Below are 71,854 nucleotides of genomic sequence, written 5' to 3'. Positions count from 1 at the left end.
GCCGCACCAGGGAGGAGCAAAGCCCCGGCTCGGCTGAATGCCCTCCAATCTCAGCATCGTACGTAAGCTGGTCCCTGGGGCAGCTCATCCCCGTTCCCACTGTGTGCCCCGCCTCACCCTCTCCCGTCCCCTGCCCCCGGCACAGGAGCAGGCACACACGCTGAGCCACGCAATGCCCCTCAGAGTAAGGGTTTGCCTCCCTGAGCCGCCCACAGGGACAGGGTCTCGCCCTCGGCCTCCTGTGTCCTCAGCATTACACAGACCCCGGCGGCCACCGTGCTCCCCAGAACACAGCAGGTAGCACTGCTTCCCCTGGAGTCCAGCTCGAGTCCTGACTTCCTGGAGGAGCGTTAGTGGGACCTCATATGAGGCCAGGGGAGGCCCCACTGTCCTGGGCCCCCTCCTTGCTGAGACCCTATGGCCGTCATAAGAGGTGGGAAAACTGCATGGGGACGAAGACAGTGTGAAGGCTTGTACTCTACAGATGGGAAAGAACATAAACGTCAACGGATAAGGTTCACACCCAGTGGCCCCGTCACTACTTTCAAACGTGCCACCTCCTGGAAGGTTGTCCTGGGATCCCGGGCCTTTGTGGGTTCCAAAGTCCAGGTTTCAACTCGTTTGCACAGAAGGAATTTGTCACGTTGCAGAAGAGCCCATCTGGCCCCAGTAGTGGGAGATGGTGGCCGAGGGCCGCACTTGGCTGGCCACTGATCTGACCTCAGGTGACTGGCCCTGCATGGCTGGCTCCCTCCCGATCATCAGGCGGTGACCCCACAGGGACAGCCTTGCTCCTAGAAACCACCAGGATCAGGCGAGATGCTGACTTACTGGCCTCTCTCCTGGTGCTTTTCCCGTGTTGGTTAATTAGTTAAATGGTTCCTTTTCTGTGACATCAGACTGCACTTCAGGGAGAATCACACCTGTGCATCCGGCGTGCCCAGAGCACCGGGGACACTTGCTGTCAGGTGTGGAGGGTTGGCTCTATTCCTACACCCATTTTAAGGCTCAAAGGTGTAAAATCAATTTATCAAGCTCAGGAGGTGGGGTCAGCTTTACCCCTGGGTCTCCCGGCTCCTATCCCAGCACATCCCTCGTTTGTGGAACAAATGTTTATCAAAGGTGAGGGGAGCCAGGCACAGCTTTCAGTGCAGGGGATCCAACAGTGGCAAACTGCACAGAAGCTCCTGTCCTGGGGAGCTGACGTCCTGGGGGGCAGGGGACAGGCACTGAATACGCACGCGTGTGCACACACACGCTCATGCACACACACGCTCCTGCGCGTCAGTGAGGGGGAGGCCCAGGGCTGAGGCGCACGTCCCGTGGCCTTCAATGCTTTGTCAGCTACACTGAGGGTTTCAAACATTGCTGAAGCAATAGAAAACCTTGCCCTGACCCCCAAAACACTTACATCGAATTGCAATAAAAAAAACTGATCCAAGGGGATTTCTGGTTGAGATGAGAGCGGGGAGGGTCCTCCCAATGACCCCTCCTCACCCTAGCCCTGAGGCCCATCTGTGGGCCCCAGAAGGAAACTCAGTCCACTGGCTGGGACCCCGGTTCCAAGGACAGCTGGACCCTTGCCCCCGATCAGCCATCTGATGCTATCCCACGGCCCGGCCCTGCTGTCAGCTGCCCACAGAACCTGGCCAGGCTACACTCGGAGGCTGCAGTGCCCGCCACCCACTACCAAGCAAGTCACGCCTAGGGGAGCAGCAGGTTCCCTCAGTGACACCCACAGCTGACCCCCCGCCCCCCTCCCTGCTCCAGCCCCCTCCAAGGTGCTTTCATATTGAGAGAGGCGCTGAGAACCTGGCACCTCCGAGAGGAAAGGGGCTGCCTCGAGCTCGCTTTCCTGGAAACCGAAGACGGAGACAAATGTCCCTCTTGTCTAAACAGCTCAGCCGTCCCCAGCGGTAAGCACCCAGGCCATGGCACATTAGTGGGGTCCTGAGAAAGGGGGCTGCTTGGGGCCCGTCTCCCTTGGGGCTTTATTCACCCATCCACGCTCTCTCCTCAGCCGAGACGGAGGCAGTCAAAGGCCAACGAGGTGGGCGACTTCGGCTTCTGAGCCGTGGACAGCGGTTCACGCGGGACTTAAGAGAAGTCTTTGATTCAGTGTTAGCTGGAGGCAGAGCGTGGAGCGGAATACTAAAAGGAGGGGTGCGAGCTGGGGGGCACCCAAGAACTCACAATTCTTTCCAGAGCTGCCGTCACGAGAAAGAACCCCCACCCCCACCCCCACCCCTCAGTCTCCAAGGCTCTCAGCACCCACTTTTGTTCCTTCATGGGTATGTTTAAACCTCTCGGGTCCTCGCTGGCTTCTGTTTCCTTCTCCTCTCTTCTCCCTTCAATTTTTATTATTATTGCCAGCTCCTTTCCTGGACTGCTTTAGCTGTTCACTCTAGAATGGCCAATGGATTGGATTAAAAAGCTGGAATTTATTAAAGGGAAATCAGTGTCAGGAAGCCTGGTCCCGTTTGCAAACGGTTTTCTGATTATTAACAAATGGGCCGGATGCCGTTGACAGCCCCACCGTCAGAGAGGCAATAAAACAAAGAAAGGCGTCTGTCCTGCTGCCAGCACAGTGGACACTTGTGCCCGGCCCCACCTGCCTGGACAGCCCCGTCCCCCACCTCATGGACACAGGTGTCCCCTCTTCTCGGCGATCCCCCACACTCGCGGCCCCTCCTTCAGCCTCCTAGCTCTTCATGCCACACCCCTGACCCTGACCTCTTGGACTTCCACATGACACAGCTCCGGCCCCTCCACGGCGTGGGGTCAGTGGCACCTCCTGCAGCCCTGGGCGGGTCCCTGCATGTGTGTTTGCCTCCCCCAACGCCCCAGCCCCTCCACCTGGGCTCCTTGATCGCACAAATCCCGTCTTATTCATCTTGTAACATTATGCCTCCCTGTGCTCGGCACACATGGGCTCTCAGCAGAGCTTGTCCTGGGCCCCCGCCCCCACCCATCACTTCCATTATTGAACTCATCTCTCTATGATCCCCTAACCCAAAGCTGCCTCCCTGAGGCCCAGGGGCTCTGGCTGCCTTAGCTTTGCACCCTACGAGCTCCAGCAAAGCCTGGAGCTCTGACTGTCACAATGAAACCTAGGACGGGTCCCAAGCTATAGAGTCCCAGCCCTGAAGTCGGCACTCGTAAATCCACCACACTCCCCCCACCTCCTACACACAGTGGCTGATAAGGCAAAGTTGCTGGAATAGGCCCCAAAAATTGTTGAAGTAGGAACCTTCTGAGGCCAAAGCCGTCCGGGAGCCATTTAGGATCAGCTGGAGAACACGCTCGGGTTGCTGCTTCCATCAGACAGGCCTGCTGTGGGGTCGCGAAAGGTTCAGAAGGGCCCAACTTCAGAAACAAGGAGCTGACCGGCTCTGCCTCCCCAGACGCCTCATCCACCCCCAAACATTTCCCGGGAAGCTTTCCAAGTCCTGGCTGTCCCATTCCTCCCCCAGAACCTGCTCCCGACCTACGCGAGCAGAGGAGATCGTCAGGCTGGGAGGTCAAGTGTTGATTCCCCAAGAATGGAGCCCGGAGCACAAGCTCAGGGGCTGGGAAGGTCCTGATCCATCGGGGTCTTTGAGGGCCGAGCTGATCCGCTGGGGTTTCCCAAGTCAGTTCGCCAGTAGAATGTGAAATAACTGACACTGAGAGCTGGATGCTCAACCCCACTTTATGTATAAAATTACTCCACACGATCCAAGATAAGTGCGTGAATGCCTCTCGTTGGAGGCCCCTGGGACCTCATCACCACTAGTTCACACGAGGGTTTCACGACCTCAGAAGCCTTTATGCTGAACAACCTGTATCCTCGCCTGGACCCCCTCATCTGGAAGCACATGGGAAAGTCTAGCCCACGTCCACATGCCCCACGTCAACTCAGTCCTGTTGTTCCCTGACCACCACTGCCCACCAGCTGGACTCCACCTGGCCTGGCCCCACCCCTGTTCAAGGCCATGGGACCCAGGACCACACTGCAAACGTGCTCTGACTGAGGCACAGCTCGGAGGAAGAAGCCCCGTTCTTAGCCTTGCCGTGATGGGCTGTTTCTGTCTCAGAGCCCATGGCCGTTTGGGCCGCCACCCACTCTGACTCACCCTGGGTTTACAGCCCCCTGACTCTCAAGCCATTTTCAGATGAGCTGTTGCTAAACCAGCTGTCCCAACTGTCATCCACCAGCTGGGCTTTTCTGTACCTTCGTACGAGATTTTGATATAGACAGAAACCAATATTTTCTGTCTAAAAAGATATTTGAGTATCTTATAAGAAACACACCTGAAACAGCGCATGATACAGACAAAACGGAGAAGCTGCAAGTGTATAAAAGTATATAACAGAACAGCTGAGCCAATTCCTCTGGGTCCTTGAAATATGATGGTTGGTACGTCTGAGCAAGCTTTTGCAAAGAGCTTCCTGGGAGACAATGCAAAAAGGGGACAATGGCAGGTTTCCACTGACAGGTAAAAGGACGCATAGTAGGCCTTGAGTCCAGACCAACTTTTCCTGGCCGGAATTCAAAAACAAATGTGTAACACATGTTTTCTTATGTAAGGGCCATTCGGAAACATATTAGGAAACGCTGGCCGCAGGGGGTTCCTCACGTTGGCGCTGGTCATGACCAGGCTCAGAGAGAAGCCACCCAGCACTCACGCCGGGATGCTGAGACAGCCCCACGTCACAGCACCTTCTGGCAACTGTGTAATCCACCCACGGGGAGCCATCGTTATTTCCAGCAAAGTACATGTCACACACAGCCTGTGTCATTTGAAAGCACGATCCACAGGTCGTCCAAGTTTGTAGCCAGTGACACTGATTCCAGGGCTGAGCAGAGAGGAAAAAGGCAGGTTTAGAAGGCACTGCCCTGGGTGACTCTGACCACAAGACGCCAGCTGCGTGTCCCAGCCTGAGCAGCCTCGGGCTGACCAGTGACTCCGCAGTCAAGAAGAAAGCAGCCCCGGGTGGAGGGCAAGTCCCCAGGGAGGAAGACGGGCCACGGCCAGGTGCCTGCCCCGCTGGGAATGGAGGGCAAGCTGAATGCACCGGCTCGGCTCGCTGAGCACCCGGGCTGCCTGCAGCGCCAGCTGGGAGCCCACCAGTCCGAGACCTCAGCGCCCAGGTGGTCTTCGATTACTGAAGGCTCTGCTTTTCAATCCTTTCTTCCCAGCTTTCACTCTGCCTCCGTCATGCTTTCCCTTTATCGTCTCTTTTCCTTTTTTGTTTTTCTGAGTATTATTTTCCACTTATTTTTATTATTTTTATCCTTAGTTTTAAAATAAGGTGAGCAGGAAGCAGGGGGACGAGGCCCTTTACTCGACCATGCTTCCTTCCATCCGCCACCTTCCAGGAAGAAGCTTCCAGCACCATCAATGGTGAGTCCCCATGAGATGAAAGGCCCTTCTGGACCAAGGCTGACTCTGCTCCACGGTGGCACGTCGGTCCTGCCGGGGCTGGCGTGCTGCCCCATCCCCAGTCGTGAGCCATTGGGAGGGAAGCAAGCTAAACCTGGTCTCTGGAACCTCAGGCACACCTCGTGAGACCCTCAGGCTGCTGCTGGCCCTTTCGGCCTGTCATCTCACCAACTCCCAGTCATGGTCACCTGTGTGAGCACCTCCTGGGTACGAAATATCGCAACCACACGAGGCCACACAACGTGGTGCAAGCGGCACGCGTTCTGCACGTGGCCTTTCACGGCAGCCCCTCATCTTCCCCGCCTGAGCTCTGCCCTTCACAGCTCCACCTCATGCTTGTGCAATGCGGGTGGCGTGCGACCTGCTCACAGCCACTGCGTGGACTGAGGCCCCACTGTCAGCATCCTGTCCCAGGTCCTATCATGCGTTAGACGCAAGAGGTGACATCAGTCATTACAGCTATGAACATAATGGGCTGCTTCCAGAGGAACGCTTCCACTGCTAGTCTCTTCAACATATGAATTATGGGGGACACCATTCAGCCCAGAACACACCCTAAATAAGCCCCTCACAAGGCCCGCCTCGCCCACCGTGCCCTCTGCTTAGCAGTGGTCCTTAGTGTCCCCACAGGGTCCCACGCCCTCGCCTCCCAGTATCCAGGCTCCCGTGTCCCTGCTTCACCTGTCACGCTGCCCCCAGTCGACCATGCTCCTCTCTGTTCAAATATCTTTGCTCTCGCCCTGTTACTTGCAGGAAAAACAGACGCATCGTTTATCACCTTCTGTCCCAGCTGTCTCTCTCCTCACCTCTCTGCCCAGCCCGACAAGTGTCCTGAATTGACACATGAACAAACTTTCATGTGGGGGCTACTGTTACCTTTCCCGTCCCACTGGGCACAGTGGGCCACCCATCCCTCACTTCTGTGCCTGGACAATCAGACCACTCATCCTCCTTCAAGCTCCCGCCAAACACCCATCCATGGAAGGTTTCCTGGGTTGGGGGTCACTCCATCATCTGTGTATCCCGAGTGCTGTGTGCAGACCTTGTCAATCTCACGGAGCCCGAGGGAGACTGCAGGCTTGTCACCCACCAACTTCAGCCGACAGACTCTGAGTCTTTTCCGTCGTTGAATTCACGGTGCCTGTCACACAGCAGACGCCCCTACATATGTACTGGATACACGCATGAACGACCCATTCAACGAACGAACCTACAGCCTGGGGTCTCCTCTGCTCAGAGTAAACAGAGTCTTACAAAGAGCTTCTTTTGCACTAATTTGCAGCCTCTGAAAAATAAATAACTTTCTCAGAATTCTAAGAAATCCAATATCAAAGAGCTTCACGGGAGGCCGACATGGGCATGTTCCTGAGCGGGCTGAGGAATTTAAGGAGCCCTGGGACTCGCAGCATCCGTAGCTCTGTGCACCCCCAAAACCCTGGGAACCTCTGCAGGAAGACAGTCCTCATTCATCCCGGCCTGCCCCAGCGGCCACTTAGGAAAATGCCCAACATTTCATCCACATTGACACTGCAAGCAAGGATAACGAAATGCCCAGCTTTCCCCCTGAATTCCGTCCTCTAGCCACTGGACAGAGCGAGCCGGGCACACAGTTAGGAACAGAACTCCCCTGTGAGTTTCCAGACCGGCCTTTGCCTTGGGTTGCAGCTCGAAACCAGGGGCATTTGGGTTCTGTCTCAGGAGCAGGAAAGATTGAAAGAAGGGGAGAGTTTTCTGAATATTAAGGAGTTTGCTTGTTGGCATGGAGTCTATTCATTGGCTTATGGAAATGACTGCTCAGTGCTTTCTCAGTCTCCCATCTTCTCCTCCAGAAAGTGGGACAAGACTTCACTGTGTTCTCACTGCTGCCTGCCAAGCCTCACTCAGAATGCCAGTCCACATGCCTTCACCTTTTCTCGGGGTTCAGTGCAACCCGACACAAGGCTCACACACTCTGACGGCGCCCGAGCCCTTGAGACAGAGCAGGTGGAGGGACCGGCCGTGGTGGGGCCACTTCTCACTTCTGGCACAGGTCGTGCCCAGCCTGACCCTCAGCTTCCCACGGGGATTTACAGAGCCCGGCCTGGGAGGTGCTGGCCCAGGCCTACCAGCACCACACTTTCCCCAGTTAGGAACAACACCCTCGTTTATGCATTCATTCAACAAACCCTAACTGAGCACCCAGCACATGCCATGCACAGTTCTAGGCACGGAGGACACTACGGGGGGAAGTCAGGCCAAACCCTGAGCTTCTGCCATCCCGGCCGCCTTCCGACACCCCCTTCCCGGGGTGCCAGTCACCATGTAGTCACAGATTCTCTGAACTTCGTGGCTTCTTTCTTCTGCCTCCTTCTGCAGCTCTCCTTCCCCAGACATGGAAGCGCCTCCAATACCCGTTTCCAGTGTTGTTCTCTCCCTCCTGGTGGTAATGCACCCACCCCCACCCCCCCAATCTCTGTGCCTGTGTCTGCTTCCTTACATGGCAAAGGAACTGCCTAGATGGGGTTAAGATGGAGAGGTTGCTCGTGAGACGGATATCTCAAGATGTTCCTGGATATCTGGGTGGACCCTGAATGGAATCACAAACATTCTTAGAAGCAGGAGGCAGGGAGAGATCTGACCACAGGAGAGGGAAGGGGATGAGAGGCTGAGTCCGCAGTGATGCTCTTTGAAGCTGGAGGACGGGCCCACAAGCCAAGAAGCACAGGCGGCCTCAGAAAGCGGAAAGGCGAGGAAACAGGTTGTCCCCAAAGCCCCAGGAGGAACCAGCTGTGTCCACACCTGGGTTCCGGCCCAGCGAAACTGATTTTAACCTCCAGAGCTGTGAGAGAGTAAATGTGTGTTGTTTAAATCCACTGAGCCTGAGGTAATTTGTCAGCTGCCGTAGGAAACTCATCCATGTGTCTTCCCTCAGGTATGATTCATGGCGCCGTAGCATTCAGGACCGGAGGAGACATCCCAGGCCGTCTAGTACTTCTCCAGATTTGTGATGTCCTTCAATTCACTAATTGGGCAACTGCATGGAGCAGGGCTGAGTCAGGGGGTAGCCTGCTGGGAATGGAGAGGACAGGAACAGCCCTGGGGCTTGGCCTTGGGGAGTTGCCTCCCTGCCACGAGGCTGCTTGCACATGTCCAGTGACAGGGAGCTCACTCTCATCCAAAGAAGCCCGTTCTGTCCTAGGACAGCTGCTGCTGTTAGAAAGTCATTTCTTTGACTAGAATAGTAATTGGAAATGACTTCTTCCAAGCAGTTCAGAGACAGTCAGCTGTCCAGAGAGGAACACGTTATTGCAGGGCCTTTTCCTGTATCTTCATCCTCCCCTCTGTACTTTGTGAACGTAGCCTGCAGCTGAATGGCTCACCCTCGGATCCATTACACCATCTTCCAGGATCCACGGCCTCTTACCTGTATCATTCAGACACGTCTTCCTCTCACCTGCGCAATTGGCTTTTTTGAGCCCAAGTTGATTTTGCTTTGGAAACTCTACCTTTTATCTATCATCGAGTATTCCCCCTGCCTATGTCATCCAACACATTCACAGACTTCCCAGCTACATGTCATCAGAGAAGTATTTCTTCTACTTTTTCGTCGCAGTAAAAGTTTCACCCGTATCTCCCTGCATATCCACTCCACGCCCAGGTCTCCTGACTCCCAGGCCTGCCCTGCTAAGGGCCACAGGACACATTTGAATGTCCGGCAATCCCATTCCTATCACCACCCCCATCGTCTGTCCTCTCGAGGCAGCTCCAGCTTCTCACCAAGCGAGAAGTGGTTAATGCACCCCTTGCCCTGGTCTCTCTGGAGACCCAGACCTCAGCCCCTGGTCTGTGCATTCCATGAGTGTTACGGTACCAGGTGGAATGCTCCCAGAGGAATTCCAAGAAGGTTCATGGAGGCAAAGAGCACACTAATCAGGGTGCTGGCCTCCGACAGGGCCTGGGGAGGCCTTCCTTATCAGCCTGCGGAGCTGGCGCCTAAAGCCCACACTAATCCAGCAGCAGAAAACAGACACTGGTAACTAGGGGCACTCCCTGTATTGGAGACCAAACACGAGCTAAGGAGAGTTGGGGAGGATTGAAAGAGGATACTCAGAATGTAATTGGGGGGGGGGGGTGATCCAGAAGGTGCCTGTATTCACAACCCACCCCCACCAGTTTCCTTCCCAACCCCAGCGAAGCTCATTCTCACACTCGGGTTGTGTGGTACTTCGCTCACACCCTGGTCCCAGCACAGGAATAAAGAAATAGTGTTTGCCGACGTAATCAGCAAGCTAAGTTGAGGTCACACTGGATTAGGGTTGACCCTAAATCCAATATGATTGATGTTATGGACTGAACGACTGTGTCCCCCCAAAATTATTATTGAAACCCTAATCCAGTGGAATGGTGGTAGGAGGTGTGGCCTTTGGGAGGTAAATAGGTCGTGTGGGTGGAGCCCTTATGAGTGAGATTAGCGCCCTTGTGAGAGGAAGCTGGAGGGCTGGGTAGCTCTTTTTCTGCCAAACGAGGATGGAATGAGAAGGTGGCCATCTGCAGCCTGGAAGGTGTCCCCAGGACCCGACCCCACTGGGACCTTGATCTTGGACTCCCAGCCTCCAGAACTGTGAGAAATAAATGCCTGCTATTGACAAGCTTCCCGGTCTGTGGTACTTTGTTATGGCAGCCCTAGCTAAGACAAGTGGTGTCCTTATAAGAAGAGAAGGGACACACAGGGACACAAGGGGAGAACACTGTGTGACTGGAGGGCAGCCTCAGGCCCGGGAACCTCGAGGGCTGCTCATGACCACGAGAAGCTGGCAGAGGCCAGGAAGGGTCCTCCCTACAGGTAGGTCTCGGAGGGCGCATGGCCTGTGACACCCTGGCTTCAGACTTCTAGCCTCTAGAACTGGGACATAACACATTCTTGTTGGAAGCCACCCAGTTGGTGGCACTTGGTTATTGCAGCCGTAGAAAACAAATCCGCTATCCTTCCTGCCTTCCTTCTTCCTCCCCTCCTTAGCGAGTGAAGTCTCTTTTCTCCCTCAGTCTCTCTCTCAACCTACCATGGGTTTTATTTGTGGTGTATGTCACTCTCGCTGGGGCACAGGGATATTTGCAGGGTGACTGCAGACTTCACGCTGCCCAGCCCCACCCGACACCCACCTGGGCCTCCACTGGGGGTGGAGGGCAGCAGAGGTTGCTGAGCAGGGTGGGGGACCTGGGAGCTTCAGGGAGCAGCAGGGAGCCCACACTCACTGTCCTAACTTCTCTAACGTAACACAAAGTCAAAGACAAAACAGTTAAGGATTTCAGGACGGCAACTACAAAGCATTAAACCCCACTGGGTTTGGAGACCAGGCGGCCAGCCCCAGTCAGACCAACCAAAAGCCACTCAGAAGAAAGACATAAGCATTAACTGAGTCTGTTATGTGCCTGGGACTAACAACGAAAAAGCCTTCCCTCCCATTTCCACCAGGCCCTGGAAATGGCGGATGGTGTGACTATTCCTTTTTCCCAGGAGAGGACACAAAGGCTCACAGAGAGGAAGATGAGCCATGTCTGACTCCAGAGGGCTCTATCTGGATGATGCTGGCATGGCCTTTCTTTAAACCTCCCTCTGACAGTCACGTCCCAGCCACCAGCAGCCCACACAGCTGAGGGAGAAGAAAAGTGGCCTATTTCCAGGGAAGGTTTGGGGCAATTTACACTAAGAAAGATGTAATAAATCCAAAACCCACTGAAGCATAAATAAAAACATAAGAATCAAAGAAGAAGGTGGGGAGGCAAATATTTTTACCAGAAACACTAAGCTGAGATAAACGACCTCCCCCGCAGCACAGAACTTTGCCCCAAGCTTTCTGGCAGCTGCGACTGAGAGACGGCATGATCATTACAGCCCTGATTCTCCAATAAAAGGGAGGAAAACTCGTTTTGCATACGACGGAGCTTCAGAAAGAATGTGCTGCCTGCGGCTTCATGGGTGGACACAGAATAGTACAATGGACTTCTGCGATTTGGGGATAACAGTTTTACAAAAACACGCAGATGCTCCAAATCCGGCCATTTCATAAAACTATGCTTTGTATGAAAACTGCATGCACCATGGGCAGGTGTGGGGTAGAAGAAGAGGGACTAAGTGGAGATGGGGTCCAACCAGACCCAGTGCTTTCATCCTAGGCCCTGCGAACCTCGGGGAGGTTTTAGAAGGGAGTGGCCACTGGGCACTGCCCCCCTGTCAGGGGAGAAGCGACCCAGACCCAGGGGCGTGTTAAATGGAACCATGCGAGCTGAGTGACGACACCCTATGGACAGGGGCCTCCTCCTGTCCCCTGCTCCCGAAGACTCACCTGCACCTACTGCCTCTGTACACAGTCCCAAACTCATCAAAATAATATTCTCTTCTTCAAAAGGAAGGTGTTTTTGTGTTTGAGTTGAGATAAAAGTGTTGCTGACAAATTGCTTTTTTGGCCATCTGAAATGTGACCTTGGCAAAGGCCGGCCTTGGAGAGACTCCTGGAGAAAGAACAACCCCTGCAGATGGTGCAATGGACTGGCATTTTGCCGTCAAGTGTGGAGAAGTGCGTGAGCAGCCACAGTCGGGGACGGGAGGCCAGGGTGTGTGTGCAGTGTCCTCTGCCTGGCTTGCAGAGCCCCAGGTGGGCCGAGTGACAGGTACCGGGAAGCGAGGCGAGGGCTGCAGCCCCCATGGACCAGCTGTGAGCCCCCTGGCAAGCCCAGCCTCCTCACCTCCTTGTTAGACGGGACGATGATGGTGACAAGGGCTCAGTGAACACACAGCAACAAGCACCTGGCCCAGTGCTGCACACACATCCTCCGGAACGTCACTTCCGTCCTCCACCCCAGCAGGGCCTGTCCACACCCTGCACGCCCACATGCATACACCCCGCGATACAGCCGGAGTCCTGGGTCCCTTGGGACAAGGCAACATGGCGATAAAAAGCTGTTGGGAGGACAGTCCAGAGTCAGCTGCCTCCTTCACGGGAACGTCGGTGCTCCCCGCAGGGAGGAGCCACTGCTCTCTTGGTCTTCATCATTTTAGCGCCGGTGAAAACTAGAGGGGAACCTTGACCGAGTGCAAAACATGACCATGGGTCTTGCTGGTTTTCCATAAATCCCCCTGGTCCATGGGAACCGGTAAGAGCACAGAGAGGGCTCCCACTGGAGCTGCCAGGGGCACTGATGAGGCAGGGCTGGGTGGGTCGGGTCCCAGATCGCCAGCGTGGACAAGCAGCTGGGATGCAACCTCCTGGGGCCCTCCCGTGAGCACTGCAGAGCCAAGAGCCCGCCCCTTCAGAGACCAGAGCGGCGCCCAGGAGCCAAAACAGGCTGCTTCCCGCTCTGCAGCCTGTGCATCAGGCACATTTGTTGTGTCGCATGGGGTTCGGAGCCGCTGTGGGTCACAAGCCCAGTCTCCTGGGCCAGATGCTGGGAGCAGAGGGATCCAAGAGCAGGGAGGAGGGCAAGCAGAAGCCAGCCAGCCTTCTCGTGTCACACGAGTAAGTCCTGTCTAAAGGGCGAGTAGGAGACCCAGGGCAAATGACACGGAGGCTTCAGGCCACCCTGGGACTCCGTGCGTGAGCCGCAGTGTGGGCCCAGCACTAAACCTCCACTGGGGGGCCTGGGGGTGTTCTTACAATGCGGGTGACTGATCCAAGAGCCTGGGGGCCTCCGGGGATGCTAAAGAGATGTGGGTATTTCCAGGACCCGCACAAAGCTCAGCTCAGACTTTCCCCAGGCTGGACTCAGCAGGCCCTTGGCTTCTGTGCATAAGGCCATTCACCGCAGACACCAGTCATTATCCCCAAATACCCTTCTAAAGGCGATAAAGCAAACGTGAACGTTAGAAAATAAAGATCCATCGTTTGTTGCTTCCCATTGAGTGAACTGCTCACCTCATCTCTGCTGGGCTCCTGTTCCTCCAGCTCCCTCAACACACATGTGCGGAGAACCCTCCACTCTGTCGGTGCCGTGGGTGACACCGGGGAATGACGTACAACGCCTGCCCTTGGGGGACTTGCAGTGCACCCCAGAAGGGGGACCAGTGCATGTGGTCATCAAGGTCAGACACACGATTACGTAGCGATGGGCCTCAACCCCACGTACTTCCCAGACCAGACTCATGCTCAGCAGGCAATATCCACACTGTCGGGTCCCCAGCCTCCATCCCAGGTTTGACCCAGGGGCAGAGCCCAGCATCCGGCTTCCTTCGTGCTGGTGCCCTAGAGCCAGCTGGCCGGTGAGTTCCCCTTCGGGGCCAGCCCAGCTGACTGAAGGTGGCCTCTGTATGCACTATGTTGAAAGGATTTTGAGCCAAGCCACCTAGGCAGGCTCAGCGGAGAACCAGGACGATAAGCCATGTCTGCCACCAACACCAAAGGTATCGCTAATGCCACACATTCCTGACCTACAGATATTTCTGCTCCACTGGGTTAGTTCCCCTAGTCTGACGTAAGTGAATGACCAACTTCCTAAGAACTCCTCTAACTCGATATCACAATGCCTGCCATCACTTCCCGTGCAGCCATACCCCTCCTGACTCACCCCGGGTCTGAGGGTGCAGTGGAGGCCTGCCTGGCCCCAGGGCACGGCTTGCCTTAGACTGTTAGCAAAGTAAATTTGGACCTAATTAGTTCACGCAAACCATCCAGCACCAAGGAGCAGGCTAGAAGATCTGGGCTGATTAATAATTGTTATTGAAGCCAAAGGTAATTAATTATATAATTTTAAGCAGTTGGGCTGTAATTCCACTGAGCTTACATCACGAGACCAAAGCATTAGCAAGGATTACTTTCAAAGGGCTAATAGTATGACTAAACTTTCATGTTCTCTCCACTTGCATTTGAACCAAGTCCAGTGCCAAAGGCTCATGATCAACTTGACATTGTTTTAAGAAAATGTTCGTGGCGCCAAAGCACAGAAGGATTCCTTTACTGACAAACCCCTATGCCCACCCCAGGACGAAAAGCACCCACTCTGGGTAGTACACTACACTGGCTGCTTTCCCCTGTCCTCTTCCCCAGTGAGGCTCTCTGGTAGCAGCTGTCCCTGTCACTCTCTGCCTGCAGTATGGCTTTCTTCCTCATCTCTTCACTGTCACAACTGACACACCATGGAGCTTTATCTTCCATGTGTTGTTTCAGCTGCCTGGTAGCTTTTATCATGGTGACCAAAGAAAGCCCCCTGACCTCATCTGACTAGATCTGCCCCTTTACGACCATAGGTGGTCAGTGGATTCTACATGGACCCTTTGGGTATGTTCTGTTTATAAGAACGTGAAATCTGGCCCTGGGCACTAATTTCTATAGTCTATGGCTAACCCCAAATTCCTGAACAGCTCTGGACAGGCATCTCTTTTCACTTTTCTAAATTAAGCCGCATGGCCATTTGGGGTGCCACAATGGTGTAGGAGCTGGGTCCCCACTGTTTTATGATGTCTCGTGCATTAGTATAAGAAGCACGTAGGGGTGTGTCTAGCTAAAAATGAGTGTTCTATAAGTCTTTGCCTTCATCACACACTCACAAACCATCACGTTCTAATTCAGCCACATCACATCACATCAAAATGAAACCCATCCTGCTGTACTGTAAAGAAAAGAAGGCCTTGGAATTAAGCAGAGCTGTGCTCTGATGCCAGTGGCAGCACCCCGGGCATGCTGGTATGAGCCAGCACAGGGACAGAGTCCTGACGGTGGCCGAGAGCACGAGAGGGGATGAACGACAGGCCCTCCTCACACATGGGAGCCCAATGAGTTAGGGCTGTTGTCATGGGGACCTGGTGGCACAAAGAAGCAGCGTCTTCTCCCATGTCTCACAATTCCAGCTCCAGGGCCTGGGAGCACAGGCCCTCCCCACTCACATCTAGGGGTCATCTCTTGTTTACAGGTGTCTCATTACTTAGTTTTATTTTGAAAATCCAGCCCTGCACAAATGGGGGACAACATTGATTTACTTATTCACCATTTTGCTTATTTCCCCATTTCTTCCTACAACAAATCTGAAGCTGGTTACCGATATACACAATAATTTGATTTTTAAAAAAAATACCAAGGAAAGATATTCCTGGAGATCCAAGACGGTGGAGTAAACACTGTGCCTGCGTCCTTCCATGAACACATTAAAATTACAACTGAATTATAAAACAACCTGGAGAACCATATGAAGTCCGGCTGAACAGAAGTTTTACAACTAAGGATGTAAAGAAGAAACCACAACGAAATTGTTAGGCCCCACACCTCCATGTGGAAGTTGAGAACCAGGAGGGATATCTTGGCCACAGAGGTTTCCCCAGAGGAGCAAGAAACCCCAGCCCCACACTGGCCTCCCAAGCCCAGAGTATGGTTCCGGGAAGAGGAGCCCCAACAACACCTGGCTGTGAAAAATAGTGGGGATTCCCACCATCCAGGTGGGATGGAAGGCCACGGGAAACCTCTTAAATAACCCATGCACAGACACACCCACTCACCTTGAGCTCCAGCGAAGGGACGGTGACTCAGAGGGCCTTGGAGACATATGGGAGGCAGACCGAGTTGTGTTGGTTCTGGTTGAGGGCTGGAGGACAGTCGCCATGTCCCTGTGAGGAGGTCCTCCTGTGCAGCCGGAAGGCAGGTGCCGTCTTTCCTGTGTTGAGCCCGCCCCCTGTGCTTAGGTACAAATCTGAAACTGATTGGCTGGGTGAGCTCCGCAGCACCATGCTGCTGACTCACTGGGATCCTGCCCCACCCAACTACCCCAAGGTGGAGGCACTTTCTCCAAGAATAGCCAGCCCCAGCTGCAGCCACTCTTTCTTGGAAAACTATCAGAGTCCTACACACCCACCTGTGCTCTGAGACTTTTGCTTAGTAGCTCCAGGCTCAGCACTGGCACCACAGCAGAGTCTGCATTAACCTGGTGACCACAACTCTTCCCACTCTAGTGATTCCCTGAGACCCTGCCTCACCCAACTCACATACCACACAAGGCTTTTCTAGCAAGTGAACCTTAAGGGACCTGGATGGTGACAGCAGGCCTCAGGGTGTCCTGGCATTTTTCAGATCTACCCCAAGCCTGTTACGGGTGGCAGCCATCCTCGGTTCGCAGCGTGGCCTCTCCTACAGGCCTCCAGGGTCAGCACAGGCAGCAGACAACTGCACATCACTTTGTAGCTCCTACCAGCTAGTCCCCAGCTGGTCACAGGTAGTGGGTGACCTTTGCCTGCACTGGAGCCCCTCCCAAGAGGCCCCACAACCAACATACTTGGAGGTTGGCTTCAGACCACAGCAGAGCACCACACAATTCGCCCCACAAGTGGCACACACAAAAGGCAGTCTTAATAGGCACCAGAGCCTGCTGAAGCAATCTGACTCAGTGCAGTAAGCTGCACATACTGCAGCCTGTAAGCTATGGATTGGCCAAACACCACAGCCAATGAGCCTGCGGGTCAATCCCACCCAATGATGTGCCAATAGCAACCAAGACTCAACTATAATTGGGGGGCACACACAACCCACACAAGAGACCACAGACAGCAGGTGACTAAGGAGACTGGGCCACTGGGCTCCACATGGCAGCTACTATATAATGTCACCCAGCCAAAACTGAAGGATGTAGCAGATCTAACACATAGAAACAAACAGAGAGGCAGCCAAAATGAGGAAACAAAGAAATGTGTCCCATGGGGGCAGCCGGATGGATCAGTTGGTTAGAGCTTGAGCTCTTAACAACAGGTTGCCAGTTCAATTCCTGCACAGGATGGTGGGCTGCACCCCCTGCAACCAAAGATTGAAAACAGTGACTGGACTTGGAGCTGAGCTGCACAATTCACAACTAGATTGAAGGATTCACATCTAGTTGTGAATTGTGGGAGACATCTTAAAGTTGCACAATTCACAACTAGATTGAAGGACAACGACTTGACTTGGAACTGATGGGTCCTGGAAAAACACACTGTACTCCAACATTCCCCAATAAAAAAATTTTTTTAAAGAAATGTTTCTCAAATGAAAGGCTAGGAGAAAATTCCAGAAAAAGAACTGAACAAAAGGGAAGCAAGCAACCTACCAGATACAGAGTTTAAAACAATGGTTATAAGGATGCTCAAGGAACTCAGTGAGAACTTCAACAGAGAAATAGCAAGCATAAAAAAAGGACATAAAAACCACAAAAAAAGAACCCAGTCAGAACTGAAAAATACAATAACTGAAATGAAGACTGCACTAGAAGGAAGCACCAGTAGACTAGATGAAGCAGAGGATCGAATTAGTGATTTGGAAGAGAAGGTAACAGAAAATACTCAATTGGAACAGCAAAAAGAAAAAATAACTCCCCAATATGAGGATAGTTTAAGGGGTCTCTGGGACAACATCAAACGTAATAACATTTGCATCATAGGGGTACTAGAAGGAGAAGAGAGAAAGCAAGGGATAGAGAAACTATTTTAAGAAATAATAACTGAAAATGTTCCTAATCTGGTGAAGGAAATAGACCTACAAACCCAGGAAGCACAGAGAGTCCCAAACAGGATGAACCCAAACAAGCCCACACCAAGACACATTATAATTAAAATGGCAAAGTTTAAAGACAAAGAGACTCTTAAAAGCAGCAAGAGAAAGGTAACTAGTAAGTTATAAGGGAGCCCCCATAAGATTGTCAGCTGATTTCTCAACAATCCAAAAGAGATTGGCACAAAATATTCAACATGATGAAAAGCAATAACCTAAAACCAAGATTACTCTACCCAGCAAAGCTATCATTTAGAATCGGAGGGCAGATAAAGATCTTCTCAGACAAGAAAAATCTAAAGGAGTTCATCACTACCAGACCAGTATTACAAAGTATGTTAGAGGGACATCTTTAAGATGAAAAAAAAAAAAAAAAAAAAAAAGATCAAAATTATGAATAGTAAAATGGCAATAGCTACATATCTATCAACAATTATTTTCAATGTAAATGGATTGAATGTTCCAATCAAAACACATAGGAGGGTTGAATGGATAAGAAAACAAGACCCTTATGTATGCTGCCTTCAAGAGAATCACTTCAGGTTGAAAAATACAAACAGATGGAAAGTAAAGGGATGGAAAAAGATATTTCATGAAAATGGAAATGAAAAAAAAAATCTGGGGTAGCAATACTTATACCAGACAAAGTAGACTTCAAAACAAAGGCTATAACAAGTGACAAAAAAGGACCCAGTAATCCCACTTCTGGGCATTTATCTGAAGAAACTGAAAACACTACCTCAAGGGGACGTGTGCATCCAAATGATTGTTACAGCATTATTTACAATGGCCAAAATGTGGAGGCAGCCTGGGTGTCTGTCGATGGAAGAATGGGTAAACAGGAGGTGGTACATATATACAATGGAATATTACTTGGCCATGGAAGGGAATGGGTCCTTGCCATCTGCGGTGGCATGAATGGACCTGGAGGGTATTGTGTTGAGTGGAGTGTCAGACAGAGAAAGACAGATGCAATGTGATTTCACTTATATATGGAATCTAAAGAACAAAATAAACAAACAAAACAGAAATACACTCATAGATACCGAGAAAATATTGAGGGTTGCCAGATGGGAGGGGTGTTGGGGGTGAGTGAAAAAGGAGAAGGGATTAAGAAGTACAATTGGGTTGTTACACAGTAGTCGTGGGGATGTAGGGTGTAGTATAAGGAATATAGTCAGTAATATTGTAATAACTATACATGGTGTCATATTTATACTATGTTTGTTGGGGTGATAGATGGGAGGGGTTTGGGGACAATGTGAAAAAGGTGGAGGGATTAAGAAGTACAAATTGGTAGTTACGAAATAAAGCACAGGGAATATAGCCAATAACACGGTAATAACTATGTATAGTACCAGGTGGGCACTAGACTAGTCAAGGGGACCATTTCTTAAGTTATACAAATGCCTAATCATTATGCTGTACACCTGAAATTAATATAAAATAATACTGAATGTCAACTGTAATGGAAAAATTAAAAAGGGGGGAGGGGAATGCATATTCCTGAGTCCCCACACCCAGAGATCTGAAATCAGGGAGTCTGGAATGCGGCTCGATAATCTGCATTTTTAATCAGCACCTCCAGTGATTCTGACATACTACTACTAATAATAAAACCAAGAGGTGAGGAAGTAAATAAGTCAAGTGAACTAAGAAAATGGGTGGGATGAGTTAGAACTCAGCTCTCGGTCTTGTGTTTACAGATGACAGTTGGACTTCAATCCCTTCCACCCTTAAAAATTCCTATTTAGTTCTCTCAAAATAGGAGAGAAATTCTGTAGCTGAGCTGGAAAATAATGCTGGTGTCACTATAGGTAATAAATAACAAGGACTTCTGGTAGGTATGTTGATGATGGGGCATGGCCCCACTTGTCATGGGGGAGTGACAAAGTCACAGTGAGAAAGAGCCTGGGTCAGAACACATGACTGTAAATATCTTTGGAAAATGCAACCTGCCAGGATCCTATTGACTGTTTGCCATCGTCTGCATTTGTATTTCAATTAATAACCAAGATCAAAGAAGTCGCCTGCATTAATATTTCCATTAATGACCGAGGTCAAATATGTGACATGGAGATATCGTCATTATCATTCATCTAAATAAAATTGATGGGGCGTCACTGGGCAACTTTTCATGATGAAACAGAGGCAGGAGGCAGCCACCTTGATCCGTGAGCATTCAAGCCCAAGTGCAGGTGCTGACACTTGACCGGGCCTTGGGTGTGGGCTGGTTCAGTGGTTTGGGCACTGGGGTCCATTGCAGCGCCCGAGCTCCCTGGTCAAGGTGGGCAAGAGGAAAGCCTCATTCTCCTGACTTACACCTAACCAAAGAAGCTGGGAGTTTTCTATATTCATCTGTTTCATTTCACCTGAACCAAAGGTTATTATCTAGATGTTGTTGCAGCGGCATTGAGCTAATGCCATCTGCCTCCCTTTACAGATGAGGCAGCTGAGTCTGGCTTCCATGGGACCCGCCTAGAGCCCCGTGGCCTCTGGAGAACCAACCCCAGCCCAGGACCTGGACTCACACTCTCACCTGGGATCCTTGCCCAAACATCCGGCAGTCTCTGCGAACTTGAACTTCCCGCGTTTCTGTGTTGGATGTCAGGCAACTCCTCTAGGCCCCGCCTCCCTCATACCTCTGGGTGTTTGATTGTAATAAAACATGAAAGTGTATCTATCCTAACATGGCAGGATCACACAAGGCAGGCAGACCTCACATTTTTCTCACAGGACGTGATGAGAAATGGAGGTATGACACGGTGTGAGATTATTCCAGAAAGCGAAAGGCAAAACAAACAAGCATGAGGACGGAGCACAGCCCGTGGGGTCCGTCCGACTCCCAGAGGGACTTCATTGCTGTGAGAATGCTGGCTAAACAATGTCAAGAACGGAAAATATCAGTGACGTCGACGGCTGGAGCCTATGATTTTTTAAATTTTTCTGTAAAATGGCTAAAACCTGGATTTTTATCTGCTGTTTAGCTTGCAGAAATGTCAGGACGTGAACCATGTGACATGAGCCAGCCCGAGGAACGCCAGGGACAGGCCAGCAGTCTGTGTTTCAGATCTCTCATCTGGACCTCATTAGACGGTAATATCATTAAGCTTCTAGTCAAGTAGGAAAAAGAACCGCATCCACGGGGAATGGAAGGTATTGGAACATCAGCAGCCCGGCCCTGCCTCTAGGGACAAGGTTTTCTCTTGAGAGAAATGTTATTGCAGCAACACATCTCTTTTCTGGGTAATTTCACCCTTTTTCCACACTGGTGTCACCAAACTTCGCTTTTAAAAATGATGTGGGAAGGTAACACTCCTGCAGGTGGGTAGCGTACCTTACCTCTCACAGTCAGCCCCATCTCCCTTCGTCGTTAACCCAGCCCCGTGGGGTAAAGAGCACTTTTCAGCAGGTCAGACAGGTCGATGGACTTGGCGGGGGTCACCCAGCTGGGAAGTGACAGAGCTGGTTCTGGAAAGCTGTTCTTCAGGCTCCGGGCAGAAAGGACCATCCTGGGTACTCCTCCACAATCCCCCAAATGCCTCCACGTGGACTGAATTGCGGTCCCCAAAGTGCATATGTTGAAGCCCTAACCTCATGTGACTGTTTTGGAGATGGGCCTTTAGGAGGTGACTAAGGTTAAATGTGGTCATACGGGTGGGGCCCTAAAGAGAAGGGACTGCAGCCTTATAAGAAGAGGCACCAGCAATCAATCTCCCTCCCTCTCTCACCTTCCCTCCCTCCCTCCCTCCCTGCCATATGCACATAAGAAAGTCCGTGTGAGGACACAGAGAGAAGGTGGCTGTCTTCAAGCCAGGATGCAGTTTCTCACCAGAAACTGAGTTTGTCCAGACCTTGACCTTGGATTCCTGGCCTCCGGACCTGGGAGAAAGTAAAAGTCTGTTGTTTTAGCCCTGTTATCTGTGTACTTGTTATGGCAGCCCGAGCTGACGGAGACAGCCACGCTAGCCCAAAGCCACGGAGTGTGAGGTGAGGGTCTTAGAGGCCGGGGAGGGTCCGGAAAGCCAGGGCACGGGCCGTTTCTGAGAGAGAGCATGCATGAGGAGCACAGGCTGTGAGCACGGCAGGCAGGGCCGGGTCTGGAGGGGCCGTGGCTGCAGGCTGAATGCAGGTGAGCACGTGAACCTGAGCCTGGGCTCCTGGTCTGGGGGCGGGTCCATGGAAGGGAGGCCCACCCCCATGGAAGGCAATGGGCCCCACTCCTGCCAAGGAAGGGGTGAGCTGGAGGTCTGGGGGTTGCAGGGGCTACTGTGCTGAGCCTGGCCAGCCCTGCCAGGTCAGAGGCAATCTCAGAAGGGATCCAGAGTCAAGGGCAGAGCTGGTGCGCTGAAGGCCTCACCTGGACAGGCAGGCCCAGAAAAGGCGACCTCGGTACCAGAGCTGTTGTCTCTCCTCTTGTGGCCAGGGCCAGGAGGGAGCCCAGGACGAGCATCCCAACTCCCCAGGAGGCCGATGGGGACACCACCGGTGATCCACAACGAAGCTGAGGACCAGTGGACCCAGGGTGAGGATGGAAGGTTCTATCTCTAAGGGAAAAGCAGGTTCCTGGATTCCTGAAATGTCTTCTGAGCACTAACTACGTCCTATGTACCAGGGAATGAGGCTGGTGGGAAGATCAGTACCATGGTCCAAACAGTGAGCCCCTGACACCTGGTGACACAGCAGATGTGCAGGATGGGGAAGGACTTCAGACGCCCAGATTTGTGGCTTCGGCAACGGGAACACGATGCAGGCAGTAGTACTCGGGAGGTGGGGTCACAGGAGGGGGACGGTGCAGGAAAGGAGGTCAGCGTGGGCTGGAGGTTGGCTGGAGGTCCTGAGAAGTCAGCCCCATGGCTGTCTGGAGAGCAGGGAACACGGATCTGGGTCTCAGATCAGAGCCTGGAATGAGGAGTCCAGTGACCCACAGACGGCACTTGGGGCCAACAGATGATAATCTGTCATGGGTGGACTGTGTCCACTTCCTCTAAATTTGGATGCTGAGGTCCTCACCCCCAGGACCTCAGAATGGAGCCATATTTGGAGCCGGGGCCTTTAAATGGGTGGTTAAGTTAAAATAAGACCATCTGAGTGGAATCCAACCTGGCACAAGAAGAGGGATGTGGACACACAGACAGACACCAGGGCGTGGGCACAGAGGAAAGCCCACATGAGGACACAGCAGGAAGTCAAGGACAGAGGCCTCAGCAGAAGCCAACCCTGCCGCCACCTTGATCTTGGACTTCAGGTTTCCGGGTCTGTGGGCAATAAATATCTGTCGTTTAACCCCCCAGACTGTGGCGCTTTGTTATGGCCACACGAGCAGAGTGACATGTCGCCCAAGGACAACCAAGGAGTTCTGCAGGAAAATGGGGTGCAAGTGAGGTGGAGAGGACAAGAAGTGCAAATCAAGGTGACAGAGAAGGACAGGGCCTGGACATCGCAAGAGGAGACAGCGCTCGGTGTGCAGGGCAGAAACAAGAGGGGCAGCAGTGTGAAGGGGACCAAGCGTCCGAGGGAAGACTTTGAAATTTTGTTTCATATTTTGGGTAAAGAGGACGTGTTGTATGTGAGGAACCCGACTGCTTTTGTGGAGGAAGAGACGTAGCGTATGGCTGGAACGCGGTGTGTCCAAGAGCCAACAGAAGACAACGCACGTTCAGCAAGGATCGTGGAGAAAATCCAGTGAGAGGATTTCCCGAGAGAACCGTGGGCACATTAAGAGAACCAATGGGATGCTGAGACACCCAAGGACAAAGTCATTAAATATCCAGACCTGAACGGAAGAGAGGAAGAAATGGTGGTGCAGACATCAGACAAGGATGGGCACCGTGGAAGGGAAGGTGCCCAGCAGAAGTTGTGCGTGAGGGGACATGATGCTGCCAGAAATGTGTCAACTCAGGGAAGGATGAAAGAAAGGCCTGATGTCTCTCTCCTTTCCCCTTCTGATTTCCTCCTGGAGTCTCCTCTGGACAAACCCAACCAAGGACCGAGGGCAAGAATGCACAGCAAAGGGGACAGGCCATGGGGATCATGCCCTGGGGTACAGAACAGAGGGATCATGGATTTGGGGGGCTTATGAGTGAACTGTGTCTTCCCCAAAAAAGGTTATATTAAAGTCCTAGCCCCTGGGACCTCCGAATGCGGTACTCGATTTATAAATAGGATTGTTGCCAATGTAATTAGCCAAGATGAGGTCATACTGGGGTAGAGTGGGCCCTAATCCAGTATGACTGGTGTCTGTATAAGAAGACAGCTGCGTGGAGCCAGACACACAGGGAGAACACAGTGGAAAGATGGGATTAGAGGGAAGTGCCTACGAGCTGGAACACCGAGGATGGCCGCCAAGGATTAAAGCCAAGAGAAAGACACGGGACCAATTCTTCCCTGGAGGCTCCAAGGAGCATGTGGCCCTGCTGGCCCTTGATGTCAGACGTTTGGCCTGCAGGACTTTGAGACAGCAAACTGGTGTTGTTTTAAGTATCAGTGTGTGCTACTTGGTCATGGCAGCCCTAGGAACCCAATACCGCAGTAAACAGGCTAACGGGCACATTTAGAAAGAACAGCAATGGACAAAGTCTCTGATTGGGCTGGAGCGTCGTGAGCAAGAGCAGAGAAGTGAGCCTTCCTGGAAAAAAAGAGGGGGAGTCAGTGTGTGTGGTGTGGATGCTGGGAAGGAAATTAAGGCTGTGTCCTTCCTTCTGCCTCAGCTTTCTCCAGCATGTGACCGGCCGGGTCCTCTTCCGAGAGTCGGGGTAAGGGCTGGAGTAGGGGTTTGTGAGGCCAGAAGAGAGACGGGGACACCTGGCAGAGAAGGGAGAGGAGAAGGGGTTTCTGAAGAAGGACATGGTTGCCAAGTGCCTGGGGGACCCGCCTCAATTAAAAGCCATGCACGTGATTGGCACCAGTCTACACAATCCTCTGGTTTTTCTCCAGCGGCCACCAGCCTGGTATGGGACGGGAAGTGGGCTGTTGGCATCAAGCCCTGTCTGGGGGACTTGTCACGTGGACTCTGCGAAGTTGTGCTGCCCGATTGGACTCTGTGCAGTGCAGGGAGTGCCCTCTGAATCTGCACTGTCCAGGGGGAGAGCCACCAGCCACGCGTGGCTGCTGAACACTTCAAAGGAGGCTGGTGCAACTGACAAACTGAATTTGTTTTCTTTTCCTTCATTTAAATGTAAACAACCACAGGACTTTTGGCTACCATATTGGATCTGGCATGCAATAGAGATAGTGAGGGAGGCCAGCCCCTTTGGAGCCGAAGAGTACGTTCAGAGAGCCTGGACCACAGGGTCAGGGGCCAAGTTCGAGACTCATCCAGGCAAAAGAACAGTGTGAAGTCATGAGATTCTCTTTACTAAACTAAACTAGTCCGGGGGCGGGGGGGGGGGGGAATTGGCCCCTGGCCTAGAAGTTGGTGGGTAATGCCCAGGCGTGAAAGTTGCAATGAGGCAGGACCCCTGGAAAGTCTGGCTCTTCTCTAACATTACACTGCCATTCAGGCCTCAGTTGACAAAGGTCACCATGCCCTCCAGGTATCTTGTGTTCCTATCGTGTGCCAGCAGCTTTCTGAAATTTTTAAAACTTCCCAGGCGTCCAAGAAAAGTTGCAGGCGTGGTGTTTTCATGGTGCTTTATCGTATCACTGGGTCCTTCTTCCAAAGTTTTAAAGAAATCCCTCAGGGGAGGAAGGATGCCTCCTGATTAATTAAACTCTGTAACAAGCCATTTGCCCTCTCCTGGGCCTTATTAAGCTGCAGATATTCCATAAAGGAGCCCCTCCAGGAATTGCAGTGTCTGGAGGAAAATATTTAACCACCCTTGCTTCATCCGCTAAATTTCTCGCTGGTTTTCTTGATGACAAAATGCATTGATGGAAACTTGGCAGTTTCCCTCTAAGCCTGTGCTCACTCCCCAATAAATTCTTGAGGTCCTTAGACAGGGGAGCCCTGCTCCCCATGTATGTTACAGAAAAGCAAGCTGGGATGTTGTCTCCCGCAGAGAGGGTCCAACCCAGACCTCCAAACTCTCAATTCAGTACTCATCCGCCAGGTAATGTCCCCTCCTGAACACCGCTGACCCAGAGCAAAGCAAAAGTACCTTCCATGCACCCCTCTTCTCAAAAGTCTGTAAAATTTCCACCATGGTATATATTTAGATGCAAGAAGGAAAAAAAGAATTGCCTTGTAAACAGCCACACAAAAGAATTCTAAGTAAAGAAGGAAAATAAATGTTGGGAAATCATACTCATGCCAGTAATGGAAAGAGGCACACATTAAAAGACTGATAAATGTTTTCTGTAAGAGAACGGGAAACTCAGCCAGGGCCTGGGCACCACGGCTCACACACACACGGGGTCTGCTTTCCAGATGCTGACGGCTGGTCATCATAAATCTCCAATTATAAGGAAGCCAGGGGGCCAGCCATGGGTTTCCGAAGGATAAAATTCACAGGATTAATGAAAACTGACCTGACACAATATTTTGCCTGGACTGATAACAATATAGGCTCGCCCTTTGTTTAGGCTGGCTGTGGTATCTGTTAGTGCCAGCTCCATGCTGCCCACCTCAGGGCCACGTGGTACCAGGACGTCTGCCTCCCAACCCCAGGCCGCATGGCACGGGAGAAAGGGATCTCTTTGTGGTCTGTGTATTTTTCATACGTAACCCCTGTGTGCTCTCGTTTGTTTGTTTTTCCCATTTACTCGAACCTAACTGGGGAAAAAAATCTTTCAGAGAACCTTTATTAAATACTGTCATTTCAGAAGTAAGAGTGTTTATATTGATGTCATAGTTATGATGTCATTTAGGAATTTAGAAAAATAACTTTTTTTTTTTTTTTAAATCTATGAAGCTGGCCTTACCCCTCGAAGTTTGAGTGTTATGTTAGTAAAATGAGTGTCACCAGGAGATGTTTTCGGGGTGGAGGGGTGGGGGGACAGGCTTGTCACCATGCACAGATGACCGAAGCAGCAATATTTCTCAACAGCCCGTGAGGTTTCTCTTACTAAAGCAACATCCAACGGCCGCCTGTGGCTCCTGCTGGCAAAAATCAGTTCTAACACCAGTATGGAGAGCCGGTCCAGTGTCATGGAGTCAGTCTAGACAGAGTATTTGGTAGCATAGCTAAGCCTCTCATGAGCTGCAGAGTTAGACAAAAGTAAGTAACTCTGCGTTGCAAGTTTTGTTCTCAGTTGGAAAAAAGAAGCCTATCAAAATACCATTTCGTGTTGACCTCTTCTGAAAGTTACATGCCAGGTGCTGAGGGTAGAAGTGGGCGTGGGGAGAGCAGCCTGAGGCTGGTTTCAAACGTCCCCATCGTTCTTCTGGAGCCACATCCCTGCCACGCGAGACTCCCAGGATGCGGAAAGACACAGCACTGACAACTGGGCTTTGTCGTGATGACGGATATTATTTGCAGATCTCCCCAGCAGCCCCTGCTCCCCACAGACATGCTGCAGGTAATTAGAGAGGAGCCTGCTTCCCTTCTCCCCCCGTCGCTGGTGAGTCTTGGCACGATTTATGTTGTTTGGTTTTCATTAAGGAACCCACAGATAGCTGCTTTCCAAAACCCAGCCTGCCCTGAGGATAGATGTAGTAAGTCTTGGCCAAATGTGTGAGCGTTTCATGGAAGCGTGTAAGTCAATCAGCTGGGTCTGAATGAGTGAAGGCTCTTTGTTCCCTCAAAGGGTCTGGTCTCATTCATTCATTCATTCCGTAACTGAGCCAGTATCTGTGCTTCCTCCAGGCTTCTAGGCCCTGTACAAGGACCCAAAGACACAGAGATGAGCAGGACAGTTCTGCTGCCTTCCGCCCACATCCTTTTATGTGAAAAACCGTAGAAGGTGGAGAACACGGATGTGAAACAAACCCTCACACATTCTTTTATATGTCAAGGTGCTCAAAGGTGGGCATGGCTCCTAGTCTTCACTGTCCCTTGTCTGCCACACCTGAGATTACAGACCTGGCAAGGGACTATCGAGAGGGCTGGCCTCTCAGGGACACAGTGTGGCCTGCTGCCCCAGTGGAGCTTGGGAAGTAAATCTGATTTAGGTTCCTCCAGGAATCCCACCTCTGCCAGGAAGCCCACGGGGCCACTAGCGCAAGCTGGAGCCACATCCCTTTGTCTCAGTGTTGCTCCACAGGCTGAGTTCATTGACCTTGGGGACTGCTGCCCGATTATCACTTACTCAGGCTCTGGCTGAGACAGAGGGTTGCGTGAATTGAGTCATCATTGGTGGGGCCGAAATTCTGGGTTTTTATTTTACCCACTGTTACCAAGTTTCAGAAATATGTGAATTCCTCAAATATTATGCGCACGACCACAGGGTGGGGTTTTAGAAACTCATTGCAGAGGGCTATTAAAATGGAAAGGAACTTCCCTTTTGAAATGTAAGAACAAACAAACGCCAGTAAATCTGTATAAAAAGAGTGGTGATGTGGAAAGAATTCTCCTTTAAGAGGACCAAGAAGACTGCAGAGCAATCGGCCGCATCCAAACCAAGTTAAATCTGCCAAGATTACTGACGGTGGAACTGAGTGAATCCTTTGATTCATTTGCTGACCACCCTCCAAGCCCCTCCTGTGGGCAGGGTCTCCTGGTGGGCACGTGGCATTCCAGCATTGCCCAAGCCTGCCTGTCACCAGCTTGCACACATGTCCTCTCAACTGTTCTTTCACGAGAATGTCAAACATTGGAGCAAAGTTGGAAAAAAAGGCAGACAGGTGAGGGGAAGGGGAGCCAGCGCCAATGGGACAGGGACCATGTCCTGCTGTGTGGTTGGGGCTGCCACAGAACTACCTCAGTTTACCCTCACTGCAAACTTTTGAGGCGGTCCATATTCTGGAGGAGAGAACTGAGGCTCAGAGAGGCTGAGTCACTCGTCCCGAGTGAGACATTGAATCTCAGTATGTCTGATTCCTAGGCCCTGTTGCCAACTGTGAACCAGAATGTACTAGAAAGAGAATGCAGCAAACAGTTGGCAGACAGAGGAAGCCAGCTTTAGAGGACGGGCCGTTCTTGCTTCCAGAGCCAGGCTGTGAGCCTGGTGGTCCCTTCCAGGGAAGTTCGGAACGAAAGTCTGACTCACTGAGATCCTGGCTTCCCAGGTCTGAGTTGGCAGGATCTGGTGAGGGCTGGTCCATTGGTGGCGTTTGGCCCACCCTGAAGTCAAGGACATTTGGAGAAATAATACCCAAGGTGGGGTGATGCACACGCCATCGGGCCCAAAGCCAGTGACAGTCACCTCCTCCACCTTGGCCAATTTCTTGGAGCTGAATTAAAATCAAAATGGGTCCATTCTGCCTACACGTTCCCTAACTGAGGGAAGTAGTACCAAAAAGCGCAGTCATCTCCTGGATTCCTGAAATCGCTTATTAAGTCAGTGAGCGTCTGCTGGGTCGACTTCGTTTCTTTACTGCCAGGCACCACTGGAGACCTGGGGCTACAGAGCTGCAGAGGCCTCCCCAAGAAGCTTGCCTCTCAAAATACGATTGGATAAGATGCTAACCACAGAGAAACATTTGAAAAAAAAAAAAACTCTCTGTTTGCTGAGCATTCGAATCTCTGGGTGTTTTCTAGGTCAAGTAACCAAAAGTGGGCACTGCACGTAATGGCTCGTTATGGAAATGACCATTTGTTAAAGCAAAACTGTGCTACAGGATCAGAAATGCAGCAGAAAGCTTGGCCTCCTCTCAAAAACAGATCTTCACAGGGTAACGCAGCCTCTGATTGCCCTCCCCTAAAGACAATATCTGGTTTCAAATAGTTCAGGGTTTTATACCAAAAGCAAGCCACATGGTTGGGAGTTTCCAGCCTTCATAACCTACCAGAGCTTTCCAGCAGGATCCAGCGTCTGACAATCAGCTTTCTATCCATATGGCGATCGATGACAGTCTTCTGCGTCAGGAAAAAGAATGAATTGTCAGTTCCACAACCTTAACGTAATCTTAGAAGACCCAATCTAGCTATCAGAATGAAAGAGGGGGAAATGCATGTCCCAGTAAAAACGGGTGTGCTCCGCGCGATTTGAAACTCACCTCTCCCCTGGCCTTCCTTCTGAGTGGAACCCCAAAGGCCTGATTTTCTGTTTTCTGATTACACTCCTGGCCTGTAATCTTATTTGGCCTTTGGGTGACTACTGACTTTGGCAAATTCAAGAGCAGGGTGGACCTGCTCTTGAAACCAAAGACTCAAAGACTTTTCCTCAAATCCACAGCTCTGAAAAGAGGGAAGATCAAATTCTTTGGTAAACTGGGTTTGGGTTTCCGGCAGGGCTGGGGTTTGCTCTGGGAAGCTGGACTGACTGTCTCAGAATGCCACTGGCTCCCTAACGTGGTCTGCCCAGCCCAATTCTTTTCTCTGGGACCGTCCATGCGAGTGACCACAGAACCAGCTGGTCTTAGCTCAAATTCAGGTCTCGTCCCCTTACACTCCTTGTGTCAGTTCCTTTATGCATGAAACAGGAGTGAACAAAACACCTCTCTCTAAAGCCCGGAGCAAGATTCAATGAGATGGCCTTGGTGGCCGGCTCAGCGCAGCTCAAGCACCTGGATTGGCGTTTCCGCCTCTCGCTTGTTGCCAGGGGCTCAGACCTCAGACCACAGTTGGCTCCTCTTGGGGAACTGGTCACCGCCCAATCCATCGTCATCAGGGGGCTGCTTGTGGGTTTCACTGCTGAAGCTGCCAGAACACCCAAAGCTTGAGCAAAACCGCCAGGAACTCCTGGTTTTATACACAAAGAGCAGAGGCTTCTCGTTTTTTTCTTTTCATTGCATGGGCCTGCTACAACTTTATAAGTCAAGGCACATGGGGCATTTATCATGCACAAAGAAAATCCATAGACAGAGGGGGGCGGAAAAACTGTATGCACATTTTAGGAAAGGAAAAAACTGTATTAAAACTGTAATACTCAATATATACCGATAACCAAAGATGACTACAGGTCATGTGTACCAGTACTATTTAGTACCTTAGGTTTCAGGTCTCTGAGCAGGAAACCATTTGATATAGTGGAAAGGCCAAGTCCAAGGATGCCTGCTAGGTGAGCGTCTGTAGACTCCAGTTCCAGATCTGTTATCACTTCTGGATGCATCTACCGGCCATCTCACAGGAGACCATTGTTGAATCAGTTTAAGCTGATCACATTCCTGATTTCACAGTGTTTGCTGTCACTACATTCCCTCTGAAGGCAGCATCAGGTAGTATGAAGAGCCTGGGGTTAGAGTTAAAGGCCTGACTCTTGTTCATTTGTTCACTTGCTTATTTATTCAACAGCCACGCCCGGAGCCAGACACGGGGCTGGGCAGTGGGTGGGCAGAGACAATTGGCTCCAGGTTCAGGGTGCTCACGTCTAGTTGGGGAGTCAGGGCAAAGCACTGCGGACGTCCAGAGAGACAAATAACTTCTGCCGGCTCGACCTACACTATCTCGAGGGCACCCCTTTATCAGGTATTATGCTGTACAGTTTATACACTTTCTCTGATTTCATCCTCAAAAGAAACCCATGGAGAGGAGTACCACCTTATCCACACACTCTAGTCATGGGAACCGGTGCTCTGAGATGTTGTATAACTTTCCCAAAGTCACACAGAGATAAATGGAGAGAAAAACCCAGAGCTACTTGAACCCAAAGCACATTGTTTGACAATTCTTTTGCACGTTATTTGTCTCGCTTACAAGCTCTGAGCTTGTCTGCTATTTAAAACCCCTGAGGCATCTTGATAGTGGGGTGGGAGGTAAAAATAATTTATATATGCAAAGTATTATTAGTAAACCCGAGTTTTCCATCCAAGGAAGTATTCGGTGAGCTAAGCAAGATTTTGATGCATTTTAACAACCCTGAAACTTAATTTCAGAATGAGATATGGTCACTTATTAAACATAACTTAGGCAACTGATTTTCAGATTCTTTTGTGCAACCAAGCTTAGCGATGTGGGTTTCATGGGAGTCTCAAGGAGCCCTGTGCAGCCTGGCTTCTATCACTGCGGGGCTCACCCAGTCCAGGGAGCTTATTCTGGAACCTTCTCCCAGGGCCTTCTGGTTCTAATGGAATCACTACTCCTGGAACCCAGCTCTATGAGAGTAAGAAAGTGAGATGTGAGGCAGGCGGCCAGGCTCACATGCCGTGCCCACCCCCCGCCACCCCCACACAGCTCCCACCCCCAACCCCCCCACCACACCCCCACCTTTTCCCTCAAAGCTCAAGCCCGCCTTCCAGGAGGCTTGCTAATAGCTTCCCCAGTGCTAAGAACTTTGTGGATCAATTCTAATCCATGACCTCGGGCTCTTCCTAGAGTAGTTTTCAATGGGGCCACGCACTTCTCAGATGTCTCCTAGGACGAGGCTTTTTCATGTTATGTTTAGTATGTTTCAGGATGGGTGGAAATGCACTACAAGTATTGGCCTGGACATCCTGCAAGCCAGGGATGAATAAACATTCATGGAGAAAGCTGCTTCCTCTCCCGCTTCCTGAGGGAGAGAAGCTAGACAGCAGCGCAGTAAGTGCCCCTGGGGAAAGGAGTTCTCCCGCACTCACAATGTCAGTGAGGTCACTTCCCCTGCAGCCACCTTGCCAGCCCAGAAAGGTGTGATGACACTGTCAGGGGCTCCTCTCAGACAGTATTCCCAAGACGCACACCACAGGATGGGTCTAACACAATTTGTGCCACTACTGACCTCTCTCTTCCATTTGCCTCGGGGATGCTCAGACTTAAAACAAAACAAAACACAACTATTGGGCTCTTTGGCCACTGAAAAGGCCTCTAGGGGCTCCTCGGTCCACATTCGAACAACCTGAGTGACCATCAGACTCACCTGGGAAGTTTTAAAAAGTGTGAATTGGATTGCGGGGTCCACCCTGGAGCTTCTAAACCAAAACGTGCATAGGGGACCCCAGGAATGGCATTTATTTCAAACTGTCCCAGTGAGTGTCCTGGTTGTCAGGCTTAGAAACCCGGCCATGTTCAACCCTAGCCCTGCAGACGGAACCACCAGCTCTGTGGGCCAGGAATGCATGTTCTAGAAGGAAAGGGCTCCATGGACAACAAACTAAAGGGCTTCTTTGCTCCAGGACTCCCCCAGCTTCAGCCACACTCAGACGCACGTGAAGCTCCCAGGATACGAGGCAGCTCGTCTTAAACCCCTGACCACAGAGCCACTCCTGACACAATGGCTCGCCCCTCCCCCACCCAATGGAGAAACGCTGCCAGACACAGATGGGTGGGCATCCCCTGCACCCTTCATCCTCAGTGCTAGCTTCTGTGTCTGTAAAGCCAGTGCTGGCCTGGACCCCAAAGTCTATCACCTATAACCCCACAGAAGAGCTCTGTAACCTACCAGCAACCAGTCTGGACTGTTAGGTTGGGTCACAAAGGAGGGTGACACAAGGCTGGTCCGGCTCGTAATTTATTTTACGCAACAGGGACTCGAACCCGGAAGTCAAATGTGCAGTGTCTGCACAGTAAGCTGAGAGGAGAGTCCAAAATGATGAGTTGATTAAGCCAGCCCCGGGGCAGGCGACCAGTGACCACACCTAATTACTCACTGACCACTTGTGACCTGACCCTGTGAATTCCTCATTCCTGAGTCACTCACCTTCCTAGGCTGCTGGGGGTGTCTCCTTGTCCGGTGAATGTTAGCTGGCTGCCCTGGTGACAGCCATGGCCTTTGGTCACCGTCCAGCAGGATGTTGACCCAAGTGCTAAAGAAAAGACGTTCTGGGTCCCAGGATTCTACACGGGCAGCATTAGGAATAGTGTGGCCTTTACCCATCCCAGTGACAAGTATTGGAATTCACTAGAAAGGACAAGTATCGAGTGTGAAGGAGTAGAAGTGATGGGTAGACTCGAGACTGTCCCGACAGGAGCAGGAGACTTGTCAAGTTCAAGGGAAGGGCTCCCTGACCCAGAGGCCAGCCAGGAACAAGAAGCCAGTTGTTAGGTAGAAAGTCGTGTGGGGGCCTCGGGGAAGGTGCCGACAGTGCTGAGAAGCCATCGAGGACAGTGAGGTGGCCCAGGGGTCGGCACCCTGGGGGGAGCAGCCACCTCCACCACCTGTGGGACTCTGGAGGAGGGGGATCCCAGAGCCCAGAGGCCAAGCCTGCCTGGCAGGAGGGGCGCCATGGCCAGTGGGAAGGGGGATCACAGAGGACGAAGCCATTGTGGGGGACACTGACTGAAGCAGAGGTAAGAAGGAACAGCCTGGCTTCTCACTCCCTCCCACTCTCCCGCCGAGGCACCCAGTGGCCCGGGGCACCCAGGAGCCACTGACCACGCGTCCCTGGGAGTGCAGTTTGCAGCTGTCACCCTTCAGGGCAGGGCATTTGGGAGAACACTGCTGATATCTGTTGAGCTGACGGACAGAGAGACAGGCAGGGTGAAGCATCAGACAGCTGACTTGAACGTCCCCGTAACACAGCAGGCCCAACTACACGGACTTACCCCCGTGACCCTGTCAGTCAGGGTCCACCCAGGAAAAGAAACTCAAAGAGGGAAAGCTTCATATAAAGAATTATGTATGTATCTAGGAGTGGAATTGCTGGATCATATGGTAATTCTATGTTTAACTTTTGAGGAACCCCAAAGTGTTTTCCATCATAATATCTTGTTATCTGTTTAATCTCTGCAATATCTAAATATATGTCCATTCTGCTTTCTTATGCTTCAACATAAAAAAGAATTATGTATAATATGATATAAAATTCTATTATAATTATAAATTATAATATAAATTACAAAGAAACATAAATGATAAAATTATATACAGTTTTACCTATAAGTTTATAAAATAACAAGGAATACTGGCATGCCTTCCCAAATGTCACCATAACGGCAATAGAGAAATAGAAATAGATAAATTTGAATATATACCTAAGTATGTATTTTTTCATCTCTACTGCTTTTGCTTTCCATCTTCCAAAACTGCAGTGAATCAGAAGGCCTGCAGAGGGAGAAACCAGTAAGAAGCAAACCTATTTATGCCACAAACGCCAGAAAGCCTTAGCCATTTGAGCGGCCAGGTACCACGGGGAGGGTGGGACGTGGCCCAGCGGTGACATGTGGCGGAGCCAGTCCATGTGGCCTCCCAAGTGCCAACTGTTACATTGTCAGGATTTTTGTGAGTCAGTTATTGAATATGGCCATTAGCAAAACTTAAATGACATACGCTTAGGATAAAATACATTATATTAACAAGGGTAAAACCATTCAGAACGTATCATATCCTAATTCTAGGAGAATTACATTTTCTGTTTCTTGTGTTCTTGTGGTGGGAACCATACTGTGCGTCCCCTTGACGCTGCGTCCAGTGACATCACGAGGGTAGCTTGAAATCAGCCATCGTGCAAATATTTACACCACAGGGACCAACAGACACTGACATCAGGGCCTTTTCTTTCCTCCAGGAAGCCGGTCTGCACACATTTACAAAGACACCTTGGATGAAACTGAAAACACTGTGATCTTAGACGACATATCTCACCCTTGTCTCTTATGCCATATCCCTCTCCAGACAGGAGACTGAGTGTAACCTGTGGGTAAACTCAGTTGGAGGGACACCGGGTGCTGGGCTTCCTGTGCCACCGCCAGCAGTGGCCGGAGTGGGTTTTGCAGCGTTTCGCATGCAGCAGACAATGAAAGCCGCCTGGGTGTGGCGGGAGGAGAGACGGCGATACACACGCTGGGTCTTAGCTGGCTGGGTGTGGCCGGGAGAGTCCAGCTTTGAAAATGCAATCTCCTCCATCGACCCTCCATGAACCACTGCACAGACCTGCCAGGCCACGGTCAGCCTGCAGCAGGTGCCACCAAGCAAGACGAGGAGAGGCGATGAGGCCCACCGAGAACCACCCACTCCTTTGGGAAACCCCGAGCCAGCTGTCCAGTGTGCAGTGTGAGAGCTGAGTGCCGATGCCCCCTCAGCCGTCTTGTCCACCCGAGTTCCTTATCTTCAAGCCTCATTTTCTGTCCTGGGGGGAGGGGGGCATTATGACCTTGGACCTCCCATCAACCGTGATTAATGCCGTCAGTAGTCATTAACTCTTGGACACCTCTCACATGCCTTTGCTTTTCTTTGAAGCATTTAGTTATGATAGTGACATTATCCCCGCAGCTGCTCTGAGGCCTCCACCCCACCCTGTGTTCCCTGGGCCTGCCCCTGGAGGCCTGGCCCTCCTTAGGCCGGGAAGGTAGGACCCCTTCTTTGTAAGCCTTCCCTGAGTGCTGCTCTGAAGGACCACTCCTGCCTCTCTGCCCTGGAAAGTTCCAGAAAAGGGCACCAGGATGCTTCTCACCTTGCTGCCCAGTAACGATGTCTCAAAGTCTCACTGTCCATCTCCATTCAAGGCTGGGAGCCTGTCAAAAGGACAAACGAAGCCCCGGCCACTTCTGATGTTTTAGAGACAAACACGGTGCCTGGCACACAGTGGGTGCTCAAGAAAGCTGTCTGGTCCGAGACTGAATGAACAGATGCCTGGATGGCTGAATAAATTAACGGGAACGCGTTTGGAATAAACCGCCGAGAGACACATTCATCGCTTGCACAGCTGGGCCACCGAGGATTTTTCATTTACACTCAGCCTCCGCACGAAATTCAAATTCTCATTACAGGACCGCATAGAACACAATCCACACTTGTAGCAATGACCCTGAGAAATGCAAAGGTGGGGGGACCTTCAATGCGTCCCCCCCATTGATCACAGCTCTGCGAAAAGGATGAAAAGATCAGCTTCAAGCACTTTCATGTGAAAAGCTAAAAGGAAGCAAATTCAGCATGCTACAGCGAAGCCCGAGGCCCTTTCACACAGACCCACGGCCACCGACACCTCATGTTTACGGTTCACCCCATGACATGTTGCCGTGCCAACATACATTCTGAGTCACCCAAGCAGATTTAATGCCATCGCCACAATGACTCTCTTTGCCTTTTCTTCTAAAAATTGTTAAAAGGGAAGATGCCGACCTACCTAGGAAATGATCTTAATCAGTTTAGTTCCGGAAATAACTATGGAAATTCAGATTTTTTCTTTTCCATTCTGCTGCTTCTGAGCATTCGATTGTGACAAATGGCTAATGAAGCCACTGTTTCCCCCGCCCCCCCAGACCTGTCAGGAGAAATGACATGATTGGCAGCCATTCTGAACCCCACATGGAAAGGCCTGAGGGCATAAGCATATGAAAGACCAACAAAAATGAAGCTTTTGAAAATTAGAAAATCACCAAAATTACCCATCACTCTTCACATGCCGTACGGATAACCATGCCTCCTTCATTACGAGTCTCGCCCATGGCCGTTTGTCTCAGTCCCGGGAAGCAGGAGTCTGGCAAAGCTAGACAGAGATGATGTTTGAGGGCGCATGGAGGTGGCGCGTACGCTGAGACTGCAGACACACCCGCGGCCTGCTGGTTGGGCACTGGGATGGGATTCCACGAATCACGTGAAAAGCATGGGACACTGTTAGGGACAACCGGTTGGCCCTCCGGGGGTTTCTAAGCACTTACTCATCCGTTTCTATGTTCATGCAACAGTATCTAGTGACACAATGGCCTCTGCAATCGCCCTTTCTTGGAGGTGGGGACGTCATTGTAAGGGTGAGCAAACTGAGGTTCCCGGAAGAAACATCGCCAGTGTCATCGAGCTTTTGAGAAGCAGGATTGATTCTGTCACCACTCCCCCCACCCCCAGTCTTTAGATGCAGTCCTGCCGGGAACCACATTCTTTCTGGGGCCTTTGAAACTAAACACTGTGCATATTAAATTGAAAGTTGATACCTCTCAAGCGCACTTAAAACGACTAACGTTTAGTCTGCATGTACCTTTTCCACGAGCATATCTTTCACGTGAACGGGTAAGGAACCAAATTCGTGTAACTGAAATATTCCAGCACGATGAGGATATGGGTGCAGATGCCGCACCCACTGGCGGGTGGTACGTCTTGCCCTTGCTTGTCAGCTCCAGTCCTTCTGCATAAGTTAGGGGCAAAAATGTGAAGCTGAGGGCTCTAGGGAACCCCTAGGATGTACCCCAGCCCTGGGATTGTTGAAGTTCCCTGCTCAGAGCAGAACAGGAAGAAAATGAATAGCGCTGAGAATGCTTGCGTCTAAACGGTTGGCTTTATCCTAGACCAGGGTCTGTCAACATCAACTCTATTGACATTTGTCATGGGGTCATCCTGGGCAGCATACCTGGCCACTAGATGCCAGCAGCAGCCCCACCCGAGTACAGACAACCACAAATGTCTCCAGATATTGGCAGATGTCCCGTGGGGGACAAAGTCACCCCCCACCCCCAGAACCACTGTCTGAGGCAGATGTTTCTTACTCTTTTAGTCACTGACCACAGGCAGGTAGTTTCTCCCTGCATTTCTCTGAAATGCATTGTTTCTTGCAAAGAAAAAGGCAGACCGAGCCCAGAGACTGCAAAGGCTCAGTGTGTCCCAGGCACCCAATGGGCACGTGGCAGGAACTGTGGAATTTGATCACCACGGTGACCCTTGAAGCCAGTACTATTGTCATCTGACTTCATGGATGAGGAGACTGAGGTTTCACAGTTTCGACTCTTAGTTACCACGGGCGGTACTAAGCCCACGTGCCTGCCTGTGTGTGAGGGCAGGAGAACCCACATGGGGCACACAAACGCTGCTAGGAGTTGGTGGAAGCCAGGCCATCGTCAGCCATCCAGAAAGAAAAGAAAAATCCTGCAGATGCCAACCGCCTACAGTCAGTGCATTTCCTATCACACCTCATACAAACCAGTACCAAATGTCGTTGGGATCAACATTTGGGAACCTAGAGGCACTACGTGTACATGCACAGATGTGAAGGGCTTTCCTGGGAGGCCCAGGATCAGGGCAAAGGACTGGGGAGTGTTTCAAAATACTGGGTAGAGCTTTTCAAGCAGCAGCCCACCCGAAACCATCGTCCTGGCAGGACTGAACTCTCAGCACGTGTGTCTACCCAGAGCCATCCCTGGGGCTTAGGAGCGAAGCTCATACCTCCAGGAGGGAGTTTTGAGGACCTTCCTGCACTCACTAGCATCCCGCTCCACCCCATTTGGTGTATATTCACAGCTCCCTGTGTCCCCAAATTCTGAGATAGGCTCACCTGAGATAGGGAGACTCCTACCCATGGAGGAGAAGCCCAGAAAGGCAGAATTTCTGTATTTCTAATGAAAAGACCACAGGTCCCAGAAGCACCGAGCTGCTGATGATTTAAAATTTTTTACTGAACGGGTCAGAGATCTGAACACACATGTCCGCCTGTCTGAACCCAGGTTGCCTGGAGTCTTGTGGGAGCACTACAGTCCATCACCCAGCAGATACATTTACTCCTGGCATTTTCACTGCGTTCGTTTCCTTCAGTTGTCGGGAACCCAGGAAGCTGTTTATACATGAAACCAAATGGAAAGCATTTAATACTGACTCACTGACAACAGGCTACCACTGGGGCCCCGTGTGGCCTGAGGAGGCTGGAGGCCTTTGGAGACGCATCAGAGGGAAGCAGTGGAGTGGAAATGCTTTCTCCTCTCTCTGGTGGGGAGGAGGCTGCAGCAGAGGTGACATGGCAGGATAGTTGCTTTTCTCCCCATTCCAGGTCACACCGTAAGCCGCAGGTCACACCCTAGGCCGCAGGTCACACCCTAGGCCGCAGCTCCCTCCAGACATCCCCTGGGGTTTGCTAAACCACTAACATCTTTATTACTCTCTCACGAGGCTGCCTGCCATCTTCAAAGATCTTCCCACTAAAAAGAATGCCCAAAGGATGAGACTCAAATGGCAGAATTTCAGCCCTTCTTTCCCCACACTCACCTCATATCCCAAACTGGGCACACGACTCCTTCTGTCCACAACTCGTCCACACGCACAGGGATAGGACAGACTTTTTCCAAATATTAATTGCTGACCCCCACGGGCATTCTGTAGCCCTTGACCTGCGCCTCTGTCACCCACCTGCAGGTGCACGGCCCAGCACCATTGCTTCCAGCAGGGTTGTCACCAGAGCCCAAAGGAAAGGCTTTGCAGTCTGGATAACCGGGAAGAAGCTGATCAAGTCTTTACGGCCCGGCACCAAGGGGATTTCTAGGAACAGAGAGAGCTCAATCACTGGCCTATCCCTGAGCTGGAGCCTGCACCCCAGAGACCCCTCGGAGGTCCTGGGCCCCCCAGGAGATGGGAAATCCCCCCAAAGCAAAGGTGCTACACGTGCGTCTAGACTTGGTTCAGCATTCTCTCTCCCTCCCCCTCGGCACCTCAGTGCCCTGGTCTAAGGGTAGTTTGGAAAGCAGAAAAGATACTGGGAAGTCCACCAAGTACTTGAGTACCCCATGGTCCAGTGTGGTATGAAACAGCAGAAAGAGACACTTGAATGAGACAGTGCACCTGGTCCCAGTACACCTGCATGACGACCAGGGAGGCAGGCAGCGGGCATCTTAGCAGATGCTGGTGGAACAGTGACCAAGAACCCCCCACCACACCACACACACACACACACACACACACCTTACTCCAAAATTCCAGAGTAATAGGGGGCAGGAAGTGGGGAGTATCTCTGAATTGACTAACATGGGGCCTCAAAATAGAATGAAGTTATTTTTATGTTACATGTACTGCACAGCTGAGATTGTGGATGCAAGTTATGTCCCACCTTGAATTCACTATGTGCTGAGTGTGTTGCTGTGTGAACGTGGGCCACCAGAAAGCTCAGAACTAACTTGCTATCCTTTTCTATTGTTGGGAGCACTTATTTGGGACACCACTTCCTCTGACTTCACCCTGCCATTCCACTCTGATTTGTCCTTGGTCTTGGTGCTTCCACCTGTGGTCATGCTAGTATCCTGCCATCACATTGTTTTCTGACCTGAATCCCACCTGGAACGAGGCAGAGCACATGTCACCTGAGGGCGTGACTATGCATCACGTAGTTATCTGGAGTGGCTTACATTGCTGGTTTCAAATTCTCAGCCACAAAGCCCTTAGCAGGAAGCAGGAGCCGTCCGCTGCAGGTGCGGTGTCTGGGCCCTGCCAGGGGCTGTCCAGTGTGACTCCATGGACAAGCTGTCATGCACGGGCTGCTTCCTGAGCAGTAGCAGGCCCCAAACTCAGGAGGGACCAGAGCTCCTGGTCCCCGTCCACCTCCGTGTTGGCAAACAACTCTGAAAATAAGTGTCACCAGGGCTGGAGAGGACAAGGGCAGCATTGGGCAGCCAGGCCCTTCTCTGAGCTCCTGCCAAGATGGACCTGCTTGCTGAAGTCTCTGCCATTCTCATGGCCCCATGCCCGGGTGGTGAGGGCACAGCCAAATCAGCCGTTCTGAGAGTGCTCTTTCATACTAGTCAACTCAGTCTATTTGGTAATTCCCTCCTCGCCTGGCCTCCAGAAGGGGGTCACTGATGGGTTATGTTTTAAATGAGAGCTTGTCCTGTACAGAGAAAGGGAAATGGGGATTTAAGCTGCAGAACCTTAGCAGAGAAGATTCAAGGGGCTGTGACGTGTGGCTCTGGAGGCACAAGAGGAGCACATATGCCAATGCAAGTCCTGGGCTCTGAACCCTCAGACACCAGACACCAATTTTGTCTCAACAACCGTGTCTCTGAACCCCCTCCCGTCCCTCAAACACACTGTGTGAAACATGTTTTGTTAAACCCCAGAACCCTCAACGCACTCAAACGTTTTCCCTTTTATACCATTTCATCCCAGTTAACCCCTTGGGTTCTGCCTTTGGTAGCACTCTTTTTTCAAACATACTTATTATATGTTGACCTGTATGTGCAGTATGCATGTGCATGCGTGCCGCTGAAATGCCAAACACGCTCTTAAAACTGACACTCAAATGCCCTTGTAGGAAAAAGAGATCTTTATTTAAAAAATAATAATAATAATAACTTACAAATTGACAGAACTCTCAATTGTGCACAGAGTTGCAGCCTGGAACAGTTTTGCTTTTTTGTTTTGTTTCGCTTTTTTTTTTTTTTTTTTATATAAGTTTACAAATACGATTTAATGTCAGAAACTGTGTAACAGGGCAGTTCTCGTCCCACACCCCATGCTGGTACCGAGCACCACACAGATATAAAGAACGGTCGTAAATAAAACAGTCCCACCAAGACTGGCATATATTTATATATTTATATATTTATATATATGTGTGTGTGTGTGTGTATAATTTCACAACAGCTAACAATTAATGTCCTCCTTAGTCAGAACGGAAGTCAAGCTACTCTTAAAACTACGACAGTCTGCATACACATCCGCATTATCCCTCCCCATAGGATATTTAAAATATATTTAAACTTTCAAATAAGGTACACCCATAGTGAGAAAATAGAGTCTTAACATTTAAATACAAATCTTCGCAGAGAGACCTTCAGGAAACACAGGGGGGCCTATGTTACACACGCGTGGGCAAGCCCGTCCCACTGCGGCTTGGACGAGCGGCACAGCCCCGCGCGACGTGGCCGTCACGATGCACGAGAAAGAAGGCCGCACAGCGCCACGCGTTCCGCTGGTCACGCTGCTCGGGCGTCACGGCCCGAGGCCGCTCTGCTCTCCTCTCGGGAGCCACGCGGCTCGGGCGCCGCGGGAAAACGCACGCACGTGTCCCGGGCTCCGCGCCCATCACTTGGCGCTTTGCTCCAGCGCGGCGTACTCGGTGTCCGACAGCCGGGAGGCGTCGATGAGCTTGGTGAGGCCTGTCTTGGCCGAGTACTTGAAGATGAAGGCCTTCATCAGCTCGTACCGGTAGTTGCGGTTGATGAAGCTGTAGAGCACGGGGTTGACGCAGCAGTGCACCAGGGACAGGCACTGCGTGACGTGCAGCGCCGTGAACAGGAAGTTCTCCAGCTGGCAGGTGAACGGGATGTAGTGCAGGATGGAGCACACGTCCAGCAGCACCACCACGTGGTAGGGCAGCCAGCACGCCAGGAACACCAGCACGTAGGAGAAGATGATCTTCCGGCTGCTGTGCTTCTCCTGGTCGCTGGAGGCCGAGATGGCTCTGGCCAGCAGGAAGTAGAAGACGGCGATGATGCAGAAAGGGACCACGAAGCCCAGGATCACAGACAACAGCTCCATGCTGATGAGCCACTCCTTGACGCTGTGCTCGGGGTAGAAGGACCGGCAGTAGGTCTCGTTGTTGGACGCAGACGTGACTGTCTTCAGGTAGTAGGTGTCGGGCAGGGACACGCAGAACGCCAGCAGCCACACCAGGACACAGACGACGCGGCGAGCCGTCTTCTTCTTGTGGCTCGAGGTGTTGGTGAAGTAGGTGACGGACAGGTAGCGGTCCACGCTCATGCACGTGAGGAAGAAGATGCTTCCGAAGAGATTGATGGAGAAGATGAGGTGAGTGACCTTGCACGTGAGCTCTCCCATGGGCCACTGGTTGTGCTGCACGAGGCTGACCACCCACACGGGGATGGTGACCACCACGCACAGGTCGGCGATGGCCAGGTTTAAGATGTAGCAGTGCGTGTCGTAGCCCGTGGTCTTGGCCCGGATGTTCACCCAGACCACCACGGAGTTGGCAATCATGCCCATCACGAAGATGAAGATGTAGATGAAGGACAGCGTGTACAGCAGCACGCTTTTGTTGGCCATGTTGGGGCACGTGACCGTGTCCACCACGAGGCAGTCGCTGCTGTTGCACGGCCAGCTGATGTCGGAGAAATTCCCCGGTTCTGAGTAGTCAAACAGATGCAAATCCATGGTGTCCAAAGGCAGCGAGCAAATGGCCTGCACGAAAGATCAAACCTAAAAAGATGGAAGAGAAAACACTGTGTGGTGAGGAAACATTCGTGTTTCAGTCAAAATGCTTTCCCAGCGCTCCGTACGCCCAGCTGTTTCGCTTCAGCTCTGTAGTATTTTGGCAAAGAAAATGACCATAACAACTCAGCAAAACAAAATCAAATATACCCAAATCTAAATCTACATGGTGCTCAAAGAAACAGTGTGTGCTCTCTCTGTCTTTTTATGGCTGTATGCTCAAGACATCGCCAGCCTGGCTGAGCCCGGGGTGTGAAGTCTGCACCATCCAGGGGCCAGAGAAAGGCCAGGCAGCAGCCACAGTGACACAGCTGGCTGGCTCGTCCCCCATGGGGGACACTGGAGCCATTTCATCTATACCTCCCAAGAAAGGTGGAGTTGATCTGTTCTTGGCTCCCATGAATTGCAATTTTCCTGCTCTGGGATCTGAATGAGAGTCCTTTAGATTCTCTTCCACATTTGCATTAAAAATGAGACTAGGTGCTTTTTACCTTTCTGCAAAATTTGCGTGTAAACCTGGGTCTTAGACTACCCTCCATCTGCAATTGCGGACCCCTCGAAACACGCTCAGCAAGTGGCAGCCTGACAGTGCCCCAAACCTATAGACTCTGGGTTTGCCATGATTTTCAATGAAGGGCGACCAGGCAGCTGTGTCAAGCCCTGGGCCATCTCCTAGTTCTCCATCTTTTGTCTGTCCACCTGCTTCAAGGGCAACTTGTGCCAAGACGCAAAACACAAAGATCACCACCTGCTGCATGTCTGGAGGGGCTGACAATTTTCTCAGCTGTCTTTCCTGACTCGGCATGAGGCCAACACTCGGAACTGTCACCATTTTGACACCCATGGAGAATCCAGCCCCAATGTACCACTGTGCCTGGACATGATTTGTCCCCAAATTCACCGGCTATGAGAGCTGCCAGGGGCTGGCTTCCACTGTTGACCTGTCCTCCTGAGGGCCCTGAAATCCCTCCAAAACATAGCTCTGGGTCGGCATGGCTACGGGGGATGGGGGAGGATGTAAGATGGAAATAATCGTGTGTCCTGGTGAGAACTATCTCACATAGTAAGGTGCTTGTATTTTCTTCTCACCTGCCACAGGTAAGGACTGACCGAGTCAAGTTTATGTGCCAAGTTAATTCAAGTGGACTCCAGGTCACACATGGAACTCCCTGGAGGAGGGTCACTGCCCAGGTGAGTGTGAAGAGACAGCTGGAGACGCGCCCATCCTGACAGCAGACCTTCCTACGTAGGGATTCTCACTCCTCACTCATTCGTGTTTAATTTGAGACTAGTTAACCCGTCTGCGCTGCTTCTCACGACACCAGCATCTAGCTCACAAAGTCCCAGTGCAGAATCTGACACATAGCATATGCTCAATATAACTTCATCTCGCCCCTCCCCCTCGCTTTAGCAGAAAACAAGCCCTGCCTTATTCCTGCTGCACCCTTGAAGCTGACTCTCACTGGCAAAGTAATAACGTCCCCACCGTGGAGGACAGGCAGAAGCTCACACAAAGACAGGCGCTGGTTCACCTTCAGGAAAAATGGACAGATTCCCAGAGGGATGAGACACTCTGCGCTTCCCAGGACCGGCTCCTCAGCCGTAAAACTCTCACAGACCACCTATCCTTGAATCCCATTTACCTGAGGCCACCTGCAGGCTTCTGGGCAGTTGTCCTCTGTTGGTTTCCCTTCTGGTGACCTACCCAGGCCTCAGTGTCCTCGCTGATCATGGAAAGGGCTGGACCTCCCGTGATGAGGAGAGAACCACCGGCCCCAGCGCCAGGAAGCCTGGTGGTCCTCAGAGCCACCCCTCACCCCCCACTGCCAGGAGGACCCTCATGTCCTGTGATCACTGACTTGTCACAAGAGCTGACACACCCGCACCCGAGGGCACCCTGGGAGCTCAGCAACAGCAAGTATCAGACAGATAAACTTCTCACAGAAGACACCGTCCTAAGATGCTGCACGAGGACCTGGACAGGACCAGGGCACACAGGGCAGCAGAGGACGTGAGGAGCCAGGCCCCCAGGACCCGCTGGACTGGCGTCAAGTGGGCAGCCAGTCCCAGACTGTGCCTGGAAGCCACTATTGCCACCTCCCTCTGGGCAACTAACTGGCCTGGAGCTGACCCCCCAATTCCAGATGAGGCAAAGGATGTTGGCTTCGCTTTCCTGTATGCTTCTAATGTGGTGACCCTTCTTTTTTCTATTTCTTTAAAATGACACACATTTGTGGCTTAGTTTATGTGACCCCAGGGTCCCTGCAGAGCAGAGGAGCTCAGCTGGAGGACAAGCCACAGCTCTGCAGCTGGGCAGAGGTGGGCCGCGCCCAGGGACTGGAGAGCCACTCAGCTGGCGCCTGGGGGTCACCTTCCTCTGCCCACACTGCCACAGATTACAAGGCCTCAGCAGACACAGCTGTAAATTCTGGGGCGTGGGCAGTTCCCAGGGGCCAGAAAGAAAGGAATGACCCCCGGCCTTTGTTAGCCTGACTTGGATGTCTTCACCCCAAAGAGACACCCTGCAGGTTCAGGTCTGGACAGACAGACCCATGCAGGGGCAGGGGTACAAAATGAGAATACACCTGCCTCTCATGCCTTCTCCAACCCCCCAGGAAATGACAACGTGTCCTTCCAGGCCCCACCACACCCTGGCACCTCTGAGCTGCCACCAGCCTTTACACTCCCAGGGCCCTAGCCACAGTGGGAAAGGGTTTCTGCCTCTGCCGTCTGGGCAATGAAAACCTGATTTAGTGATCACTGGTCCTCTGAGCCAGAAGCATTACTTGTGAGCTGGGCACACCTCCCCCTGCAGCTGTCCGGGGTGACACAGTGGGAAGCTTCCCACAGAGACTAAAGGGGAAAGCAGGGGCTGGGAGGCTCCAGGCTGGAGCAGGGAAGGCACTGGCTCCACTTATCAGCCATCAATGAGCCAGGAGATGAAGCCAGAGGCCCCCACATTCCTCTGGGGACCACGGTGCCCCGCACCCCCACCCCCATCACAGAAGGCTCTAGTGGTCAAGAGAAGGAAGGCAGGTGCAAAGAAAGGAGACAGAACAAGCCCTGCAGTCCTCAAATCCTACACAGGTTTACAAGGGAACCAGGATGGGAGAAATGCCCCCAGAATAGCTTAGCCTTTTGTCATTTGGGTATTTTTTCATGTGTCAGGTTTTGGAAAACAACAAGGGCTGTTTCTAGAGAAGAGAATATTCTTTGACAGTCTGCCATGTTACGTGGCCTGTGGTCTGCCGAAAGGCCCAGCTGCCGTGTGTGTGTCCAGGAGGCGTGCGGCGGGCAGGGCAGGCCCATGGCGACCCTGGGGAAAGACTCTTCCTACATCACTGGTTAGGTTCTAACAAGGGGGGCTCTCAGAGCCCAATACAAACAGAGGTGCGATACGGCAAACGATGATTTATCTACCCAGGCCCCTGCTTCCCCTAAGCTCCCAGCAAAATCTGAGGGCACAGCCAGTGAGGGGAGCTTCTACTAACTCTCTGCAGCCACTCCAGCTCCCTGGGCGCCCCGCACGGGAATCTCGGCCAAAGCAGGGATGGCCTCATCTAGTGCAGTGGTCCCTCGGTTTTCTAACGTAATCCGTCACAGGAGACTCTTCGAGTTCTGAAATGTTCGAAAACCGAGGCACGGTTTCCCCATCGAAAGTAATGCAAAATGGATTAATCCATTCCAGACCTTTAAAATCAACCCCCCAAACTGCAAATTTAGCATGAATTTTACTATCTAATGATACCATAGATCCATAAAACTCATGGCGTACGTAAACCAAAATGTTCGTCAACAGAGACGTTCGAAAACCGAGGTACCACTGTACGTACACACAGCTGCGCGTGCTCAGGGCACACAATGTAAGCTGCTTCTACATGAGCCGTGTGGCTGGTCAGCTTTGCTGGGCGACAGCGGTGGGGCTGGTAACCCCAGAACCTGGAGGAGATGCCCCCATCCACCTCAGATGAGTCACCCTCTGCTGGAATAAACCAGCAATTCTGTTCCCACAGCATGGGGCCAGAGCTTAGGAGAAACTTCTAGGTGTCAGCCAGTGCTCGCCTCCATGAGGCTCGAAACCCACACAGGCTGCACAAGGGGATGAGCCCCACTTCACACACTCAGGTTCTCAGGCCTCTGGATTCCTGACAGAAGGAAAAAAAACGGGGTGCAGAATAAAAGATTTTTCCAGTTCTGTGACTTTAGGTTCCCATGTTCCCTAGCAGATGTACAAGAATGTTACTGAAGTACAGTCAGAAGCTAGCAAAACCCTGAAGACGACATACGCATCCGTCAGTAGAGGAACGGTCCAACACAGTACAGTGGATCTACTGTCTGGAGTATAATTTAGCTGTGAAAACAAAGAGGGAGACCGACTTTTATGCACATAGAAAGTTATAAGAACGTTAAGTGTAAGGCAGTGGCAGACATACACACAACGTAGTCTCTTTTACACAAAACAAGACAAAAATTATGTGTATTTTTATATGTTAAGTATGTGCACGTCAGGCGTAGAGCATTGTCTGCAATAAGTATAAAACTGGGCTGGGAGGATGGGATGAGGGGACAAAAGCGGAATTACAGGTTTTACTCTGTGAACATCAAGAATTATGTAAGTTTTAATGGAGGCAGGAATGTCCCACAAAACAATAAACCTCCAAAAAAACCAAAAATTCCATTTTTCTAGACCACAGAGACATAATTGAGAAGGAAACGCAGTAAGTGTCACTGTCCATCCCCTTTTTCCTGACACTTCCTGTGTTTTATCTCAGGAGTCCGCTCGATTCTAGATTCCTCGCCCAACACCGGCACTCAGGTGGCATCACACTTCTGTCATGATGGAAGGGGGCTGTCCTAGGCCTGTGGAGGACCCTGCATCTGTCCGGCCTCCCCTGGGGTCTGGGGGTCTGTGAAGGGCCTTATCTACCACTCAGTCCCACAGGGTGGCAGGGCTCCTCTCTGTGCCTTGGAGGACTTTCCTGGGAGAGATGCCTTTCACTTCTCAGGCTTATTATTCACCCACCAAGTATCCTTGACAAGTGAGAAGCAGCAAGGGCTGAGGTCTTAAGCAGCATCCAAATGGTTTGTCTGAGCTCACCCGGCGAGCTGGGGACAAAGCCAGAACTAGAGGCCTCCAAGGTCAGAGTCTCCATGGGGCAGTGGTTTGTCCTGCAATAAACATGTCCTTTCACTGGCCAAAAGTCAGTCCCTCCATGACAGAATGCCACATGGTCAGGTATCTGGCTAGCGTTCACCCAAACTGCCTTCAGTGGGTTTGCAATTTCCCATCACAGAGCAGGAAGACCCTTCCCCACAAATCCCTCAGCCCATCCTGTGCCAAATAACACACCGTCCCATTTATCCTGCTTTCCCCCACCCGGCCAGAGAACTCTGTGCTGTGTCACTGCCTTGTTTACATTCCTCCGTCCTATGCAAGCCCCACACCCCAAAACATCATCTTCGTCTTTGTATACACACGCCAGGAAAGCCACCCGGCACATAGTAGGTGTTCAAACAATCGATAGTTAATCAAGCTCCATGGAGACAAGCGATCTGAGGCTGTCCCTGGAGATGGGTGACCACAAGAGACTGAAATCCTCGCTGAGCTAAGAGACTATCACCCCTTTTCATGACCCAAATGTTTGCGAAGCCTCTTCTGGGAGGGGCCCTGCTGTGGGGAACAGCAAACCAGCATCGTCCCACCCCTGTCCCCAAGAGCTGCCAGCTGACTGGCAAGGTCAGGAGGCAGGAGGGTGGTGGTGGAGGCCCTGGAGCAAGAGAGGGGGGGATTTCCACTCAAGTGGATTGAGGCCTTCAAGGAGAAAGGTGGGGGTGGTAGGTGGATCAGTGATGTGTCGTAAGAGGGTCACCAAACCTGGCTGAGGCCAAGCACCCCACAAAGGAGAGCTGGAGGCAAGCATCGGGACTTCGTGGAGGCGAGGGAATCAGGCTGGGCCTGGTCATGTAGGAGCCACAAAAGTCTTGAGCAAGGGAGTCGCTTTGGGGCTGAAAAGGCTTCTGAGGGTGGAGGTGACACAAGCCACGTGGAAAGGCAGGGTGCAGAACTGGCTGGAGGCAGGCCACCAGGAGACAGGAAGGCGCTCCCAGGCTCCAGTGGTGCAGATAAGATAACTCAGGGCCAGGCGGGGCCCCGGCACCAGCTCGGACAGAGGGGCCCTCTGGCCCTCTGGGATCTTCAGGACCTCTGCTTACAGGGGAACTTCTTGATTGGCTTTCTGCAATTTAGGACCCGTGTCCTCCTGGGATGGAGTCTGAGGGAGCAGTTCAGTGCTGTCCTCAGACAAGATCGCCTGTTCGGCCTCTCTCACTGCTCTGTGCACCTGGAAACTGAGGCCGGACGGGAGGAGGGACTGGCTATCTTGGGTTTGGGGCTAATAACAGTTCCCTTCACTCTCCCAACCTTCCCAGAGATTATCCAGTGAGAATGGGGTGTCCTGGGAAAGCCCCACCCCTTTGCTTGGTGGGCCTGCAGTTTAGTTAAGGAGAATCCACAGGACCCTTCAAGAATCAGTCGGCAATTGCACATGATTGAGGTTTGGTTTTTATGTACTTGCTTTTTTGTTTTGGGGTTTTGTTGTTGTTGCCACACTCCCTGCAATAAATCTATGGGGCAGTCCAGGCAAGCTGCAGTTGCAGCCTCTGCTAGGGCTGATAGCAGACTGGGGAGCAGTCTGTCCCCCAGGACCAAGCAAACCAAAAACACAATGCCATCTTGACTACACACTCACCAGTGACAGTGAGTGATCATAGTTTACACAAGTAAGGAACTTCTCTGAATCATTTGGGAACTCAAAAAATAATGGAGGGGGGTCAGGAACGACAGAAAAAGCTCTACCCTAATTCAGATATAGGCCACCTACTCCCGGGGTCCCCAACTGTCACGTAAACACATAGCGTATTGGGGGGATAAAATGAACCCCACATCCAGAAACTCGATCCAGTCTGCTGGGCTCGGCTGCCCGACAGGGAAGTGGTGCTGTCCTCAGAGGGCAGATCCAGAGATCCCACATCTCAAAGGCTGCCGTCTGGGTTGGCCAAGTGTAACCAGAGCCCTGATTCCCACCAGTTTAGGGCCAGGACGAGGCAGTGGGAGGTCAGCCAAGCTGAGAGCCACTCACTGTTGGCTCTTGGCTACACACAATGGGGTTCCCAGGAGAATGGTATGCAATCTTAGACTCTCCTATTAAAATTGAGGCAAGATCCCCACAAAGGCATCCGGTAAAGTAAGAAAACTGGAAGATGCTAGCTCTCTGGCCGACCTGGCCCTCAGTGTCCCCGGTCCCCACGCTGCTGCTGTATCTGTCCCTTAACCAACAGCAGTTCAAGGCCACCTGAGAAAGTCTCAGCCTCTCCACCCTTTGGGCACTTGGAAAAAAGCAAGGGCCCAAACCTACTTGTGGCTCAGCAAAATTTTCACAACAAAACTATGCAATTCTCCCATCACTTTAATAATGAAGCAATAATTTTTTCTCCAGTTCCAATTAGTAGATTCTTAAGTAACAAAAGCATCAAATGCTCCCTGCAGAGAATCAGGTATTCAAAATTAAAGAACCGCCCCTCCTTTTTTTTTTTTTTTTGGCTTGCTTGCTTTTATTTTAATAGAAAATCTGTGTCCTGGAGCTATAATTTTCTGGACTTGAAAAACACTTGACTCTTTCTAAATTGTACCTGCCCATGTGTAACGCGATTGGAAGGCATTCTAACACTATTTTAGTTCCTAAGAGTAAAACACGTTCCTTGGTTGCCTGCTTTCAAAGTGCAGATACTTTCCAGCCCCCAATTCCAGTCCTGCTCTGCAAAACCACTGAGGCCAATCTAGGCCTGAAATCTCGAAGGTCTTTGCTTCTCCTCAGTTACTCTTAGGGTTTATAGAGTGATTTGCAGCCTCAGGTTTGAGTAACTTCCACCAACTTCTCTAATATCTCCTAGAAAACAAGAGCCTCGCTGCCTAGAATGGTTGTACAAAAAGCCACTGTTCCTGATTAAACAGGTTTTTTTGTTTGTTTGGGGTTTTGTTTTGTTCCCTCCACTCCCCCCCACCCAGAAAGCCTATACTTTGCCTGCTCTGGGCCTCCCTGGAAACCATAATACCCTCTCAAGTCTCTGGCCTTGCTGTTAAGAGAGGCCACCTCACGCCCAAAGTCCTCACTCCCTTAAGCACAGGTACGCTGCCTTGGCTATACTTTCCGGAACTCTCTTTAAACTATGATTGCAATGCATACCCCTTTAAAAAAAAGCCCCCCCCAAAAAAAAAACTCAGATGGGCAGCATTTCTCCATTCTCTTTTGCGTCTCTGCCCTGCAGGCCCTCCTCCCCCCACCCCTGCCCCATCTCAGGGGAGGGCATTGGGACATCAAGCTCAGCAGTTGTGTGCACACTCAAGTGTTTACTTCGCAGAGACAGGAGGAAAAAGCAAATTGTTTCCAAGCTAGAGCTCCCGTGTGCAATTCTGCTCAAAGCTCAGAGCAGGAGCTCTGCAGCTGGGCAAGCTCGTGCTCGGGAACCGGCCAGCGCTCATCCATTTATTGAAAATCTACCAAAAGTTCAGCACAGGCACCAGCAGCCTCCACTTGCTTTTCTAGGCGAGCCGATGGGATCTCTGCGTTTTCCTGGCATAAATAAAGGGACACAAACGCTGCATCTACGTTTCCAAAGAAAAGAAAAAGTTACCATACGGAGACTTTGCAGAATGACATTTTAGGGGGTGTCAGTGCACCAGATAGACACCTTCAAAGAGCTGTAAATCATTTCAGGGGGCCCTCTTCCACTTCTGGAAAATGTAATTATCCTGTTGGGAGCAAATGAATTGAGAAAGAGACAGAGACAGAGACAGAGACAGAGACAGAGAGAGAGAGAGAGAGAGAGAGAGAGAGAGAGAGAGAGAGACAGCTGGTCTGCCTTACAACTTCTGATTCTGTCTGGAGTTACAAGTCACGGTTAATTCCCCCCCCCCCCCGCCCCCATCTCTGACCTCGCTCCCTAGTTCTTACTCTCAGACACCCCTTGAATCTTAAGGCAAGCTAACAAAATGGAACAAAATGTATGCTTTATCCGAAGAGTATATTTAAATTACAAAATCCCAGACCTGTGTATGTGCTTATTTTTTCCCAACTGAAGTTGGATTTAACACATTCTGTGAGAACAAGAAATACTCAGATGAGATTAGCAAGGATGCAATCAAGACACAAGAAGACCGAGCCGTTTTAAACCAGCACCCCCTCTTATAGCTCTGGCTTCCTGGGACCCGTAAACTCCCAGGGCACTGAATGCAAATACACGTCGATCCACAAAGATTCTCGGCGTCACTCCAGGATGCCTCTTAGTCACTACATCTTTCTGCGAGCCCGTGTGCACTGCCGATCCTATCTACTTCCCCATTGAATACATCAGAAGCAAAACAGGTAAACAGTGGTGCCAAACGGACCCCTATGCCAACTCTAAGAAGCAGAATGGACAGTCTGCAGTCTCGCGAAGTTCTCCGCTTACTTTACTCGAGCTTAAATACTCACAGCAGCAAATCCCTGAATCCAGATTCCTAAATCCAACAAACGTACGAGATCCTTCCACAAGTGACCTAAGAAAACTGCCCTTTTTACTTTCTGCAGCGCACGGTGAAGCCCCCACGTTAGCAGGCGCACTCTGCAAGTGCAGCCATGCACCGTGCAGCCCGTGCTTTCAGAAATCATTCTCCAAAGCACCCATCACAGTGCTTAAAGATCACTGAGTTTGAGAGCGGAAACCCTGCCCGTCGTCCTCCCCCCTCCCCAAGGCCGGCTTGGACCCAGCACAGTTTCCTACCTCCTGGCTGGGCTCTGGCTTAGGGCTCTGCTCCCCGGCTCCTGGCTCACTCCTCAGGGCTGAGCAGTTTGGAGCAACTGTGAGCTCTCTGGCTGCAGACTTGCATTATATACACTGCAGGAAGGCGCCTCTAGATGGCAGCTTTGTAAACCTCATCTCCCTCCCTCCCTCCCCTGCACCACCCCCACATCACAACACAAGCGCACACACGTGCATGCAAGCACGCACACACATGTACACACGTGCGTGCACACACACAAATGCACACACACACACACAAACACACACACACACCTCTTTATAAACCCCACTGCTGCTTTCAAGCAAAGCTGTGTCACACAAATGCACTCTTCGAAAACCCCAGACTTTCTTCATTTGCAAAGTCTAACGAAGCCACAAGGTCCAGAGCCTTGGGGAAAAATGTGTCAGAAGAAAAACTGCAAAGAAACCCTAAAGCTTTGCAAAATCATCAAATATTTGTCTGGTCTCAGGTATATCTTTAACAATCCCATTAACACCAAGAGTTCCTTTGAATGCCTCTTTGCTGCAGGGAAGACTTTGTTCCCCAGACAAATACCCTGAACTTGTGAACTTTGGTGTTGATTTATTCCGCCAGGATTTTCTTTGTTAATTCCTCCAAAACAGAAGTCACAGTTTTCGTATGAGCAATCAATCAGCACCATAGTACAGACCCCAAAAGTGGGGGGGAAACCTCTATAATAGATTTCAATAGATTTTATTTGAATTCTTTCATTCATAAAGGACCTTAGGGCCAAAGTCCTTGAAAATCTAAGCAAAATGATATTCCGAAGCGCCTACCCAGTGCTCGGCACACAGGAAGGGTATAAAAAAATGTCTTTTCCTAGGATGAGTTTAGCAAACACTTTATTCTTATTATTAAAATCTACATTCTTACCTAGAAGTGTCTGACAAAGTTCTGCCCTTGGTGGAATTCAACCTGAACATGTGTTCCATCTGACCTTCTCTTCTTACACCACCCTATTTAGAAAAATCAACCATAAAGCAACGCCCTAAACTTTTACTTTTAAAACCATGCTTATTGAGCTTTCTTCCCTGAGTCAAGTGCAGTGTTTTGGGTTTGCTGTGTGTCTGAGAGCAGTGCTCTGAGGGTGGTGGAAGTCACATGCCTTGCTTGCTGTATTTCCACTTTCTCCCTCCTGAGCCAAAACTTTTTGAGATCCTTTTTATACATGTCCTAAAAATAAGAGCAGACAGCCGAGTGATGAGTCTGGAGGACTGGGAGATCCAACGGTCCCGAGGCTGGAGGCCTCCGTGTGGAGAAAGCCCTTAACAAAAGCAGTATTTTGTTTAGATAAAAAGCTTCAGCACACACACCTGCTCTTTGGAGGTTCTGGGAGGGGTGTGCTCACAGAAGCCCACGCTGACCCTGCCCAATGCAGTGGATGTCCTTGAGAACTGGCACGATTCTTCATGTCACCTGGGCATCAGGAGCTCCATCTCCAAGCCCCCAGAGAAAGCTGCTGTACAGGAAAACTGCAGGCAGCTGGGTGGGCACACCCCAGGATGTGGGGGCGGCCCTAAGAATGCTGTTTCATAACTTCTGTTGTCCTGTTTTCTTCTCGCGGGTGACCCTGTGTCTGAGCCTGATGGCAGTGTACCACCAGCCAAGCCAAGGTTTCCTCTGTGATACCAACCACAGGCTTGATTGTCTATTTCTGTGAACTCGGCAGTCTGTGCCTTAGTGAATGCATTTCTCCTTGGGCAGGTTTGGGTGCCAGACTGAAGCACAGGTTGGATTTGAATCTACGGCGAACCAAGTGTGCTTTCTTCACATGCATTGATGAGAAACCTGCAACAGGATGCAGTTGCTAACGGGAAGGAAAGGAAACACAAAGTAGTTATAAAAAAAGAACCCACTTCAGTTCTGACGTTGTGGGGCCCGCCCTCTCCTCTCCGGGACCCAGAGGCGGGTTCTGGGGCAGCAGGTGGCGTGGATCCCGGACCCCATATGGGGCTCGCACCAGCGGGAGTTGCAGCGAGCTCCTGCCCAGCGCCCTGGGAGGAGGCCTCCCACATCAGCTTGGGCCTGGGTCTCCCCATACCCACCCGGCCCATGAAGCCAGTCCTGGGGAAAATGAGAGGGTATGTAAGCAATGCTTTGTAAGGGAACTACATCCCGTCACCACAGGACTTAAACTGCCTCTTGGCCCTTTTGGAAGTCTGCCCCAGCTTTTGGAAGGATCGAGTTTATAAGGGAGGGTCGTACACGTGGTTAGCTTGGGAGGAGTGAGTTTGGTCACCCCAATAGGAAACTGAGAAAGCTGGAAAGGCTGCTGTCCCTGGAGCTGACCCAGCTGACTCAGAACTCAGTTCCCTAAGCGCTAAATGCTAAATGCTTATCATAAGGACGGCAAGGGGTTTACAGCCAAGCTCCCTGACCCTCCCTCTCTGTCTGCAATCTGCACCTGGGAGTGTAGGCCCCACGGAGCAGGCCTGCCCCCTGGGATCTGATTTGCCTGCAGATGTGGCAGCCTGAATCGGCCTACTGCCTGAAACCGCACCCCACTTTAAAGGGCTGGGATCCTGGAGGGCCCCAGGCAGCATAGGCTGAGTCCGGGCTTCTCCTGAGCACTTAGAATGGACTCAGTATGGATTCTGGCCGCTGCAGACGTGGCCCCAGCGAAGTTCAATGGCCCTGCTGCTATCCACAAGGCATTGCGGCCTCTGGAGTCCTGCCCCCGGGGAGAAGCATCAGCATCTGGCGGCCTTGCCTGGCTGGAGTCATCACAGCTACGACTGGACATTCCCCTAATGACAGACACCCTTCTGCAGGTGTAGGACCTGGAAGTAAAGACAGAGCCCCACCCCCAGGAGCCTGGGCTCTGTCCAGACAGGTCTGCTTTGGAACCCGAATTGCACACCATGCCTCCTCAGGCAGCTTAGCCTTTTTGAACATTAGGTTCTTACCTTTAAAATAATTATAATAACGCCTTCTATTCTCGCCACGTGCGTCTCAGGATGAAATGAAAGGGTGCATGTTAGAGGCCCCTCGTGGGCCCAGAAAGGCTGCTTCTCTTCCTCCTCCCTCCCCGGTCCCTCTCCCCGCCAAACCCCAGTGACACAAAGCATTTTTTCAGGAATGTAGCAGATACATGCCCCAAAGCTTGCAGCCTTTGATGGACTCTGATAAAGTTTGGAAAGGCTCCCTCGTAACAGCTAAATCAGGGCATTGACTCTGCCGGGCTCTCTGATGATGCGTGTGCTGCCTACGTCCTGTCACTTGGATTTGATCCCACTTTGTAACTGAGACTCAGAGAGAGTGATACACCCACGCAATGGTGACTGCTGGTAGAGGGGTGGCATTCACACCAGGGTTTGCCCAACTTCATCCCACACGCTCTTACCTGGTGGCAAAGAAAGACCTGCTCTTACAAGAGAAAACAGAGGCCTTTGGGATACATCTATCAAGCTGCCTTAAGTTGGGTTCCCTAAAAGCACACCCCTGGATAAGAATTCAGGGGCAACCGATTTACGAAGGAAGCATTCCGGGAAGAGACAACAAGGGAAGCGGCAAACAGCCAAAGCTACACTTCTGGATAAGTGTTGGCTGCAGCCTGACGCTCGTGACTCTCTGAGCCTAAATTACACCCTGAATTTGCCCCAACTCCAGGCGCAGGAGCTGGCTTTCATACACCTACATCCTGAATTCCCGGACCAGAGCTGCTGGGGGAAGGGGGGCGTGGAGGGAGAAATGTAACCCAACGGATACTTCCTGTTCCCACCCTGGGCGAGTAAAGCAGCTCCAGTAACCTGAGGTCAGTCTCTCAAAGATTCATTCCAGTCACAAGCCTGGACAGTAAACCCACGTTAAATGTGGGGGAGAGACACAAAGGAATATGAGGGTTGTGGGGATCTGGGAGCAGCAGCCCCACTGGCCACTGCATCAGGTCCCTGTGGCATCTAGTATATCAATTTTGATCGAAATAAGAGAATTAAAACTCAGACCAACTTATTTCTGCCTCAGGACCTTTGCACCTGACATCTTCTCTTCCTGGGACACGTTTCCCAATGATTGTTTTATGGCTGCCTTCTTCTTGTTCTTTGGTGCAGGCTGAAATATAGTTTCTTCAGAAAAACTTTCTTTTCTTGCTCTAGCCAAAGTATCTTGCCATCCCAGTTACTCTATATACTGCACAGCACTGATCACCATCCAAAGTTATCAGTTCATTGTCTTCTCCCCATTAGAGTATATAATCCCTTGAGACCAAGAATGTTGCTTTTTGTTCAATGCTGTACCACCACGGTGACTCACGGTGCTTGGCACATGATACATTGTCATAAATATTAAGTGAATGAATAAACTCAGATGAATCTCACTTTTGAATCAAGTTTTTTGCCATCCCCGTATTTCACTTAATTTCTGCCTCATGAAAATGACCAGGGAAGGAGGGTGGTTAGGAAAGGGCCCAGGTTAAATGTTTAGGGAAACTTAAAACATACACCTTGAAAGTGGGCAAAAGATTTGAATGGGTACTTCACACAAAGGGATCTCCAGATGACCAATAAACATATGAAAAGTGGACGACTTCCTTAGTCACCGGAAAAATACAAATTAGAATCACAATGCCACACAACTGGACCCCCACCAGAAAGGCTACAAGAAAAATTAGCGAATGTTTGCAAGGATGTGGGAGCATCAGAACTGCCACCCACCAGTGCGTCTCATACTCCATGCAGTGAAGGACCAGCCCTCTTTTTTCTTTTCAAATTTCCAGAGCATTGCAGATGGAAACCTGGTCCCACTGAGAACCACTAGTGGGGAGCCCCTGCCACCTGTGCCCCAGTATGACATGAACCGTCTGTGCACTATCAGACACCTGAACCGTCTGTGCACTATCAGACAAGGCTGCTGACCACGTATTTGTATGTCACAGCAGTGTCACCTTTCTATAAGAGTTTCTAAATGTTCGCTCTCAATTTGTGGACTGACCTCATTGCAGACTAGTCGCCAATAGCTCACTGCCCACACTTCGAGTGACATGGCTGTCCCAGCTGGGGGAGGTGCAAACTGGCACAACCATTTTGGCAGTATTTACGTTTTCCCCATGAACACCAATTTCATTGCAAGGTCTATACCCTTCTAAAGGCATAATATTGCACCAAAAGAAATATGCAAGAATGTTTATGGCGGGAATAATTATAAGAACCCCACACTGGAAAAATCCCAACATTAGCAGAAAAAAATATTATAGACAAACATACCTCATGAACATAGACATAAAAATCCTTCAAATGATTTTAAAGAAAGGTAAAAGAAATCCAACAATATATATTATGAATAAGCATGGTCTATCCTTGACATGCAAGATTGGTTTAACATTTGAAAATTAATAGAATTCACTAAATTAATGAAATATTTGAAAAATTCGAAACCAATTCATGATAAAAAACTTTCAGCAATCTGAAAATAGAATCATCTCGATTTGATTTAATTATTTAATTTGATACTGGACATGAACAAATTTAATAAAGACATATATGAATACTTAGAACTAACATCCTACTTAATGGTGAAAATTGAACACTTTACTTCTAAAATTGAGAATAAAGCGAAGATATCCATTTTCACCACTTCCTTTCAACATTGCACTAGTGGTCCTCGCTATGCCAATGAGGATGAAAAAAATTAATAAAGGCATTTGGGTTGGAAAGAAAGAGGCAAAAGCACACTTATTAGCAGGGGACCTGATCTTTTTCACATAGATAATCTTGATGAGTCTACAAAACAACTTCAAGAACTAATTAGTAAATTTAGAAAGACTGCAGAATACAAAGTCAGAACAGTCATGCTCCACTAAACGAGGAGGCTATGTTCTGAGAAAATCTATCGTTAGGTGATTTTGTCGTTGTGCGAACACCATATAGGTATTCGCACACACCTAGATGGCTCAGCCCGCTGCACGTCTGGCTGTGTGGTACAGCCCATTACTCCTGGGCTACAAGTCTGTACACAACGGTAAGTATTTGTGTCTATAAACATATCTAAACATAAAAAAGGGACAGTAAAAATATGATATAAAAAATTTAAAAAATGGTGCATCTGTATAGGACCCTCACCATGAATGGAGCTTGTAGGACCAGAATTTGCCCTGGGTGAGTGGTGAGTGGACGTGATGACCCAGGACATGACTGTATACTACTGCAGACTGTATAAACATTGGACATTCAGGCTGCCAACATTTATAAAACAACACAAGATTAAATCAAGCATAAGAGAAAATTATGCAGTCCAGAGATGGGGTCAACAGGAGATGTATGAGGCTGCTGCCAGTGTAACACGGCTGCTGTTTTAGAACAAACTTTTTTTACAACTAGGAAGAGTACAGTCTAAATTAACAAAAAGTACAGTAAACACATAAACCAGTAGCATAGTCTTTATTACCAAGTCTTGTGGACGATACGTAACTGTATGTGTTGTGCTTCTATGGCACTGACATTGTAGGTGTGTTTACACCAGCATCACCACACACGCGTGTGAGTAATACAGTGCTCTACAATCTTCCAACTGGGCAATAGGAATTTTTCAGTTCTATTATAATCTTATGAGACCACTGTCGTATATATGGTCCTTGTTGTTATGTGGTGCATGGCTGTATACAAAAGTTGATTGTATTTCTTTATATATTTCTATATATCAGCAGCAAACAATTAGAAATAAAATATTTAAATTCCTTTACAGTAACATCAAAAACCACAATATGCTTAGGAATAATTTTAACGAAAGACATGTGAGATCTCTACACTGAAAACAACAACATTTAATGAAAAGCACACATCTAAATGTACAGTTGCATTTAGAGAAATTCAGAAGACCAAAATGCATGAATTGGTGTACCATGTTGATGGATTGGGAGACTCAATTTTGTTAATGTATCAATTCTCCCCAAACTGGTCTATAGATTCGATGTAATCCTAATCAAAACCCCAAAGGGTTCTCTTGTAAAAATTGGTAAGTTGCTTTTTAAATTTTTATGGAAATTCAAAAGACCTAAAAATAGCTAAAACTATCTTGAAATGGAAGCATGTTGGAAGACTCACACTTTGTGACTTCATGACTTACTCTAAAGCTATGGTAATCAACCTGGTGTGGTATTGGCCTGATAGACAAATAGAGCGAAGGAACAAAATAGAGGCTAAAAACAGACTCACACATGTACAATCAATTGACATTCAACAAAGGCATCATGGCAACTGGCAATGTTAAAAGACAATTATGTTACTATGTTGTGGTAGAAATCAAATCATTGTTGTCTATACAGGTAGAGATTGACGGGAAGGGGATTTTCTGAGATGACGTCCTGTATCTTGACTCGTGTTTAGATGAGTGTGTATAGTCATCAAATCTCATCAAATCTGTACATTTAGATGTGTGTGCTTTTCGTTAAATTTTGGAAAGATGCAGAGTGTACACATAAAATGATATCAATTATTTAAAATTTTAAAGCACTCAAAGAAAAGCACATATTGCTTGTGGAACTATACAAAAATCCTATCTAGAGGTAAGAAAGGATAGGCCCCAACTTGAAAACAATGGTTACTTCAGAGTAGGGAGAGAGAAGACTGGGAGGGAATGGAATACGCAGTAACGTCTTCACAGATTCTATAACATTTTTATTTTTTAGGCAAAATACAGAGGGTGCCAAAAAATCCATACACATTTTAAGAAAGGAAAAAACTGTATTAAAATTGTAATACAATGAATGACACTAGCATTCATTTGATTAACGCCATTTTTGAGCAAACGTCATACTACACAATGCTACCGTAATTCAACTTCGAAAAGTAATACATAGATAACATCTCTTAAAATGTGTACATTTTTTGGGCATCACCGTATGTACATTTCTTGTATGTCATTGGTGAGCACGTGGGTACACTTTATATGACTTGCTGTTCTCCGTGTCAGAATTTTTTCATTTTAGCTTTTACATTTTAAGAAAAGAAAAAAAACTGAATAGAAAGTTCTGAGGGAAGCATTGCTTTCTCTACTTTCACTTCATTGTAAAGTTTGACACAGAAAAGAATGTTTTCTGATCTCTGAGTGAGTCCTGGAAACTTCTACCACGAGAGTACATCAAAGCCCAGAGGGCCTAATGGGATACCAGGCACATCAGGTCAAACCCAAGTCTCATTTTTCTGAATCCTTGGCAACATTCTAAAGTATTGTGATTTCACACTCCTCATGCTTCAATATATAGATTTGAGCTTCAAAACCTAAAACCGATTCAGCTCAAAAATATCTAAACCTGAAGACAAAGAAGTATCTGAGTATATCTCATAAAATTATTTCAGCGGATACGGGTTTTAAGGTTACAAATTGTATACATGCTAATAGAGTTATAGATTTAATTTCCACTTATGTTTGAAAAGACCTACAAATAGCTTAAAACACATGTGCATTCAAATTAGTAAAGGAGACGCTTCCTTCCTCCCTTCCTCCCTCCCTCTCTCCCTTTCTTTCTTCCTTCCTTCCTTCCTTCCTTCCTTCCTTCCTTCCTTCCTTCCTACCTCCTTTCCTGTTCAGAAAGAAAAAAGAAGAAATGGGGCAGAGCAAGATCTTACTTTCAAAATTCACTTTCCGTACAATCATTAACAACAAGTTCCCAGAGTTTCTATTTAAAGTTATATTAGCTTCTACAGAAAACCCGTACCAAAGAAGAGACCAACGGCACGCTTGCCTCTTTTTTCTTTTAAAATAGAAAGGATGTCGTTGGTATTCTTTGTTGGTAATTGCCAGGAACCCAACTTGAACTAATTAAGCAAAAAAAAGAGGAATTTATTGGCTCAAATAGCCAAACCAAGGCAAAGAGGGACTCGAGTGGCCTCAGGGATGGCAGGAGCCAGCGACTCCAACGCCATCAGTACACTTTCTGTTTCCCATCTCTGCCTCTCCCTTGTTCTGGACGTATTCTTTGGGGCTAGAATCAGGGCAGAAGGCAAATCCTCAGGGGCATATTGTCTTAGCTTCATGACCAGGTGTGAAAAGCGACTTCTCTTTTCTAGCACCAGTTTGAAAAGTCCCATTTCTGACATAGACCAAGAGTCACTCCAGAGGTTAAGTACAGTGACCAGCGAGACAGGGTCAGTTATGAGTGACGGGTGCCACTCCATTTTGCACTGTCAGAGCACCCTGGGAACAGGTTTGCGGGGAGATACTACCCAGTCTTGAAGGGAGACTGAGACATACGGATGGATGCTCGGTGGAGTGGAGAGATTCTGAATTGTCAGAGGGCTGTAAGCACGTGTGGTTTACAAGAGGCGGGGGATGGAAGAAGCAAAGCAGAAGGCCTCGTTCATGTACCTGAAGAGCCGTCAGGTAATTATCTGCAGAACCGGGACTGGTGATGGAAGCTGCCTGCACACCAGGTGAGCTGCCTGGCCATGGATGTCTCACAGCCTGGCAACCACTCGAAGGATGTGAAGATTTGGGGTTCAATAGGACATTTGAAGTCCCTCCCAAAATTGACATTCAGTGAAACCCTACTGTGAGGCTCATGTATTTAATGCCTCTGAGCTACAAATTCACCCTTTTTTCCTCGTTCCGTAAAAATGGACATGAGCCCTTTAAATATGTTTACTTTGCCAGTTGGCATCACGTTCAGATTGGTCAGTGGGGAGAAGAGGGGGCTAGAGAGACATGGTAGGAGGAAGTGCCCAGTTCCCTGAGTGCATGACGCCAGCCACTTTCCCCCAACACTCCTGGGTGGGATTTTTGTACAAAACCTGGGGATGTTCTGATGACACATTTCCCTGTGAGCAGCTTTCCCTCGTACCCTAGGGACTGAGTTCTGGTAAGGCCTGATGACATGTCACCATAGCAACCTCCCTGCCATGGGGAGCCCTGGCTGTGCCCTCCCCAGTGAGGTCTGGGTTTCAGTCCCGGGGTAACGGCAGCCCCTTTGCCTGCCAATCCTAACTGTTTTAGAGTTCTCTTTACCGCCCCCTCGCCATTCGTCCTTACTCCAACCCTCTGTCATAGTTAATATTCTTTATGCCAAGTCTCTTGTTTCTTTCTCTGGTCTGGGGCTGATAGATACACCTCGTTCCTCATCAGGTTGCTCCCTCCCATTCAGAATTCATTACCCCGTCATGGATCCATGACATATGTAGGTCTGTAGGCCTCAATCATTCTTCATGTTATTTATGTAAAATGCACAAAGGATTACTAACCCCTCAGTGGTGAGAGAATGTGTCTGAATTACCTGTTTCCCCAGAATGAAGGAAGAAACAGGGGGCAGGTATCACAATCACCTGGGAGCTTTTCAAACCATACTTTCCATCCTGAGATTAAGTTCTGCGGAGGATTGAGCCAACCAGAAACTCCCAGCCGTGGGTCACCATGGCTCCATAGGACACAGGGTATCTTGCCCCTCTGGCCTGGGCCCTACCCGGGGGTAGTGCAGACAGCAGGTGGGGACAGCCCCATGCAAATGGAATAACAAAGCAGGACAAATTTCCCAAAATGACTGGAACAAACTGAGATGAAATAATTAAAATACCACCAAAGAAAACACTTTCTTTTTCTGAAGCTTTTTTTTTTTTTAGACATTTCCCCCTCCCTTTCCTGGATCGGGTGCTTAAACCAAACCGCCTCACTCCACCAGCCCAGCACTGGCTTGTTCCAAACCACTCTGAACACGGCCTCCTGGGGAACCTCCCCACCGTGCAGAGCCTCTGACCGCCAGTGTCTCCTGGGCGGACCCAGAAGGACTCCCAACCACCCCAAGGGATGATGAGTTTCCTTCCTATATCAGATTTTCACCAAGTGTTTTAACTCATTGAATTTGTGATTCTGTTCCAAACAACAAGGTCAGTTTCCAACCCAGCCAGACTCCTTGACTGTGACCTTCAGGAATCTGTTTTCTCGATGTCCTGGCTTTTTGTTATTGACTTCTCCGTGTCTGGGACTTTTCAGCCTCGAGCTGAGTTCCCTTTAAAGAACTACAAGCATTGGGGTGGCCGGATGGCTCCGTTGGTTAGAGCATGAGTTCTCAACAACAAGGTTGCCGGTTCAATTCCCGCATGAGATGGTGGGCTGTGCCCACTGCAACTAAGATTGAAAACGGTGACTGGGCTTGGAGCTGAGCTGCGCCCTCCACAACTAGATTGAAGGACAATGACTTGGAGTTGATGGGGCCTGGAGAAACACACTGTTCCCCAATATTCCCCAATAAAAGTTAAAATTAAAATAAAGAACTACAAGCATAAATATGCCCAAATGTCAATGCTATCTGTAGGTGGGGAATGTATGGTACCGAGATGGACCATTCCCTACTTCAGATCCACACTCCACCCTCCGCCTGTCGCTGCTCCAAGAGGCTGATCTGGAGGATGCAGCCATGGGCTCCTGGGAGTTCTGGCTTCTGTGGCGACTCGGCCACAGATAGAAAGTTACCCTGCTGTCCCACCCTCACACCAGGGTGCCTTGCAGAGGCACCCACGCCAGGCAAGTCTGTCTCCTCTATAAAGGGGGACCCGGTGCCCCTAGAGATGGCACAGGCTGGGTGGTTCCCATTAAGAAAAGAATGCAAAACTATAAAGAGAAAGCACCTGTGCCCCGAATCCCAAAGCATGGGGAGACACGCCAGAGGGCAACTGGGGTCAGAACGGGAAGGGAATGTGTTTACCTGACGTGTTACTCCTACCAACGTTCCAAACAATTTGCTCCTGTGATCACATGGTGAGGACCTCTCCCGGGAACTGGGACGGGCCTGTGCAAGTGGCCAGCACGAGGGCCCACTGACCTCACCTGGACCCCTCTGCTTCCCGCTCTGGGGCCACGCGGCGGCTTCATGTCTGTGCTACCCCACTCGTCTCGTACATACACCCTTTGCAGACAAACACTCCTCTATTCCGATGGTGTCATACAGCTTCTAGTTCCTAATTCTTCAACAATAGGAGACATTTATGATTTTTTTCCAAATAAAATTACCCACCCCCCCACACACACACACACCCAAAAAAAGAACTTGTTTGGGGTCACAGCAGCCCATAGTGATCACTACTGTGCAAAGAATAAAGCGGAGAAGGAAAAGACTGGACGCAGGCACGCTAAAACCTTCAACGTGGCTTTCTTTGGGTGGTGGGGCCATGTTCCCTTCGTTCTGATTTTACTAATTTCCGCATTTGTTCACCATGTAAAATAGAAACGAGACGAATGAATTGTAGATCGATGGCAGGGAGGTGGGGACGGGTCCTTTCTCTCTCCCCAGCATCTGTCCCCTGCTGCTGCCTTCACACACACGAGGACAGGAGGACACGTTCACACGTCCCCGGCCACAGCGGCCTCCCAGGAGGGTGCCCTCCCTTCTCACACCTCCTTTCAGGCTTTCACATATTTACATCTTGAAAGATCATCACCATTTTGTTTTGGGAAATCCCCTGGGTCTCCCCCACAGAAATGTAAACACTCTGAACCAAAGTATTGGACAGGAAACACAGCAGAGAAGTTCCACCAGGGGAAGAGACCATGTTTCAGTACTAAAATGGGGACAGAAGGGAGAGAGTTTGGTAATAAGGGGCAGAGCCAGAGTCCAAATTCTGGTACCTGAGTCCCAAGGCAGGGAGGAACCAGACCTGGGCAGGCTCAGAGGTGGGGGGCGGGGGGCAGCCTCCCTCCAGGGCCCAGCGGCAAGAACCAGAGAAGCATGGGCTCAGGGATCCCAGCACTGAGGTCTGGGAGGTCTGGGCTGAAATATAAACCAGGGCTGGTTGACCCTGAAAATGAAGGGAACTTTATCTCAACCCTCCCAAGGCACATTTTGTTGTTCTCAAATATTCCACTTTGCCTTTTCAAAGCCACCGTTCTGTGGACTAAGGTGGTGGGGACACAGGACAGTCCCAACACAACCTGCGTTAACATTGGGGTCAGCTAGTACGTGCATCGGCAGGTGCCTAGATCCCATTCTCCCACAGGCACCCTGCACTCTGGGAGGTGGCTGTCAGGACAGTCCCCTCATGTCAGGTTGTGACAGCGAGCACTGCTGTGCTGCAGAAGCTCATGGGGAAACGCTTTCTGAGGCCCTCCTGGGGGCCAGGAACAGTTTCCTTCCTGAGGCCACGTTGGTCTTGGGGACAGCCACCTTCAGCTCAAAGTCAGTGGTGGAGTCCCTGGACTCCCGGGCAAGGGACTTCACCGGGCCAGGTGGGAGGAGCCCTGGGCCCTGGGGACTCAGAGGCCCACGTCCTGCTGGGCCAGGCAAGGAGCCCTGAATGCTACGAGGATGAAGGAGAAGAGGGGGGCAGGTCACACAGCCCTTCCTCTGTTACCCAGGTCCCTGTGGGACCAGCCTCAGGTGGGATGTGAGACGCAGAGGCAGGCGGCATCCTGCCCTGTGGATGGAGGCCAGAGGATAGGTATACCACAGTGCTGAGGGAGGCAAGGCAACCAAGGTGGGGACTCCCATGGGAAGGAAGACACCGTCTCGAAAACAAGAACTTGAGTATAGGGTAGAGGCTGAGCAATGAGACACCAGGAGCAGAGCTCTGGGCTTTCCAGACGTGGTAGAGGACAGGTATGAGTCATTGCAGCCACGCAGGGGTCAGACAGGTACAGGTCAAATGGTCTCACTAACAATAAGAGTAATGACAGCAATGACCAGTAAATACTTCTTGAATATCTACTCTTAGAGACGTTACATTTATCCCTTTGGACCCTGGTAACAGCCCTGCAGAGAGCATTGATCTATGTGAATATACCCATTTTACAGATGAGGAACCTGAGGTTCCATGACTTGCCCAAAGCCTTGCCCAGCTATTAGTGGTCATTCGGTCTGCGGTCTGGTTAGGGTGCTGAGTCCCTTGTTCACAGAGCCCCTGCATTGCCTGGAGCTAGTCTGGGGCTGTGTCTTGCCTGAAACAAAAGTAAAACAGTTGCCCAGGCATGGATTTCCTCCAGAGGCGATGCCATCAATCAACACATGTCTGACTGCCCAAGGACATGAAGAATGTTGACACACCAGTCATAACTGTGCTGCTGGAAACTGAGACTTTGTCTTCAACCGGGCTGGGTAGGTCAGCACCCTGGCCTGGCAGATGTGAGGGCGGCAGGGTGCCTACCCCTCCAAGACCTCCTGCCGGGACCCCATCTGGCATTCCAGGCCCACTGGACCCCAGGCGTAGGCACAAGGAGGGACATTACTGATTTCTGCCCCACACGCCACCATCTCTGTGCAGACTGGCCGGGTCTAGCCAGTCAAGCTTGTGAGCGTGAGGACGGGAAAAGTCACGCTATGGAGCCAGAGCCCACACTGCTGTGGTTTGGCTGCCTGAGCAGAGTGGGGCCTTGATGGTCCAGTGTCGAGGTGCACTTGTCAAAAGGCCAGTGGCGTCCCTGGTGGGCAGTCCTTACCCATGTGGTCACGCCACACAGCATCACGTCAGGGACAGTAGAGAGATGGGAACTTCCTCAGCTGCTTTAGAGAAATGGATGATTTGCAAATTGACTCTTTTTGCCAATTGACTGATAGCCCTCCTCTGGAAATAAGTGGATGGATTTGGGGTTCGCAGCCTGTTACCTTCTCCCAAACACAAGACATAATGTCCACGTTCCAAAGCACTCTCCAGGGACATACTGGGCACTACAATAACTTGTAGCTGCCACAGCGAGGAGGGCACATCAGTGGTGGCTCGTTCCCTTCCAGCTGCCACGTGCACTGGGGACCACAGGCCGTGCTCCAATCCCCAGGCACCAGCAATGAGCCTGCTTCCTGTTCTCCCCCCCAGAAATGCAGCCAAGGGAGGAGGGTGCAGCCATGATGGACATCTTCATGCCACTGTTAGTTAAAAATCACTAAGACCTACCGGCAACGTGCCTCCCACGTGATCCAGACACAGTCGGTCAAGACACCTCGTGAATAAGAGCCTTTGGGAGGGATGGACACACCAGTGCTCTGTGTGTGGGGATGCAAGGAGGCAAACCTTCTGTTCATTGAGGAGGTGCAGGGGTACCTGTGTCACCCTCCCAGCAGGGGCAGAGAACGGATGGCACACGCGGAGGGTGACTGAGCAGGGACCCATGAAGGATTACGGGCAGGTTTACAGACACCAGCCAGGAATCGTGACGCATGCTGGGACCAGCAAAGGTGGAAGCACCCCCTTTCTGCACCCCTCACACCTGAAGGGTCGGGACAGCGGTTGCGAGTGGAGCCTGGAGCCCATAGAGCCAGAACTGCAGGAAAAGGCTTCTCCATGGAAGTTGGGGACTCAGATAGACCTCTGCCAGGCAGGGAGCGGGCACCTCCACCTTTAAAAAGCCTTTCAACTCAATTTTATTGGGAAAGAGAAGAGCTTATCTCGTTTCAGATAAAGCTGATCAAAGTCTGCCATGGGTTCTTAGTAACTCACTAAAGCAGTCTCCAACATCCTTCCAAAGTTGAAGTAAGGTAATTAAGGTCCTTTATTTAATAAAACAACCCTAATTTTTGACCAAAAGATGCGCCAGTTAAATTTCAAGAACAGACGAAGTGTGTGCCCTCATCGTCGCCATTAGGAAACAGATTCCGAAATGGTACCATGACCTCTTTCTATGCATGTACAGGAACGAGTTGGCAAGAAACTCACCCAGTGCGTACAAATCACAACTAAATAAGTATTCAGCTGTGTTGATATGAGCCTCTACTGGCTGTTATGCTGGAAAAAGTCAGCCTCTGCCGTTCTTCTCAGACAGCACGCCCAGCCTCTCCGTTCACGGTCACACGGAGCTCTGTTCCCAGGTACAGCAATGAGTCCTGTTCCTGAGGCTCACAGTGACCTCCAGCCGGACTTGATCATGAGAGATGGGATGGGGCCAAGCCAAGGGGTGAGAGACCTCCACACACAGTGCCACCCCTACCACCACCACCCCCTGGGAAGGTTAATTAGGGAAATGGAAAAGACTCTCACCTTCTTGGACTCGATCTTGATTAAAGAGGAAAAAAAGTATCCCCTGAGGATTCATAATAACAAACTAGACTGTATGTGGATTTCATCCCACCTTTGTGGTCCAAAAACATCTCGGTGAGAATTTGGTTAAAAAGAAACCTTCCTGCCAGCAGCAGACTGAAGCAAACACTGTCAACCCAGGCCTCAAAGAGTTCCCTGAGACGAAGACCACTGATCGTGAGTTCACAATCAAAATCACCTTAGAAAAATCACAAAATACAGGAGAAAACAAAGTACCAGGAGCACTGAGAGAGCTGAAACAAACAAACGGCGGATTCAAACCAGCAAATGCACAGAGATGTTAGAAATGCCGGATATCGACTAGAAAATAAGAATGCAGAAAAACATGGACACGGAAAATGGGAATGAGAAATGAAAAGACATGAAGGGCCAATGGGAATGTCTAACATATGTCTAATGGAAATTCCAGAAGAGATTTAAGAGGATGAGGATGACATAACAATTGGAGAAAACGGTTCCGGATTTTCCAGAATAAATGAAAGACACAAATCCTCAGATTCAGGAAGCACAACTCAATGCCCAGATTCATTATAAAGAAATTTCAAAGTACCAAAGTCAAAAGAGAAAAATCTGAAAAGCAGCCGTGGGGAAAAGACAGATTAGCACAAAACAATGGCAATTAGATATAACAATGGATGCCAAAAGTCAATGGAATAATACTGTTACCAAGCTTTGGAATTGTAAACCCAGGAGTGTTATCTATTAACAATGAGCACAAAATAAAAACCTTTTGTAATTGCATGCCAAAGTCCTGTTTATGTGTACAGTTCAGCGGTCTCTAGTAAATTTAGAGAATTCTGCAACCATCACCAAAATCCAATTTCAAAATATTTCATCATCCCAAAAGATACATTTAATTTTTTTAAATTAATTTTAAGTACTCATTTCCCAAAGAGAATTTTGACAATAAAGTATCATATATATATATATATATATATATATATATATATATATATATATGATATATATTCAAACATAAATCTTTTGGACTGTCAGAAATTGAGGGGGTTTTTCAGCAACAAACTTTCCTTAAAGGAACTTCTTTGAAAGTTCTACTTCTGGAAGAAATTTTTTAAAAACATGAGGAAAAAAAAACTTCTGACATGCAAAAAGAAAGGATGAGCAAAGAAAATAAAGATAAACCTAAACAAATTCTGGTCCTATATTGGTTGATGTTGTTCTCTATGGATAAGGAATATATACTTTTTTGCAGATAAACCTATGGCCAAGTTGGCTGTCTTCAGAGCATCTTTAATTTAGCACTTGAACTTCAGTAACTGTGCTTCCATTTTTATAGTGTGTGAATTGAATTATGATAAAAAGAAAAAATTTTTTTCATATGTTTAAATAGTCATTACCTGTGTGGAGAGGCTCTGGGCAATTTTTGTTTTCTTCTTCATACTTTAGTAAGTTTTCCAAATTTTCTAGAGTCATCGATGCTGAAGTCTGCAATAAAGAAGAGACACCCACCTTCATTCAGGAGGGTGGCCACGCCGGCAGGCCTGGGCGCCCTGTCCAAGGTAAATGGACATCAGCTCATCCTCACATTTTAGAACTTAAATCTCAGAGGACTCTCTTATTCCCTGAGCTCTAATTTCTCACTGTGACCACCAAGAATTGACAACACATTTTATTAAATTTGTATTGGAAAAGTAGCTGTGTCTTAAAACGACAACACGGGATGCCCCCTGCCCTTACACAAAGAGGGACTGACAGAGAGACAGAGAGGAGACTGCACTGGCCAGTGAAGTCAGGTGGCCTCAGTAGGTGGCCCCCGAGAAACCATCCAGCCAGAAGCGTCTGAGAGAGGCCAGTTCCCCTGGTGGGCATCCCAGTCATCAAAGTAACCGTTTTACCTCCAACTAAGTTAGAAACAATCTCTGTATCAGAAATTCAGCAAACTTAGCCAGTTATCTAGTTTCTTGTGAGGCCAAGAAAAATTCATGTGTAACCATAAAACCTAACTGGTGTTTGCTGCTTCACAATTCACAAAGCACCGTATTTTCCCCAGTCACACATGTAATGAATCTCTGAAAAGGAAGCAAAACTCTTGTGGTCAGAATGTGGCTTCGTCCTTTGTAGTCGGGCTGAAAAATAACCCAGAGAGCAGCTGTTCCATAATACCTTCATTTCCTTTCTCACATGCTATAAACTGGGACTTTTCGGTTCTCACCACACCATGTGTTTTAGGCATATGAAGTTCAACAACGATAGACTAAACCATGCAAATAATGTAATAAATAAACATGACTTCTCTTTCTAGTAATATCAGAGCATTTGCCTTGGAAAACACTGAGCTCCCCCATCCCAGCTCTAAAGTATACTCCCAGGGGTCTTATTTTACATCCCCAGAGAGAAGAGACCCGTATTACATACCATGAAATCTTTCCGTTTTATAACCAA

General features: G+C 50.0%; 1 protein-coding gene across 2 annotated transcripts; it reads right to left on the bottom strand.

Moving 5' to 3' along the window:
* Positions 1 to 41,723: 41,723 nt before the first annotated feature.
* ACKR3 (atypical chemokine receptor 3) lies at positions 41,724 to 53,581 on the bottom strand. 2 transcript variants are annotated; one of them, XM_019740950.2, is made up of 2 exons: positions 53,468 to 53,581; positions 41,724 to 43,636 (listed from the first exon to the last, which is right to left on the bottom strand). In XM_019740950.2, the coding sequence occupies exon 2, from the start codon at positions 43,589 to 43,591 to the stop codon at positions 42,503 to 42,505; it is 1,089 nt and encodes a 362-aa protein (XP_019596509.1). In that variant the 5' UTR covers positions 43,592 to 43,636; positions 53,468 to 53,581; the 3' UTR covers positions 41,724 to 42,502. The 2 variants fall into 2 exon arrangements, with proteins under 2 accessions (XP_019596509.1, XP_074171692.1); XM_074315591.1 differs by lacking the exon at positions 53,468 to 53,581 and adding an exon at positions 53,179 to 53,353.
* Between the last annotated feature and the right edge of the window lie 18,273 nt (positions 53,582 to 71,854).

Source organism: Rhinolophus sinicus, linkage group LG01 (genome assembly GCF_036562045.2).
Source record: "Rhinolophus sinicus isolate RSC01 linkage group LG01, ASM3656204v1, whole genome shotgun sequence".
NCBI lineage: Eukaryota > Metazoa > Chordata > Mammalia > Chiroptera > Rhinolophidae > Rhinolophus > Rhinolophus sinicus.
This window is presented reverse-complemented; position numbering and strand designations above follow the sequence as displayed.

What these genes read in the sequence shown, in the direction of transcription:
- ACKR3 (XM_019740950.2), bottom strand. Translation starts at nt 43,591, where the DNA reads ATGGATTTGCATCTGTTTGACTACTCAGAACCGGGGAATTTCTCCGAC.